Source organism: Sus scrofa, chromosome 4 (assembly GCF_054392235.1).
Source record: "Sus scrofa isolate SSC_HxYL_T2T_F1_AM1 chromosome 4, Sscrofa_HxYL_maternal_Yorkshire_Landrace_v2.0, whole genome shotgun sequence".
Classification (NCBI taxonomy): domain Eukaryota; kingdom Metazoa; phylum Chordata; class Mammalia; order Artiodactyla; family Suidae; genus Sus; species Sus scrofa.
In genome coordinates, this window is record NC_139386.1 from 100,753,279 (window position 1) to 100,823,339 (window position 70,061).

Below are 70,061 nucleotides of genomic sequence, written 5' to 3' on the forward strand. Positions count from 1 at the left end.
GAGGAGATTATTCTGGTTTATCTGGTGGGGCCAACATTAGTGCAAGCAGTGGGCCCATCATCCTTAGAAGGGTCCTTATCAGGGAAAGAGGGAGGCAGGAGAGTCAGAGTCAGAGAAGGGGAGATGTCACAATGGAGGGGGAGAGAGAGAGTGATTTGAAGACACTGCACTGCTCTGTCTTCAAAATAGAGGAAGAAGCCTTAGGTCAAGGAATGCAAATGGCTTCTAGAAGCTGTAAAAGGCAAGAAATGGATACACTTCTGGAACATCCAGAAGGAACACAGGTCTGCTGACACCTTGATTTTAGCGCATTGAGACATCTGACCTCCAGAGCTTTATCTATTTGTGTTGTTTCAAACCATGAAGTCTGTTGTAATTTGTTACAGCAGCAACCGGAAGCGAGTACGGGGCGTTCTGCTGTCTCTGGTCTTGAACGCTCATCCTCCATCTAGAGTTACACCCCTGCCCTCAGCCCAGCCTTCCCCGACTCCCTCCTGGCTCCTTCTTTCTGCCTCCTCAGCAGGAGCCCCATTTCTTGCTCTGAAAACAAGGGGCTTGGCGCTCTTTCCTGGTGATAGCCCATTCATTTCTTCTTCATAAGTCACAGGATAGCACTGTCTGCTCAAAATGTAATGTGAACCACAGATGTAATTTAAAATATTCTAGTAGCCACACTGAAAGAATAAAATGAAACATGAAATTAAGACCACAAACTTATACTATGATAAGTGTTATCACTTATAATCATTATCATTTCAATATTATCATTTTCAATATTATCTTTTCAATATCTGATCAATGTAACATTGTTAAATGAGATCTTTTACATCCTTTTATTCTTACCAGGTTTTTGGAATTCTCTATGCCCTTTACACATATAGCTCATCTGCATTTTGACACTAAATTTTCTTTCTCTGTTTTTTTTTTTTTTTTTTTGCTTTTTAGGGCCACACCCATGGCACATGGAGGTTCCCAGGCTAGAAGTCTAATCAGAGCTACAACTGCCGGCCTATGCCACAGCCGTGGCAATGCCAGATCCCAGCTGTGTCTGCGACCTACACCACAGCTCACAGCAACATTGGATCCTTAACCCACTGAGCAAGGTCAGGGATCGAACCTTCAACCTCATGGTTACTAGTCAAATGCATTTCCACTGTGCCATGATGGGAACTCCTGACACTAAATTTTCAAGAGTTAAAGTGAAATATGGTCCTTTCAAAACCGTAAAGTTTAATCGAAAAATATTTCACACTACTTCAATTTCCAAATTTAAATTTAAATTAATAAAAAATTTAGCTTCTCAGTTGTGCTCAACTCATGTCAATACTTGATAGCCACATGGTGCTAGTAGCTACTGTGTGGGACGGGGAAATCTTTGGAACATCAAGATTGAGGCTGGAGTTCCTCTTGTGGCTCAGTGGAAATGAATCTGACTAGTATCCATGAGGATGCAGGTTTGATCCCTGGGCTCGCTCAGTGGGTTAAGGATTGGGTGTTGCCATGAGCTGTGGTGTAGTTGCAGACGTGGCTTCAATCCTGCATTGCTGTGGCTGTGGGTAGACCAGCAGCTACAGCTCCGCGATTTGACCCCTAGCCTGGGAATCTCCATGTGACTCAGGTTTGGCCCTAAAAAAGACAAAATAAAGGGGGGGGGGGAGCTAATCAAAACATCACTGGATCAAGAGTTCATGGCTCAGAGGTAACAAACCCAATTTGTATCCATGAAGACTTGTGTTCGATCCCTGGGCCCCCCTCAGTGGGTTAAGGATCTGTGTTGCTGTGAGCTGTGGTGTCAGTTGTAGATGCGGCTCGGATCCTGAGTTGCTGTGGCTGTGGCTGGCAGCTACACCTCCGGTTTGACCCCTAGCCTGGGAACTCCTATATGCTGCAGGTGTGGCCCTAAAAAAAAAAAAAAAAATCACTAGATTCTTAGTTCATCACCAGGAAAATAACAGGACAAAAGCATCTTCTCCAAAAGAAGTAGGAGGTGGATTAGGAGGCAAATCTTACCTACAAAGCTGCAAGAAATAAATGTTTGTTGTTCAAGCCCTAGTCTATGGTATTTTTGTTATGGCAACCTGAACGGACTAAGACAGCAACTCCTCACAGGGTCCAAGTCAGCCTCGTGGCTTCCTTAGGTATAAATCATCAGGTGCAGCACCTGAAGAGCAGGAGGACTGCCTGTGGCTGGTTATCGGTCTGTGTCAGCTCGCCAACCTGCTCTGCTGCCAGCTGGATTACGTGACCGTGGAGCAGTCATACATTCCCTGTGCCTCAGCCTGCTTGTCTGTCAAATCAGGGTATTGTGCTACACCCGTCCCAGCTCAGAGGTCAATACCATGAGTCTCCAGTCATGAGGAACCACTGGGGAAATGCTTCCAATGGGCGCTGGAGACAAAGCCATACCCAGGATGACCAGAGTCCAGTTTATCCCACTAGCCTGCGGTTTTTTTTTTTTTTTTTGGTCTTTTTGCCATTTCTGGGGCCGCTCTCGCGGCATATGGAGGTTCCCAGGCTAGGGGTCGAATCGGAGCTGTAGCTGCCTGTCTTCGCCAGAGCCACAGCAATGCGGGATCTGAGCCGCGTCTGCAACCCACACCACAGCTCACGGCAACGCCGGATCCTTAACTCACTGAGCAAGCCCAGGGATGGAACCTGCAACCTCATGGTTCCTAGTCGGATTTGTTAACCACTGGGCCACGATGGGAACTCCCTCTCCTTGCGTTTTATTAGCAATCTGGACTGATGAATATTTCCAGAGATGTGCTTGGGGGCCAAATCGATCTTTCCCATGTTCCCACTTGTCCCCAGCTCTGAGGTCCCAGTGCTCCCTTGCCCTGGCCACCTGCTGCCTTGTTCTAAAAGAAGAAGTCAGCCCATAGGCCTGTGAGGACAAAGTCCCATTACTCTCCATGCACAGATCTTCACTCTCCTCAACTGATGGAAAAAACCCCTCATCCTCTGCCCTGTTCTGGATGCCTTCCCCGAATGGGTCGCCAACGTGTAGATTTCCTTCTCTTTGGGGAACATGTTTCAGTCTGCTATCAATGGCACACACCTAGGGCAGGGGAAGGGGGTGCTATTCAGTAGGGGGTTCTGGGTGATAAAGGTGCCATTTGTTCATTCCTTTGGACCTGGACCCAGTCCAGCCAAATACTTACCAGAACTACATGACACAATCCTGTGCATGCATCTCTGTCACCACTTGCTTTCCAGAGTCCAGATCAGGGTGATGCGCTCACTGGGGTTTGACCAGGACTCTACCACCAGCTTTAGCACTGAAAGTCCGGTGTCTAGGAAGCCCCTCAGACCCCGGCAAACAAGGGTAGTTTCTCCTCTTAGTCCAGACCTTTTCTTAAACAGCTTAGGTCTTGGAGTTCCGTCGTGGCTCAGTGGAAACAAATCTGACTAGTATCCATGAGGACACAGGTTCGATCCCGGGCCTCGCTCAGTGGGTTAAGGATCTGGTGTTGCCGTGAGCTGTGGTGTAGGTTGCAGACGCGGCTCCAATCCCGCGTTGCTGTGGCTGTGGTGTAGGCCGGCAGCTACAGCTCCGATTGGACCCCTGGCCTGGGAACCTCCGTATGCCGCACGTGTGGCCCTGAAAAAAAAAGAAAAGAAAAAATTTAGTTCAGCTCTGATTTAGCACCGTCCTCATACGTTTTAGACCCTCCCTCCCTTGGATCCTTTCCAACCCATCTTATCCTCCGTCAATGTTATTGTTTCTCCATAGAAACAATATTTTTTTCCAGGAGTCCTCTGAAAACGAAGATGAGTAAAGCTTAGGCTGAGGAGTCTTGAGGAGACGGCAGCTTGACTCCGATGTAATTTCACAGACGTTCACATTGGTGTCTTTGCCCTGTCCCTCTGGCGCATTTACAAAGATTTTTATTGCCACACGCAAAAAACCCCACCAAGAGTCCCAGTCAGCCACAGTTTCAGGGCAAATGCTTGAATTTTTTGCATGGATTAAAATGAAGATGTTAGCATGTCTAACAAACGTACAGACTTGTTGCAACTGTAGTACCAGGAATACAAAATAGCTGCTTTAAAAATTAAAACCCAGGCGGATGGGGAGCCCTGGCTAAGGCCGGGGCACCCACGAATTCGTGGGGTAGTGTGAGCCCAGGCTGGAGCGGTGGTGAGAGGGGCAGAGACTATTTCCTGGGAAGAAAAGACAGGAATCATAGGTGTGTGGGTGGTGGGGGCGGGGGGAGGGTTGTGGATGGAGGAGAAGAAGAGCCCGGGGTGTCACAGGGCAGAAAAGAAGGCATATGGGGTCAAATAGTTTATCTTCCAAATAGCTTTTTCCTGGAAGTTACTAGGGAATGTTTTCCTCTAAAATGAGGGAATAAACCAAGGAGGGTCGCAAGGGATCCAGAACACTGGAGAAGGGCCAGTGCAAGTCCTAGGATGCAGGGAAGGGAAGTCGCAGGTGAGCGGATTTGCCTCAAGCCTGGAGGGCAACCATCTGGTGGAGCAGCAGGATGGAGTGGGGACCTGGGCTGAGGCAGGGGCTCAGGGGTGGGGAGGAGGAGCCGGCACTGAAAGAGGCCTTGGCTGAGGGTGGTTCAGGAGGTTTTACCTGAGGTCTGTGTGGAGGGCCAGGCTCTGGGAGCAGCTCCATTGGGGTGGGTGAGGGAGTGGGTGTTATTTCCCTGAAAGAAGCTCTGCCCTCAGGAATCACTGCTCCTCCTTCTCCACCGTGTCTAGCTGATGTGTTTCAACCCCACCACTGTTCCACCCAGGGGAGCAATAACCACAGCAACACCCCTACTTCTATAAACTCTTGCACCCTGGAAAGGACAGTTTTCAAACTCTGAGTCATGGATGTCACTCAGCACATCAGAATCCCTGTCGGATGTAATGTCATCTCGTCCTATAGCCTCTGACTCTGCAGCTACAGCAGTCAACACAGCCTAACTCCTAGCCAGATAAATATAAAGCTCACACTTAAGGCCTATTTACTTTAGTTCCCTTGACCTGATATGTCACATCTAGCTTTCAAGAAAAAAGTATGAGGTATGCTTAACAGGCAAAAACATAATCTGAAATTACAAAACAAGCTTCAGAACCAAATTCAGGTATAGCAGAAATTTTGGAATGATCAAACGGGAATTTAAAATAACTATGGGATGGGTGCAGCCCTGAAAAGACAAAAAGACCAACAAATCAAATCAAATAAAATAACTATGGGAGTTCCATTGTGGTGCAGTGGAAATGAAATTGACTAGCATCCATGAGGACGCAGATTCGATCCCTGGCCTTGCTCAGGGGGTTAAGGATCTGGCGTTGCTGTGAGCTGTGGTGGAGGACTCAGACTCGGCTCCGATCCTGTGTGGCTGTGCCTGTGGTGTAGGCTTGTGGCTACAGCTCTGATTCGACCCCTAGCCTGGGAACCTCTGTATGCCTCGGGTGCAGCCCTACAAAAGTAAATAAAATAAAATAAAATTAAAAAAATTAAAAATAACTATGATTAACATGCTAAAGGCTATAATGGAAAAAGTGGATAACATATAAAATTAAATAGGTAATGTAACTAGAGAGATGGAAACTCTAAGAAAGAATCAAAGGGAAATTGTAGAGCTGAAAACCATTTTAATAGAAGTGAATGTCTCATTCATTCATGTCTAATGGTGGGGTCATTAGTAAATTGAATGCAATTGAGGAAAAAGAATCAGTGAGCTTAAAGATGTGTCAATAGAAATTTTTAAAAAGAAAAACAACGGAGAAAAAGGACAATATTCAAGAACTGTGGGACAATTACAAAAGGTGTAACATGACATATAATGGGAATATCAGAGGGAGAAGAAAGAAAGGGAGAGAAGAAATACATGAATAACTGAGAATTTTCCTAAAAATTTTTAAATATTTTATTTCATTTTTAATGAATTTTATCCCATTTTATCACAATGATCATCACAACCCAATTTTATAGCATTTCCATCCCAACCCCCAGCCCATTCCCTCACCCCCCAATCTGTTAGAAAATCCACAAGTTTTTCAAAATCTGCGAGTCAGTATCTGTTAAGCAAAGAAGTTCATTGTGTCCTTTGTTTGTTTTGTTTTTTGTGTTTTTAGGACCGTACCCATGGTATAGGGAGGTTCCCAGGCTAGGGGTCAAATCGGAGTTACCGCTGCTGGCCTATGCCACAGCCACAGCAACGCCAGATCCGAGCCTTGTCTGTGACCTACACCACAGCTCATGGCAATGCCAGATCCTTAACCCACTGAGCAAGGCCAGGGATTGAACCTGCATCCTCATGGTTACTAGTCAGATTTGTTTCCCCTGAACCACAGTGGGAACTCCCTGTGTCCTTTTTTTAGATTCCACGTATAGATGATAGCATATGATGCTGGTGTCTCACTGTTTGACTAACTTCACTTAGCATGATAATTTCTTTTTTTCTTTTTTTCTTTTTTTTTTGTCTTTTGGGGGTTTCACCCAAGGCATGTGGAGGTTCCCAGGCAAGGGGTCTTATCGGAGCTGTAGCCACTGGCCTATGCCACAGCCACAGCAACACCAGGTCCAAGCTGCATCTTCGACCTACACCACACGGTAACGCCAGATCCTTAACCCACTGAGTGAGGCCAGGGATGGAACCCGAAACCTCATGGTTCCTAAGTCGGATTTGTTTCCACTGTGCCACAACGGGAATTACAAGCATGATAATTTCTAGGTCCACCCATGTTGCTGCAAATGCCATTATTTCTTTCCTTTTAATGGCTGAGTAATATTCCATTGCGTATACATACCACATCTTCTTTATCCCCTCCTCTGTTGATGGGTATTTAGGTTGTTTCCATTTCTTGGCTATTGAATATAGTGCTGCAATAAACACTGAATACATATATCTTTTTGAGTCATGTTTTTTTCTGGATAGATGCCCAGGAGTGGCATTGCTGGGTCAAACAGTAGTTCTATTTTTAGTTTTCTGAGGAATCTCCATAATGTTTTCCACAGCGGTTGCACCAATTTACATTCCCACCAACAGTGTAACAGGGTTCCATTTTCTCCACACCCTCTCCAGCATTTATTGTTTGTAGACTTTTTGATTATGGCCATTCTGGCTGATATAAGGTTGCACCTTATAGTAGTTTTGTTTTGCATTTCTCTAATAATTAGTGATGTTGAACATCTTTTCATGTGCTTTTTGGTCTTCTGTATGTCTTCTTTGGAGAAATGTCTGTTTAGATCTTCTGCCTATTTTTTCATGGGGTTGTTTGCTTTTCGGTATTGAGCTGCAGGAGATGTTTATAAATTTTGGAGATTCATCCCTGTCAGTCACTTCATTTGCAAGTATTTTCTCCCATTCTGTGGGCTGTGAGAACTTTCCAAAATTAATGATAGATAGACACCAAACCACAGATCCAGAAATCTCAGAGGACGCCAAGCAGCATAAATGCAAACCAAACCAAACCAAACCAAAAACCCACAACTAGGCATATCATACTCAAATTTCAGAAATTTAAATACAAATAGAAAATCGTGAAAGAAGCCAGAGAGGGACAAACTTCCTCACTTTATCTATAGAGGAACAAGGATTAATGGTTATATTAGATTTCTCTTCAGAGACCATGCAAGAAAGAAGAGAATGGAGTGCTGAAAGTGTTTAAAGAAAAATCCTGCCGACCTGGAATTCTCTATTTAACGAAATTATCCTGCAAATGTGAAGGAGAAATACTTTCTCAGAAAAAACCAAAAAACCAAAAAACCTCCACAAACAAAAAACTGAGAGAATTTGCTGCCAGTAAACCTCTCTTGGAAAAAATGTCATCAGAAGTTCTTCAGAGAGAAGGAAAATTATATAGGTCAGAAACTCAGGGAGTTCCCGTCGTGGCGCAGTGGTTAACGAATCCGACTAGGAACCATGAGGTTGCGGGTTCGGTCCCTGCCCTTGCTCAGTGGGTTAACGATCCGGCGTTGCCGTGAGCTGTGGTGTAGGTTGCAGACGCGGCTCGGATCCTGCGTTGCTGTGGCTCTGGTGTAGGCCGGTGGCTACAGCTCCAATTCGACCCCTAGCCTGGGAACCTCCATATGCCGCGGGGAGCGGCCCAAGAAATAGCAAAAAAAAAAAAAAAAAGCAAAAAAAAAAAAAAAAAAAAAAAAGAAACTCAGGCTTACAAAAAAGAAAAAAAGAGTGATAGAGAAGGAATAAATGAAGATAACTACATTTTTTATTTTTCTTATTCTCTTTTCATTTCTTACTTTTTTGTTTTTTTGTCTTTTTGTCTTTTTTAGGGCCGCACCTGCGGCACATGGAGGTTCCCAGGCTTGGGGTCTAATAGGAGCTGTAGCTGCCGGGCTACGCCATAGCTCACAGCAACGCCGGATCCTTAATCCACTGAGCAAGGCCAGGGATCGAACCCACAACCTCATGGCTCCTAGTTGGATCCATTTCTGCTGCGCCACGACAGGAAATCCATCTTTTTTCATGTCTTAGAAATTTATTTTTTGACTGAAGTGTAATTGACATACAACATATTTTTCCTATTCTTAATTGATCTAACAGATTATGATCTCTTTCAAATAATTATTGTTATAGTGTATTAAGTGATTATGAATAAGAGAAATAAATAAAAATGTCGTAAGAGAGAAGAGGGAATTGGGGGGAGTACTTTGTTATAAGGTAACTGCAAGAACTGCGAAGTAGTACAGTACTATCTGAAAGTGGATTTAGATTAGTTATAAATCTCTATTACAAACTCTAGGGCAACCATTAAAGACATTTAACAAAATAAGTATAATTGATATATTAAGAGGAGAGAGAAAATGGAACCGTATAAAATGTTCAGCTAAAACCAGAGAAGGCAGAAAAAAAATGAAAGAGGAAAAAACCCACGAAAAGGACAATGACTAGAAAACAGCTACAAATATGGTTGATATTAACCCAACTATATTAATAATCACATTTAATGTGAATGGTCTAAATATACCCATTAAAAGACAGAGGTTGTCAGAGTGAGTTAAAAAACAAGACATCTATAGGATCTCTACAAATGCTGGCTTTTATTTTATTTTTAGTCTTAAAGATCTTTTTTTCAGGTTTGTTAGGGTTCAATGGATAAAAATTGTGTATATTTAAGATATAAAATGAGATGGTTTCATATATATACACACTGTGAGACAATCACCTCAGTCAAGCTAATTAGCACTCATTACTTCAACTAGTTACCATTTTTCCCTTTTCATCCCCCACCTTCCAATCCTGCAACCACCTGTATGAAGAAACCGGCTTTTAGATACAAGGACACAGGTAAATTAACAGTGAAAAGATGGGAGGTCCCATTGTGGCTCATTGGCAATGAACCAGACTAGTATCCATGAGGATGTGGGTTCAATCCTGGCCTTGCTCATTGGGTTAAGGATCTGGCATTGCTGTGAGCTGTGGTGTAGGTTGCAAACAAGGCTTAGAGCTGGCGTTGCTGTGGCTGTGGTGTAAGCCAGCAGCTGCAGCTCTGACTCAACCCCTAGCCTGGGAACTTCCATATGCCGTGGGTGCAGCCCTAAAAAGAAAGAAAAAAAAAAAAAAGAAAGAAAAGATGGAGAAAAATATACCATGCTAATACAAATCTAGAAAAAGCAGGAGGTTTTAATGAACAAATTAATTTCAGATTAAACAGACTCTGGAGCAAGAAAAATGATCAGAGACAAAAGAGGCATTATGTATGTAATGGAAAGCCATCAATTCTTCAAGAAGACACAAACCCCCTTAATGTGTATGCACCTAACAATAGAGCATCAAAATAGATAAGACAAAAACTGATAACTGATAGAACTGCAAGGAGAAATAGACGGATCCACTATTACTGTTGGAGACATAGACACTTTCCTCTCAGAAATGGACTTATCCAGCAGGCAGAAATTCAACGAGGACATAGTTGAATTGAACAGCCTCACCAATCAATTGGACTAATTGACTTTTATGGACCACTTTATCCAACCACAAAAGAAAATACATTCTTCTCAAGCTTATATGGTACATTCTTCAAGATAGACTATAATCTGGGTCGTCCAACACACCTTAACAAATTTAAAAGAAGGTAAGTCCTACCATGTAGGCTCTCAGACCACAGGGGAAATAAAATAAAAATCAATAATAGAAAGATACCTGGAAAATGCCAACATTTTTACAGATCAAATAACACATTTCTAAGTTATATGTGGGTCAAAGAAGATATATCAAGAGAAAATAAAAAATATTTTGAACTAGAAGAAAAGGAAAATACAACTTATCAAAACATCATTTTGGGATACCGCAAAAACAGTGCTAAGAGGGTAATTTTTAGCATCGAATACATATATTAGAAAAGAAGAAAGGTCACAATAATACGTTTCCATTTTAGGAAATTTAATCACTAGTGCAATGCTTGGTGCAGATTGTTCAAAAATGGAAGGGTTTTTGGTTTTTTCTTTTAAATTATTTGCTATTATTTCTTTTCTTTCTTTCCTTCTTTCCTCCCTCCCTCCTTCCTTCCTTCCTCTCTCTCTCTCTCTCCTTTCCTTCCTTCCTCCCTCCCTCTTTCTTTCTCTCTTTCTCTCTTTCTTTCTTTCGTCTTTTTAGGGCCATGCTTGTGGCATATGGAAGTTCCCAGGCTAGGAGAGGAATCAGGTAGCAGCTGCTGGCCTACACCACAGCCACAGCAATGCGGAATCTGAGCCTCATCTGTGACTTACACCATAGCTCATGGCAATGCCCAATCCTTAACTCACTGAGTGGGGCTAGGGATGGAACTCTCGTTGTGTTTGGTTCTGCTGAGCCATAACGGGAACTCAAACTATTAGCTATTACTTCAAAATGCCCAGATGCGTGCACAAAACCAATCATCCTTTCCAGACACCCACAGCCACCGTTCCCGGAGTGCAGCAAGCCCTTCATCTCTGTTCTAACCCAGAGTCTCCCATCCCTTTTACCCTGGCCCCTTGGGGCTTGTGATGGGGCAAAGGTTCAGGGTGAGGTGGCCTGGGTGGAGTGCCCACTGGGAGGCCCCAGGGTTCTGATGGGAAATCTGGGCAGGGCCGCCATGCTCTGGGAAGTTGGTAGAACACAGCCAGTTTTCCTGGAGGCAACAGGCCAGCTCTGATCCTCACAGAAGAGCCTGGGTTTTTGCCCAGATCCGTATTTTTCTTGGGTCTTCTCCTCTGTGGCTGGTGATTTGGGTCTGCCCCTTGCCCTCCAAGGCTCAGTGCCTGGGTCCGCTCTGTTGTCCACTCACACAGGGGACCAATCATCTCTGCTTCCACCTCAGGGAAGCACAGAGCTTGTTCACAGATAGTGGATCTTTTTCTGTTACTTTATTTTTATTTTATTTTTTTATTTTATTTTTGTCCTATTGGGACCACAACTATGGCACAGGGAGGCTCCCAGGCTAAGGGTCCAATCGGACCCGTAGCCAGCAGCCTACACCACAGCCACAGCAACACGGGATGCAAGACACATCTGTGACCCACCCCACAGCTCACGACAACGCCAGATCCTTAACCCACTGCCCAAGGCCAGGGTTCAAACCCGCATCCTCATGGATGCTACTTGGGTTCGTTAACCACTGAGCCACGACGGGAACTCCAGATAGTGGTTCTTGATGGCTATTTTCCTCATTGCCTGGATGGGTGAACAGAACAATCTTCCTTTCCAGACACCCAAAGCCTCACAGAGGTTCAAGCTGCGTTTGACCTGGATGGGCAGCCCTTGGGTTCCAAAGGCTTTTTGGCTGAGGCACTGGAAGCTTCTCTGTAGTCCTCTGGATGGAAGTCAATGCTAAGGGCGATGCTGGGCTGCGATGGGCTGCCGAGAATGGTTGCAAACCCTGATCTCTTTCACAGCAAACAGTTTTGATCCAAAGACGGTCCCTGGGACCCCGGCTCTGTGTCCTGAGGCTCATCCTCTCCTCGTTCCCCAAACACCCAGCACAGGCACAACCAGGGCTGCCCTGGGCCCCTTCCACACACATTCACCAGACAAGGGGGCTGATACCCTGGGATAAGATGAGGCCACAGGTCAAAGTCCCTGGCCATCTGAGCGGGAAACCACTCAAGAAGGAAGACAAGAAAATGAACAACATGTGGGCTTTGAAGCAGAAATATTAGAAATCACGGGCACATTCACACGAAGGAATATTTTACAGCAATGAAAAAACACAGGACACGCTCTAACAAACATGGATAAGGCTCACAACGTTCCTCTTGAGCTAAAGAATGTAGCTACAGAAGACTCTTTCCACTCGTGCAAATTCAGAAAGAAATGAGGCAAAACTACAGTGTCTACAGACATATGCTTAAGTGGGAAAATACAAAGCAAACAAAAGGGAGCCTTATTGTGAAAGTCCAAGTGGTGGTTTTCTTGGGAGGACAGAGAAGGGCAGTGGGTGAGGGAGTGTCGCCACTGGTCCCTTTCGACCTGGGTGATGGGTAGAGGTGGTAGAGAGCATTTATTGGGCTGCGTGTCCATTATGTTTTCCCTCTTGGCTGCCCCAGGGCACATGGAGTTCCTGGGCCAGGGGTCAGATCGGAGCTGCGGCTGCACCTACACTGAAGCCACAGCAACACGGGATCCTTACCCCACTGTGCAGGGCCTGGGTCCCAGCACTCCAGACAGGCCCCCAATCCCGTTGTGCCATAGGGGGAACTCCTGTACATACATTTTCGTTTGCCATGCATTTCTGTAAGCTTGGCCTATGTAAAAATAAAACCTGTCACAGTCCATGGACCAAAATAACTAGTCATGTTGGCAACAATGCTTACCTATACACAGAACAACTCGAGGCTTCTGGGGGGAGAGGACGGGGAATGCGGATTAGAGGAAAAGAAACAGATAAATGAAAGAAGACAGGGAACCTGCCAGAGATCAGGACCTGAAGCTTATGAAGCGCTCAGCTCCTGAAACGGAGGCCAAGGATCGGACAAAAGGAAAATTTATTGTAAAAATTACCAATGAATTTGAAGTACTTTGGCAGGGTTCAAACTTCCCAAGCTATGACTGGGCTTAACTGGGAACTCAGTCCCACTTCTCCCGCCCGAAGAGTCAGTTGCATCCTTCCAGGGAGGGTTTCAGCAGGGCTGAGAAGAGATTAAATCAGTGAATCAGGGGGTGTGTGCTGGAAATGCGGACAGGATGGGGACGGGGAGGCTGGGTGGGTGGGAGGGAGGGGCCGGGCCCAGGGCCACCAAAGCCGGAACCCGACCCCTCACTCCATGGGAGGACAGTCTAAGGGGAACAGAGAGTCAGCAGGGTGGCTCCCCGGAGGCCCCCAGGCCTCAGCCTGCCTCCAGGCTCCTGGTTCCCGCTCCTGGACCAGCCTCTCCGCGGCAGGGTGGGGCACAGGAGAGGCCAGAGCAGGGCCTCCGACTCCTGAGCACGCTGTTTTGCATGGAGGAAGGAGGAAGGCCCTTGAAGACCTGGGGGAAGTCAGAGTCAAGGGGCCGGGAGGCAACGTGGCCCAACCCCTTTCTGCGGGCTCCTTCCATGGCCATCCGCACCTCTGGACCCGGCCTGGAGGGCCCAGCACCCGGGGCTGCAGAGTGAACTCCAGAGGGGAGAGGTGACGTCCCCACTCAGGGCTCTGAGCCCCACTGTCCCTTCGGCTGCAGGTGACAGGGCTGAGCCCACCCCCCTCTGTGTGTTCCCTCCTCTGTCACTGTGGGTCCTGACACCTGTCTCCCTCCCAGGACCCCCCACCCCCTCCAGGATGTGAAGGTGGCAGTGACCCTGCTTCCTGGCCCCGGACCGTGAGTTCCCAGGGCACAGGCCTGAGGTTTCGCTGAAGGACTGAGGCTCAGGCTTTTCTGGGCTCACATCCTGACTGCGGTCCCCCCGCTGTAGGCGCTCACTTTACCTACATCCCGACGCGCCTATTTGCCACTCCTAACCCGTGGAGACAGTGGATCTTGGTCAGAGGCGGTGAGGATCACGCAGGCAGAGGCCACAGCGGGGCCCGTGGGGCCGGACACGTTGGCAGCTCTCAGCACGGGGCGGGGGTCGGGGCACTTTCAGCTCTCAGACCAAGTGTGTAGAGGCTCCGAGGGAACGGAAGTGGCCAGGCTGCCCTCACCCTCTTTAGGTCCAGAAACCCAGTTTCCGCTACCCCATCCCCTGAGCTGGGGTGACACCTGCCACGGGCCGCCCAGCCCCACATCAAGCTGGGCTCAGGAGAAGCTCTGCGGGAGGCTCCCTGGGAGGTGCAGGACCCAGTGACCTGGGATTGTGCCTGGAAATGCTGAGCACGCCCTCGAGGGTGCGGCCACCCACCTGAGCGGGGGCAGAGCTCCCGGGAGCAGGCGGCACCCACAGCCCCAGGGCTCCCAGCTGAGCCTTATAAAGGGACCGCTCTGGGCCCCAGAGCACAGCTCGCTCAGCCTCCTCCTCAGGGACGTCCCCTCAGCTCAGGTGAGTCTCACCTGCCTCTGTGCCTTTTGCAGGAGGAGCGCACAGCCCAGTGAGGAGCAGCAGGGTGGCAGCTCTGGGAGGGGATTCAGGAGCCTGGGGGACCGTCGCAGCTCTGCCAGCTGCAGGGCCCCATCCGTCCAGCAAGCGGGCTGACCCGATGCCCCCCATTCCTCCCTGGGCTCCTCGGTGACGCCTCTGGTAGAAAGGCTCCCAGGGGGCGCCGAGGGCACCCCCTCCTCCTCTTCTTCTTTCTTCTCTGGATTCACCTGCCTGTCAGACCCTGGGCTGCTGAGGACCCCACCCCCTCAGCCTTGGGGAGAGTGGGGGCCCCTGCCCAAGCCTGGAAGGCTCCCTAACCCCAGGCCTGGGACCCCCACTCACCATTGCTCTGGATCAACCCCCCACCCCCCCACAGGGACATGCTCGGTGACCCTCTGGACACATGGCTCAGCTCTGGTCTTGGCCAAGGGGACAGAAGGCCTTAGGTGGCTCCTCTTAGGGACAAAAGAACAGGACTCTTTCTCCCTCCCGTGTCACCAGGAGGGGTTGGGGGTTGTCTTAGATGCCCAGGCCTGAAAACAAAGCCATTTCCCTTTCCTGGAAGTTCTGGAAAGCCTGGGATGTGAGGGCTGCACTGTCTGGCTCCTCCGGCTGGGGTCCAGGGCAGCCCAGACCTCTGACTGCTGCTGGGGAACCTGCTCTGGGAAGTCAGACCTTCCCTTTGCTTCACTGAGATCAAGCCTTGGAGAGAATGTCAGAGAGCAGAGAGGCAGGCAGGGCGGATCAGCCCCAAGAACATGCACTTCTCACCCCTCCATCCCCGCATCCCCCCAACAGCCTAGGGGTTTCTGTCCATTTCAAACCCCAGGCTGACTCTGGTGCCCTGTCCCTCTTTCTGGTTCTCGGGGAGGGTCCAGCAAGACCTCCTCAGGGATCAGGGCGGGGCTGTGTGTCTACACGCATGCTGGGCAGCTCCCCCAGCCCATTTCCCCAGGAGCTTGCTTTGGGTCACTGCGGGCTCCGGGGCGCCTTCCCACAGCAGCCCAGGAGGGTCAGGCCAGAGCCGTGAGGCCCCTGCTGTGCCTCCGGGACCCTTACCCTGATGTCGAAGCTGGAGGGGACGGCTTTGCTGCGGTCTGAAGTGTGGGGCCATCAAATGCTGTGTATCTGGGTCCCAGCTCAGGCTTCAGCGCTTCTCGGGGCGGCTGAGCCCCCGCATCGCTGCTTCCTTGGCCCGCGCTCCTCCGCGGGTGGACTCCCGCTGATCTCCTTCCTCCTCTTAGGGCCTCACCTGCGGGGGCCCAGGTCCCACCCGTGGCCCCGCCTCCCCCTCCTGAGCAACCCCTCCCACCGCTGAGGGGACCGCACTCCCCCCCTCCCTCCCTCCCAGCCTCCCTTTCCTGCTGTCCGCCCACCCACCCACCCCCCGGGCGGGGGTGGGGGGGAGCCCCTCCCCTCGGGGAAGGACACCACCTGGCACTGTCTCTCTTTCTGGCAGCTGTTTCGAAAGCCAAGATGAGCACCACTCCGGCCGAGAAGTCCATGATGGACACGATCGACCTGTTCCACAAATTCACAGACGACAGTGACACCATCGACAAGGAGGGCCTGCTGAAGCTGCTGCAGGAGAATTTCCCCAACTTCCTCAGTGCCTGTGTGAGTTGGGATCCGCTTCCCCACGTTGCTTGAGCCCTGGCGTGGCTGAGGACCCTGTGCCCTGTGACCTGGGACAGGTCACTCTTATTCGCTGATCCTCCACGTTCTCGTCTGGGAAAGGGGCGGTGGGACTTCCTAGCCTGCCTTCTTACCGGGGTGCACAGATCGGGTACCTGTAGCCAAGTAGGAACATGTCTGGTAGACACGGTTGTTCGTAGGTGGTCAGAAAGGGCTCCGACTGGGGGGCAGGGAAGGGTCCCCTCTCACCTGTCACACCCCCTGCGTGAGCCTCAAGCCCATGTGCTCTCCCATCAGGGTCCTTGAGATTCGAGGGAAGGTGATAGAAGTTCCATCGCTGACGGACAGAAGTGTTTTTTTGTTTTTTTGTTTTTTAAGAGGAGGGACCACAATTGTCTTCATGGATTTGTTTGGAAGTATAGTTGGTTCCCAATGTTCTAGTAGTTTCAAGGGTACGACATCGTGATTGGATGTGTTTACAGATCCCCCCCCCCCCCATCGAGGAAATTATCAACTGTCGGCCATGGTTCCTGAGCTGTCCTTTCCCGGCTTGTGCCCTATTCGTTTTATACCTGGTCGTTGGTGCCTCTGAATCCCCATCCCTCTCCCTGCTGGTGACCACCAGGCTGTTCCCTGGCTATATGCAGAATTTTTAAAAATCGCTTAATGAATTTTATTACATTTATGGGTGTACAACAACCATCACAACCAAATTTTACAGCATTTCCATGCCAAACCCCCAGCCCACCCCCCCACCCCCAACCTGTCTCCTTTGGAAACCATAAGTTTTTCAAAGTCCGTGAGTCAGTATCTGTTCTGCAAAGAAGTTCATTGTGTCCTTTTTTTTAGATGCCACATGTCAGTGGTAGGTAGCATCGGATGGTGGTGTCTCATTGTCTGACTGACTTCACTTCGCTGTACATATGCAGGATGTCACTTCCTTCTTTACCAGGAAGCCCTCATTTGCAGACCTGGTTAAATCTGATCATTAGAATGTACTGAACTGATCACCAGCAGAAGGGGTTCCTAGGTGATGGAGAGACCAGGCCAGAGAGAAGAGGGAACTCAGAGTGCGTCAGCTTCTGCGGGTCACGAAGAAGACAGGAGAGGAGGGTTAGGCTGAAGAGGGCCAGGATGGGGCTTCTTTCATTCACATATTTACACGGTTGATGTAGCGTGGCTTTCCCCTGTTGTGTCCGTGTCAGGTGCACAGCGAGGTGATTCCCTTATGTGTCTGGGTCGGGCTTATTTTGAGTCCCAGGGTCGACCTCAGGAAGGTGGTGCCTTGGAGGGGGCTGGGGCCCTTGGAGGGGCCTGGGGAGTGGGGCTGGGGCTGGAGACCACCCCGGCAGCTCTCTGATCAAGGCAGCCCTGGACAGAGCCCGCTCCCCATGGGACGTCTCGGGCCAGGGCCTGTCCCTGACCTGCAGGCTGATGTTCCTGTCCCCACGCCCACTTCCCCTCCTCTCACGGTCCCACCAGCCACATCCGTGCTGCCTCCAGGGCTCGCCTCCCTGTCTCTGCCTCCTCCTCTTCTGCCAGCCCGCAACCCTCTGGGGACTGAATTGGCTTTGTTTTTGTGTCTTTTCCCACAGGACAAAAATGGTGTCGATTACCTGGCTAATATCTTTGAGCAAAAGGACAAGAATAAGGACCAGAGGATTGAGTTTTCTGAGTTTCTGTCCTTGCTGGGGGACATAGCCACGGGCTACCACAAACACAGCCATCAAGAAGAACTCTGTCCTTCGGAACATCAGTGAGCCCAGAGCCCTTCAGAGAACCTAGGATACAATAAAATGTGCAAGATACAATAAAATGTCGTGTCCTCCCCGATGCTGGCCAATTTTCTTTACTTTTTGGCTGTGTCTGCTGGGGGGAGATGGGTTCTTCAGATTGTCTCCTCTCAGGCCTTAACTGCCCTCCCTAACTGGTTGTTCTCTGGATCTCTAAGAGTTGACCTTTAAATAAAGAGAAGGACTGACTTCCTTATGTTTTCCCACCAAGAGCCAGAGGACTGGTGTAGACTTGACCCCAACTAGATAAATTGAACAGAGCAGCCCTCACATCCCAGACTTTCCAAGCACCCGGCAACAATTCTGTTTCACAGACATTGTCACCTAAGACAAAACCTATCACTTTCCGATGCAGGAGAAAGATCCCCGCTATTTTGTCACGAAGGGGAGCCACCCAAGACCTTCTGTCAACATGACCAAGGCCAAGATCTGTGCAGATGAACGCTGAGCTATTTCCCCACTGAAGAGGGGCGGGGAGGGGGCGTCTTTGGTGGATCTGTCTCTTCCCCACGTGGGTGAGGAGACCTCACCAGACAAACAGTGAATGGGGGTCCCAGGCCTGGAGTTAGGGAGCCTTGAAGGCTTTGGCAGGGGTACCCACTCTTCCCCAAGGGTAGGGGCTGGAATAGTTACTGACGAGATTATATGATGTCTGGCATTTTCTTCAAAATAATTAGGAGTGGGATTGGTGGGGGGATATCACGACACAAGATGAGCCACATACTGACCATCATGGAAGCAGGCAGTGGTACACAGGTATCTGTCCTACTGTTTTCTCTATTTCTTTCTTTTTGGCCACACCCTCAGCATGTGCAAGTTCCTGGGCCAGGGATCGAACCCACAGTAACCAGAGCCATGGCCATGACAATGCCGAGTTGTTAACTGCTAGGCCACCAAAGAACTGTTTTCCTTCATTTTTAATGTGTTTGAAAAATTCTGTAATAGAAGAATGAAGATGAGATGGAGTTCCCATCGTGGCTCAGCAGTTAACAAACCCGGCTAGCATCCATGAGGATGCAGATTCGATCCCTGGCCTCGCTCAGTGGGTTAAGGATGCAGCATTGCCGTAAGCGATGGTGTAGTTTGAAGATGCAGCTGAGATCCTGCGTTGCTGTGGCTGTGGTTAGGCCAGCAGCTACAGCTCCGATTGGACACCTAGCCTGGGAACCTCCATATGCCACAGATGCGGCCCTAAAAAGACAAAAAAAAAAAAAAAAATGAAGAGAGTGAAATAAAGACATGTTCAGATATATAAAAACTGAAGGGGCTTGTCCCCACCAAACCCTCAAGAAACTTCAAAAGCAAATACTGAAGGAGAAAAATTACTGTAAAAGGAAGATCTGAAACACAAAAAGTGAATGAAGAATAATGAAAACAGCCAATAAGTGCCTAATCCTAGCTGAATATTTGCGAAAGTCAAAAATAATTTCTGAACTTCCCCATGTCATGTCTGGAGCACTGGGACGGACGTAAGTTCAACCCCCTGCCTCACACAGTGGCTGCTCAGATCTGCCCCCTGGCCCAGGAACTCCACATGCCATGGGGTGGCCAAAAAAGAAAGAAAGAAAAGAAAAGAAATTACATAAAAATTAACATAAAAATTCTAAAATAATAATAATAACTTCTAAATAGGGGAGCTAATAAAAAGAGTTAAAATGTTGGAAAAATAATAGCATACAAACCAGAAGGGACATCTCTGAATTTCAAGCAATTCTTCACATTGTTCAGGAGGAGAGTAGAGATGTTGATTAGATCTAGTTCAGCTCATAGTCTATGCAAGTTAAAACTTTAAAGATAAGCACTAAAATTGTGTTTTCAAACCTATGAAAGAAAGGGATAAGAAATGGAAAAGCAACAAAGAAGCTAATCAAGAATTGACTATTTGTTGGAATTCCCACTGGGGCACAATCGATTCAGCAGTCTCTGAAGCACTGGAACATAGGTTTGATTCCCTGGCCAGGCACAGTGGGTTAAGGATCTGGCATGGCCCCACAGCTGCTTGGATCTCATCCTTGGCCAGGGAACTCCATGTGCCCCATGCCAGCTAAAAAAGAGAGAAGAAAATCTACATTCACAACCAGTGAGAAAGAAGAAAAATAACATGAATAACCAAAACAGTGGGGATAACAGTTTATTGGCCCCCAGAGGTCAGCTAAGCTCAGGCTTCCGTGGAGACCTCTGGGCTGGGCTGGGTCAGAACTGGGCTTCTGACTCAGAACTAATTGTGTAAATCTATAGAAACCGTAGCAACACTGGAGAGAAACTCAGGAAAACTGATCTTCTCATCCTGGTTATTGTCTTCCTTTTTAAAGAATTCTTCTGGAGCTCCCTGGTGACTCAGTGGTAATGAACCCTACTAGTATCCAAAAGGATATGGGTTCGATCCCCGGCCTTGCTCAGTGGGTTAAGGATCTGGCGTTGCCATGAGCTGTGGTATAGGTCTCAGATGTGGCTCGGATCCAGCGTTGATGTGGCTGTGGCGTAGGCGGGCAGCAGCAGCTCCAGTTCAACCCCTAGCCTGGGAACCTCCATATGCCATGGGTGTAGCCCTAAAAAGAAAAAAAAGATTCACCAAAATCCCCAGCTCTTTGGATTCCACTCTCAGTGACTTAATTTATTGAATTTATTGTGTTAAAAAGTTCAGCGTGCAACAGTGGTTTGATGAAGTGAGATTAATTAAGTGAGAAAAACTACTAGAATTTTAGGGCCACAATGCTTCACTTAACACTGATTTCTATTGTATGACTTCTACTCCTAGGGGTATATAAAGGGAAGCTACCAGAAGCAGCAGCGGACCCTCTAGAGGCCAGTCTAAAAGGGAAAATATTTGTTGCAGACAGAAGACACTTCAGGCCAAAAGACCATCCCCTGAGGCACTAGTCTGCACAGTGTGCTGATTATCTAAGAACAATTTTTTGTTTTGTTTTGTTTGTCTTTTATCTTTCTAGGGCTGCACCCATGGCATATGGAGGTTCCCAGGCTAGAGGTTGAATCAGAGCTGTAGCTGCTGGCCTACACCACAACCACAACAACGCTGGATCCGAGCTGTGTCTGCAACCTACACCACAGCTCATGGCAACGCCGGATCGTTAACCCACTGAGCAAGGCCAGGGATCGAATCCACAACCTTATGGTTCCTAGTCAGATTCGTTAACCACTGAGCCATGACGGGAACTCCCCTATTATGCTTTGTTGTTGTTGTTGTTGTTGTCATCGTCTTTTTTTTTTTTAAGGGCCAAAGGTCAAATCGGAGCTATAGCTGCAGTCCCACGCCACAGCCATAGCAACTCAGGATCCAAGCTGTATCTTCGAGCTACACCTCAGCTCAAGGCAATGCCAGATCATTAACCCACTGAGCAGGGCCAGGGATAGAACCCACATCCTCATGGATGCTAGTCAGGCTTGTTACCTCTGAGCCAAGATGGGAACACCCTCTGTGCTTATTATATCCCCTTGCTCCCAGCCCTAGAACCCCCATTATTCTGGATGCATGCTGTGGCCCAACCAGAGCCCCGCTGGAGTCCAGGCTGGTTATCTTCAAGGTCATGGGATGCAAGTGGAGCCCAGAGGCTAATGAGGCATTTACTCATGGGACTGGTGGCCTGGACCGCTCTTTTCCCAGATCTAGCCAAGCTGAGGCCAGAATGCAGTGAATAAAGGTGCTGGAACAGGGGGATATTGCAAATGTGCAGGGATGGGCTGTGAGCCCCCTGGTGGCTCTCTTGCATCTTAAAGACACCTGATCCTCAAAAGCCAGGGGACACCACAAACCACAGAGTAGGGGTGGCTGAGGACAGAGACGGCTCTGGAAATCCTCGATTTGGATCTGTCCTCAGTTGCCTGTAAAGACATTCTCCCCAGGAATTCTGTGAATCTCTCCAGATATCACAGTGCCACCAAAAATCAGGGCAAAAAGGAAATGAGAGAAGTTCCCTTGTTGTGGCACAGCAAGTTAAGGATCTGGCATTGTCACTGAAGTGGCTTGGGTCACAGCTGTGGCGCTGGTTCAGTCCCTGGCCTGGGAGCTTCCACATGCCATGGGTACAGCCAAAAATGAAACAAGGAAAAGAGAGATTATCTAGTCCAGCTCCTCAGTGCCCAAAAGAGAATGCCAAGGCCCAGAGGGAAAAGAGGAATAACTTTTCCTGCCTCGCCCATAACGCCTGGACCAGGGGCGCAAAGCTGGGGCATCGTGCCTTAACCCTGGAAGAAGCTAAGAGGCAGCCACGAACTCCCCAGACCCTCAGGAAAGGCCCAGAGGAGGGGACAAGTGAGAGTTTTGCTCCTTTTTTACGCTCCTCGGATCTGGACTTGTTCCATCCGCTGCCCACGTGGCACAGCTGTGGGTGGGGACTCACACCCAGGACCCTGCCCAATCCCTGCCAAGCTGGCCTGCCAGGTGGTGACAGAGGTAAGGTGAGAGGGCTGCTGTGCCTCGGGAAAGAGAGCATTTAGGGATTTGCGGGTGGAACTAGAGTCTCCCATTACATATCCAGTGAGTCACTGGACTAACTTTCACTTACTGTCAATCAGGTAAGAGCTGCTGCCTTCAGTGACAGGTTGCTATTCTCCAGGTGGCCTGCTAAGTGCTTTGAATGCATCGTCTCATTTAATCATCAAACAACCCAGTGCTGTGGCTATCGTTATCCCAGTTAACTATGTTATCCCATGTCAAACTAAAGGTTTGTTTGTTTGTTTTTTAAACTTTTTTTTTTTTTTTTTTTTTTTTTTGTCTTTTTGCCATTTCTTGGGCCGCTCTCTTGGCATATGGAGGTTCCCAGGCTAGGGGTCGAATCAGAGCTGTAGCTGCCAGCCTACACCACAGCCACAGCAACGTGAGATCCGAGGCATGTCTGCAAACTACACCACAGCTCACGGCAACGCCAGATCCTTAACCCACTGAGCAAGGGCAGGGACCGAACCTGAAACCTCATGGTTCCTAGTCGGATTCGTTAAACACTGCGCCACGACAGGAACTCCTGTTTTGTTTTGTTTTTTTAATTTTGCTTTTTAGGGCCCCACCCAAGGCATATGGAGGGTCCCAGGCTAGGGGTTGAATTGGAGCTGTAGCCGCTGGCCTACGCCACAGCCACAGCAACTTGGGATCTGAGCCGCATCTGTGACCGACACCACAGCTCACTGCAATGCTGGATCCTTAATCCACTGAGCAAGGCTAGGGATTGAACCTGCAACCTCATGGTTCCTAGTCTGATTCATTTTCACTGCACCATGATAAGAACTCTTTTTTTTTTTTTTAACTAAAGATTTAAATGAATCTCTCAAGAGTACCTCCTAGTAAATGGCAAAGCCAGGATTCAAACCCAAGACTGAAGGCTGTCTTCTAGGGCTGCAGACATCCTGAGTCTCCCTTCATCTCTGTGCTCAGCAAGTGTCTCTGCCCTGGGTCTGCCCCTCCTGAGCCCACCATCCAGGGCAAGTCCTGTGCACACAGACAGGTGATGGTGAGAATGACAGCAAAACAGCCAGGGCTCTGACACAGACAAAACCCGAGGACCTCTGTCCTGGCTGCTCTGCAGACCCCAAAGCCCGGACAGTGGGGAGGGTGCCTCTGTGGTCTCCTGGGCCCTGGTTCTCCTACACAGGCCACTCCAAAATGTCTCCTATGAAGAAAGCTCTTGTGTTACCTGGGGAAAACTGCTTTTACTGGAAATGTCTTGGAGAAGAAAGAGCCTGAGGGCCACCCTTCCCTCAGCCTCTGTGAAACATCTATCACAATGCTGAGAACAAACAACAGTGCTGAGGTTTTCACAGAGCAATACAAAGCTCAGGTGTAAATACACATGCTAGTACTTAGAAACAGATACCTCTCTTAATAAAGGAAGATGTATTAGCAAAAAAAAGAAAAAGTGCAATGCTGAATGAGAGGATAAACCAAAAAAAAAAAAAAAAAAAAAAAAAAGGAGTTCCCTTAGTGGCTCAGCAGTAATGGATAGTATCCATGAGGACGAAGGTTCAATCCCTGGCCTCGCTCAGTGGGTTGAGGATCCGGCATTGTTGTGAGCTGTGATGTAGGTCACAGACTCGGCTTGGATCCCACATTGCTGTGGCTGTGGCATAGGCTGGCAGGTACAGCTCCAATTCAACCCCTAACGTAGGAACTTTCATATGCCACGAGAATGACCCAAAAAAGAAAAAAAAAAAAGTATAAAATATGAAAGACTTGGAAGACAAGTGATTAGGTGCAACCAAAAAAATAAAATCAGTTCTTTCAGTAATACTGCCATGGATCTACACACATTTTAAATGTATTCAAATATTCTGTATTTTGCAACAGTTCTTTCCTTACTCATTATTCATGTTTCAACATGTCTCTTTTTTTGGCAGAGCCCACAGCACGTGGAAGTTCCCAGATCAGGGATCGAACCTGCACCACAGCAGTGACCTGAGCCACTGCAGTGACAACATCAGAGCCTCAATTGCTAGACCACCAGGGAACCCCTCATTATGTCCATTTTAATGTTTTTCTTTCATTTTTATAGCCTATCTTTTAAGCAAAATTGCTTTACCGCCAATTAGTTATGCAATGAAATATTGCAGCAAAGATGCTTACAACAAAAGTACCTAGAACCAGCCTCTCTATTGAGCTACCCAAGTTGCTGCTCCCTTCAGTTTGTCGGAAGAGCTGAAGCCATTTGGGAAAGAATCAGCTGACCCCACCTAAGATCTAATCATTGAAAATCTTGAAAGTTGTGGCTCAGCAATAACAAACCCGACTAATATCCATGAAGACATGGGTTCAGTCCCTCCCCTCGCTTAGTGGGTTAAGGATCCAGCATTGCCATGAGCTGTAGGGTGTAGAGCTGCAGATGCAGCCTGGATCTGGCATTGCTGTGGTGTAAGTGTAGGCAGGCAGCTAAAGCTCTGATTTGACCCCTAGCCTGGGACATCCATATGCCACATGTATGGGCCTACAAAGCAAAAAAAAAAAAAAAAAAAAAAAGGAAAGAAAGTAAATCTTTCAGGGTGAGGCCCAGAAACCTACACTTTAACAACATCCATAGGTGAATGCATGCAGGGAAGGAAAAAACAGTCTGAGAACCGGTGGCTGAGGTGATCCGCTCCATGAAGGAGGGACCAGTCTCATTAGGGCACAACGCTAAATGCTGTAGAGACTGCAAGCTGATCCAGTTCTCAGTCCCACAAGCCATCAATTGAAAGAGAGACTTGGTCCCATAAAGAAAGACCCTGCAACAGCACAGCAAGTATATATAGTAGTGACTCCCTCAGGTTTTGCCCAAAGGAGCCTGTGACCATTTGCTTCTGCCTGGCTGCTTAGGACTCCCTGGGTCTGTTCTCCAGGAGGCAAAAAAAGAATCACTTTCCTGGAAGGATAATGGATCCTGATCACCATGTAGGACTCTCACGACATAACAGGGGCAGGAAGGAATATTTCTGGCACTCAGGTGATCCACTGGGCTATTCCTCTGTCCAGTTTTAACTGTGAATGGGTAATAAAACCACCAAAGCTTGATAAGGGCATGGGAACCAGGAGCCCACATCCTTCAAGAATGATGGTCTGGGTCACCCTGCCTGGCAAGCCACCTCGACAGGCACAAGCACTGGCCCCTGGGAGAAAAATCTAGAAAGGGAGGTAGAGAAGGAAGAGAATGAATACACGTTGTGGCTTTACTATCAGCTGCGGCTGTGAGGGATTTAGGTAGGCCACTCCTCTGAAAATTGCCCCCAGAAATCATAGCTGTCTGGAAGTCGAGACGCTCTTCCTGGAAGGAATGAACTTGACCTAAGAAACAAGCAGATCTGAGTGGGTCCAAGGGGTGGACTGCCATAGATGTGGTGGTGCCCCATCCGAATCTCTGTTGCCTGGAAAGTGCGCCCATCACCCAGCTCCCATCAGTGTTGGCTGCGAATAGGTCACAACGACATCATTCTCCAAGACCTGCTTTGGCTCCAAAGGATCCTCCAGGCCCAGGAATGCCTAGAATCCTATGCCTCCCCCCTGGGGATGGCCTGCAGTCAATGACTACCTGAGAAAGGGGAACAAAAGCTGGGCCTCTTTGCTTTAAGGTGGGACAGCGCTCATTTCATTCCTGCTCCAGAGCTCCCCATGGAATCAGACTGAAGCTAAGGGAAGCGGAGCGCACGTCTTTGTCCAGTTTCTCCCCCTGTCCTATGCTGTTCCCCTCACTCCCTGTCAAGGTTCACCTGACAGCACTCCCTCAATAAACACACAAGAAGCCCCATCTTAGTTTCTACTTCGAGGAAATCTGGCCTCAGATGGCTCACTTACTTCACCTATGTTTTCCCGGTGAGATAGAAAAGGTGACTAGAACCCAATGCCTAAGCCCTCTATGCATCAGAAGTGTGTGCACATCTGGAGTTCTCTTGTGGTGCAGCCAGTTAAGGATCTGGCATTGTCGCTGCAGGACCTCAGGTCACTGCTGTGGCTTGGGTTTGAACCCTTGCCCGGGAATCTCCACATGCCATGGGTATGGCCAAATGGAAGAAAAGTGTGCAAATCTGGCAAGAAAAGAAAATAAATCTTATGGCAGCACGGCATGAGCCTCAAGGTGGGGGCAGGTTGTAGGCGTATGGGGGATAGTAAAGAAAAGGTCAGAAAATGGCACTGGGAATGCAGACACATGCTGACTCTGTCCTTTGGTCTGAAGGGTTTGAAGGGCTTAAAACTGGAGAGAATTTGCAACCCAAAGTGGAGAGGATACAGAAAATGGGCATTGGGCAGTGTTGGGGGCGGGGGGCAGCCATTGCATCACTTTTATTCCTGCATCTTCATTTCCCAGCATGGCACCTGGCTCACGAACCATGTGCTCCCAGCCAGCCCCTTCGTCTGGTGCAGGGATGTTAGCATCTACCCCAAATGCCCACCCCCTAAGCATTGACCAGAACCATCTGGGCCCTAGATGGCATTTAGAAACCATATTTGAAAGGAAGATGACAAAGTCTGTCACTCTCATGAAAGTCGTCTAGCACCAAGGGCCCACCTGGGCCCGCAAGACCCCAGATGAGAGGTCTAGCTTGTAACCTGAACAAAACCTCAACTAGCTGCTTACAACACTCAATCCCAGGTACAAGGCACACAGGTGAATCCCAAGGTCCAACAGAAAAGAGTGACCGAGTCAGGTCTCAGGGCACCGTAAGGAACTCTCTGGGAAGGTTTTTGCATCTAGTGGAGAATCTACAAGCGGGTAACTGGCAGCTGTACATTTTGTCTGAGATGCACACATCAAAGAAAAGGAAGCACTAACACAAATGTCTAACCAGAAAAGACACTTTATTGTATCTTGAGTTCTCTGGAGGGCTCTGGGCTCACTGATGTCCCGGAGGACAGAGTTCTTGTTGATGGCTGTGTTTGTGGTAGCCCGTGGCTATGTCCCCCAGCAAGGACAGAAACTCAGAAAACTCAATCCTCTGGTCCTTATTCTTGTCCTTTTGCTCAAAGATATTAGCCAGGTAATCGACACCATTTTTGTCCTGTGGGAAAAGACACAAAAACAAAGCCAATTCAGTCCCCAGAGGGTTGCGGGCTGGCAGAAGAGGAGGAGGCAGAGACAGGGAGGCGAGCCCTGGAGGCAGCACGGATGCGGCTGGTGGGACCGTGAGAGGAGGGGAAGTGGGCGTGGGGACAGGAACATCAGCCTGCAGGTCAGGGACAGGCCCTGGCCCGAGACTTCCCATGGGGAGCGGGCTCTGCCCAGGGCTGCCTTGATCAGAGAGCTGCCGGGGTGGTCTCCAGCCCCAGCCCCACTCCCCAAGCCCCTCCAAGGGCCCCAGCCCCCTCCAAGGCACCACCTTCCTGAGGTCGACCCTGGGACTCAAAATAAGCCCGACCCAGACACATGAGGGAATCACCTCGCTGTGCACCTGACACGGACACACAGGGGAAAGCCACGCTACATCAACCGTGTAAATATGTGAATGAAAGAAGCCCCACCCTGGCCCTCTTCAGCCTAACCCTCCTCTCCTGTCTTCTTCGTGACCTGCAGAGCCTGACACACTCTGAGTTCCCACTTCTTGCTGGCCTGGTCTCTCCATCACCTAGGAACCCCTTCTGCTGGTGATCAGTTCAGTACATTCTAATGATCAGATTTAACCAGGTCTGCAAATGAGGGCTTCCTGGTAAAGAAGGAAGTGACATCCTGCATATGTACAGCGAAGTGAAGTCAGTCAGACAATGAGACACCACCATCCGATGCTACCTACCACTGACATGTGGCACCTAAAAAAAAGGACACAATGAACTTCTTTGCAGAACAGATACTGACTCACGGACTTTGAAAAACTTATGGTTTCCAAAGGAGACAGGTTGGGGGTGGGGGGGTGGGCTGGGGGTTTGGCATGGAAATGCTGTAAAATTTGGTTGTGATGGTTGTTGTACACCCATAAATGTAATAAAATTCATTAAGCTATTTTTAAAAATTCTGCATATAGCCAGGGAACAGCCTGGTGGTCACCAGCAGGGAGAGGGATGGGGATTCAGAGGCACCAACGACCAGGTATAAAACGAATAGGGCACAAGCCGGGAAAGGACAGCTCAGGAACTGTGGCCGACAGTTGATAATTCCCTCGATTGGGGGGGGGTCTGTAAACACATCCAATCACGATGTCGTACCCTTGAAACTACTAGAACATTGGGAACCAACTATACTTCCAAACAAATCCATGAAGACAATTGTGGTCCCTCCTCTTAAAAAACAAAAACAAAAAAACACTTCTGTCCGTCAGCGATGGAACTTCTATCACCTTCCCTCGAATCTCAAGGACCCTGATGGGAGAGCACATGGGCTTGAGGCTCACGCAGGGGGTGTGACAGGTGAGAGGGGACCCTTCCCTGCCCCCCAGTCGGAGCCCTTTCTGACCACCTACGAACAACCGTGTCTACCAGACATGTTCCTACTTGGCTACAGGTACCCGATCTGTGCACCCCGGTAAGAAGGCAGGCTAGGAAGTCCCACCGCCCCTTTCCCAGACGAGAACGTGGAGGATCAGCGAATAAGAGTGACCTGTCCCAGGTCACAGGGCACAGGGTCCTCAGCCACGCCAGGGCTCAAGCGATGTGGGGAAGCGGATCCCAACTCACACAGGCACTGAGGAAGTTGGGGAAATTCTCCTGCAGCAGCTTCAGCAGGCCCTCCTTGTCCATGGTGTCACTGTCGTCTGTGAATTTGTGGAACAGGTCGATCGTGTCCATCATGGACTTCTCGGCCGGAGTGGTGCTCATCTTGGCTTTCGAAACAGCTGCCAGAAAGAGAGACAGTGCCAGGTGGTGTCCTTCCCCCAGGGGAGGGGCTCCCCCCCACCCCCGCCCGGGGAGGGGGTGGGTGGGTGGGCGGACAGCAGGAAAGGGAGGCTGGGAGCAGGGGCCTCACGGCTCTGGCCTGACCCTCCTGGGCTGCAGTGGGAAGGCGCCCCGGAGCCCGCAGTGACCCAAAGCAAGCTCCTGGGGAAATGGGCTGGGGGAGCTGCCCAGCATGCGTGTAGGCACACAGCCCCGTCCTGAGCCCTGGGGAGGTCTTGCTGGACCCTCCCCGAGAGCCAGAAAGAGGGACAGGGCACCAGAGTCAGCCTGGGGTTTGAAATGGACAGAAAGCCCTAGGCTGTTGGGGGGATGCGGGGATGGAGGGGTGAGAAGTGCATGTTCTTGGGGCTGATCCGCCCTGCCTGCCTCTCTGCTCTCTGACGTCTCCAAGGCTTGATCTCAGTGAAGCAAAGGGAAGGTCTGACTTCCCGGAGCAGGTTCCCCACCAGCAGTCAGAGGTCTGGGCTGCCCTGGACCCCAGCCGGAGGAGCCGGACAGCGCAGCCCTCACATCCCAGGCTTTCCAGAACTTCCAGGAAATGGAAATGGCTTTGTTTTCAGGCCTGGGCATCTAGGACAACCCCCAACCCCTCCTGGTGACATGGGAGGGAGAAAGAGTCCTGTTCTTTTGTCCCTAAGAGGAGCCACCTAAGGCCTTCTGTCCCCTTGGCCAAGACCAGAGCTGAGCCATGTGTCCAGAGGGTCACTGAGCATGTCCCTGTGGGGGGGTGGGGGGTTGATCCAGAGCAATGGTGAGTGGGGGTCCCAGGCCTGGGGTTAGGGAGCCTTCCAGGCTTGGGCAGGGGCCCCCACTCTCCCCAAGGCTGAGGGGGTGGGGTCCTCAGCAGCCCAGGGCCTGACAGGCAGGTGAATCCAGAGAAGAAAGAAGAAGAGGAGGAGGGGGTGCCCTCGGTGCCCCCTGGGAGCCTTTCTACCAGAGGCGTCACCGAGGAGCCCAGGGAGGAACGGGGGGCATCGGGTCAGCCCGCTTGCTGGACGGATGGGGCCCTGCAGCTGGCAGAGCTGCGACGGTCCCCCAGGCTCCTGAATCCCCTCCCAGAGCTGCCACCCTGCTGCTCCTCACTGGGCTGTGCGCTCCTCCTGGAAAAGGCACAGAGGCAGGTGAGACTCACCTGAGCTGAGGGGACGTCCCTGAAGAGGAGGCTGAGTGAGCTGTGCTCTGGGGCCCAGAGCGGTCCCTTTATAAGGCTCAGCTGGGAGCCCTGGGGCTGTGGGTGCCGCCTGCTCCCGGGAGCTCTGCCCCCGCTCAGGTGGGTGGCCACACCCTTGAGGGCATGCTCAGCATTTCCAGGCACAATCCCAGGTCACTGGGTCCTGCACCTCCCAGGGAGCCTCCCGCAGAGCTTCTCCTGAGCCCAGCTTGATGTGGGGCTGGGCGGCCCGTGGCAGGTGTCACCCCAGCTCAGGGGATGGGGTAGCGGAAACTGGGTTTCTGGACCTAAAGAGGGTGAGGGCAGCCTGGCCACTTCCGTTCCCTCGGAGCCTCTACACACTTGGTCTGAGAGCTGAAAGTGCCCCGACCCCCGCCCCGTGCTGAGAGCTGCCAACGTGTCCGGCCCCACGGGCCCCGCTGTGGCCTCTGCCTGCGTGATCCTCACCGCCTCTGACCAAGATCCACTGTCTCCACGGGTTAGGAGTGGCAAATAGGCGCGTCAGGATGTAGGTAAAGTGAGCGCCTACAGCGGGGGGACCGCAGTCAGGATGTGAGCCCAGAAAAGCCTGAGCCTCAGTCCTTCAGCGAAACCTCAGGCCTGTGCCCTGGGAACTCACGGTCCGGGGCCAGGAAGCAGGGTCACTGCCACCTTCACATCCTGGAGGGGGTGGGGGGTCCTGGGAGGGAGACAGGTGTCAGGACCCACAGTGACAGAGGAGGGAACACACAGAGGGGGGTGGGCTCAGCCCTGTCACCTGCAGCCGAAGGGACAGTGGGGCTCAGAGCCCCGAGTGGGGACGTCACCTCTCCCCTCTGGAGTTCACTCTGCAGCCCCGGGTGCTGGGCCCTCCAGGCGGGGTCCAGAGGTGCGGATGGCCATGGAAGGAGCCCGCAGAAAGGGGTTGGGCCACGTTGCCTCCCGGCCCCTTGACTCTGACTTCCCCCAGGTCTTCAAGGGCCTTCCTCCTTCCTCCATGCAAAACAGCGTGCTCAGGAGTCAGAGGCCCTGCTCTGGCCTCTCCTGTGCCCCACCCTGCCGCGGAGAGGCTGGTCCAGGAGCGGGAACCAGGAGCCTGGAGGCAGGCTGAGGCCTGGGGGCCTCCGGGGAGCCACCCTGCTGACTCTCTGTTCCCCTTAGACTGTCCTCCCATGGAGTGAGGGGTCGGGTTCCGGCTTTGGTGGCCCTGGGCCCAGCCGCTCCCTCCCACCCACCCAGCCTCCCCGTCCCCATCCTGTCCGCATTTCCAGCACACACCCCCTGATTCACTGATTTAATCTCTTCTCAGCCCTGCTGAAACCCTCCCTGGAAGGATGCAACTGACTCTTCGGGCGGGAGAAGTGGGACTGAGTTCCCAGTTAAGCCCAGTCATAGCTTGGGAAGTTTGAACCCTGCCAAAGTACTTCAAATTCATTGGTAATTTTTACAATAAATTTTCCTTTTGTCCGATCCTTGGCCTCCGTTTCAGGAGCTGAGCGCTTCATAAGCTTCAGGTCCTGATCTCTGGCAGGTTCCCTGTCTTCTTTCATTTATCTGTTTCTTTTCCTCTAATCCGCATTCCCCGTCCTCTCCCCCCAGAAGCCTCGAGTTGTTCTGTGTATAGGTAAGCATTGTTGCCAACATGACTAGTTATTTTGGTCCATGGACTGTGACAGGTTTTATTTTTACATAGGCCAAGCTTACAGAAATGCATGGCAAACGAAAATGTATGTACAGGAGTTCCCCCTATGGCACAACGGGATTGGGGGCCTGTCTGGAGTGCTGGGACCCAGGCCCTGCACAGTGGGTTAAGGATCCCGTGTTGCTGCGGCTTCAGTGTAGGTGCAGCCGCAGCTCCGATCTGACCCCTGGCCCAGGAACTCCATGTGCCCTGGGGCAGCCAAGAGGGAAAACATAATGGACACGCAGCCCAATAAATGCTCTCTACCACCTCTGCCCATCACCCAGGTCGAAAGGGACCAGTGGCGACACCCCCTCACCCACTGCCCTTCTCTGTCCTCCCAAGAAAACCACCACTTGGACTCTCACGATAAGGCTCCCTTTTGTTTGCTTTGTATTTTCCCACTTAAGCATATGTCTGTAGACACTGTAGTTTTGCCTCATTTCTTTCTGAATTTGCACGAGTGGAAAGAGTCTTCTGTAGCTACATTCTTTAGCTCAAGAGGAACGTTGTAAGCCTTATCCATGTTTGTTAGAGAGTGTCCTGTGTTTTTTCATTGCTGTAAAATATTCCTTCGTGTGAATGTGCCCGTGATTTCTAATATTTCTGCTTCAAAGCCCACATGTTGTTCATTTTCTTGTCTTCCTTCTTGAGTGGTTTCCCGCTCAGATGGCCAGGGACTTTGACCTGTGGCCTCATCTTGTCCCAGGGTATCAGCCCCCTTGTCTGGTGAATGTGTGTGGAAGGGGCCCAGGGCAGCCCTGGTTGTGCCTGTGCTGGGTGTTTGGGGAACGAGGAGAGGATGAGCCTCAGGACGCAGAGCTTGGGTCCCAGGGACCGTCTTTGGATCAAAACTGTTTGCTGTGAAAGAGATCAGGGTTTGCAACCATTCTCGGCAGCCCATCGCAGCCCAGCATCGCCCTTAGCATTCCCTTCCATCCAGAGGACTACAGAGAAGCTTCCAGTGCCTCAGCCAAAAAGCCTTTGGAACCCAAGGGCTGCCCATCCAGGTCAAACGCAGCTTGAACCTCTGTGAGGCTTTGGGTGTCTGGAAAGGAAGATTGTTCTGTTCACCCATCCAGGCAATGAGGAAAATAGCCATCAAGAACCACTATCTGGAGTTCCCGTCGTGGCTCAGTGGTTAACGAACCCAACTAGCATCCATGAGGATGCGGGTTTGAACCCTGGCCTTGGGCAGTGGGTTAAGGATCTGGCGTTGTCGTGAGCTGTCGGGTGGGTCACAGATGTGTCTTGCATCCCGTGTTGCTGTGGCTGTGGTGTAGGCTGCTGGCTACGGGTCCGATTGGACCCTTAGCCTGGGAACCTCCCTGTGCCATAGTTGTGGCCCCAATAGGACAAAAATAAAATAAAAAAATAAAATAAAAATAAAGTAACAGAAAAAGATCCACTATCTGTGAACAAGCTCTGTGCTTCCCTGAGGTGGAAGCAGAGATGATTGGTCCCCTGTGTGAGTGGACAACAGGGCAGACCCAGGCACTGAGCCTTGGAGGGCAAGGGGCAGACCCAAATCACCAGCCTGACACGGAGCCACAGAGGAGAAGACCCAAGAAAAATACGGATCTGGGCAAAAACCCAGGCTCTTCTGTGAGGATCAGAGCTGGCCTGTTGCCTCCAGGAAAACTGGCCGTGTTCTACCAACTTCCCAGAGCATGGCGGCCCTGCCCAGATTTCCCATCAGAACCCTGGGGCCTCCCAGTGCGCTCTCCACCCAGGCCACCTCACCCTGAACCTTTGCCCCATCACAAGCCCCAAGGGGCCAGGGTGAAAGGGATGGGAGACTCTGGGTTAGAACAGAGATGAAGGGCTTGCTGCACTCCGGGAACGGTGGCTATGGGTGTCTGGAAAGGATGATTGGATTTGTGCACGCATCTGGGCATTATGACATAATTTCTAGTAATTGGAGTTCTTGTTGTGGCTCCGTGGAAACAAAGCCAGCTAGTATCTGTGAGGACTCGGGTTTGATCCTTGGCCCTGCTCAGTAGGTTTTGTATCCACCAGTGCTGTGAGCTGTGGTGTAGGTTGCAGACATGGCATGGATCTGGCATTGCTGTAGCTGTGGCATAGGCTGGCAGCTGCAGCTCCAATTTGACTCCAGCCTGAGAATTTCCCTACGCCATGGATAGGGCCATAAAAAGAACAAAAAAGGAAGGAAGAGAAAAACAGTTAATAATAAAAACAAAAAACAAACAAAAAGCCCTTTCCATTTATGAACAATCTGCACCAAGCATTGTGCTAGCCTTAAATTTCCTAAAATGGAAACTTAGGTTATTGAGAGTTTCCAGTGTTAAAAATTACCCTCTGAGCCTTGCTTTTGCTGCATCCCAAAATGATATTTTGATAAGTTGTATTTTCCTTTTCCTTCAGTTCAAAATATTTTTTATTTTCTCTTGATGTATCTTCTTTGACCCACATATTACTTAGAAATGTGTTATTTGATCTGTAAAAATGTTGACGTTTTCCACCTATCTTTTTATTATTGATTTTTATTTTATTTCCCCTGTGGTCTGAAAGCCTATATTGCAGGGTTTATCTTCTTTTAAATTGGCCAAGATATTCTTTTGGTCTCTTTGACAGTGCCTTGGTTATGGCAGCTATGACAATAAAGCTTAATTAACATCTAGTACTGTAAATTCTCCAACTCTTTCCTTCTCTGTAATTGTTTTGGCTTTTCTTAGGTTTTTTGCCATGTATTTTTTAAAATTAGCTTGTCAATTTCTGCAAAAATCCTGGCTAGAATTTTGATGGAGAAGGCTCTGAATCTATAGATCGCTTTGGGAAGAGCTGAGAACTCTACAATAGCAGGCTTCTAATCCATGAATATGACATCTCTTTTGTGGTGTCCCATCCCATTTCGTGCAAAACCCCAGTTTGCAAAGTCCTCCTTGCCCTGGCTCTGCTCGCCTCTCAGACCTTACCTCCTCTCTCTCTCTGCTCTTCATGTACATTGTTCCATCTCCTCTCTCTGTCCCTTGAACGCATCAAGCTGGCTCCCACCTGAGTGTGCCTTTGTATCGGTCCTCTTCTGTCACTGCAGGGCACCTCCCCTGGTGATAATACCTCTTATTCAGAAGTAAGGGAATGGGATGGTTCATGTACAGCATGGAGATGATAATTAACAATACCATACTCTATACTTGTAGTCTAAGAGGACAGATCTTGGAATTCCTTTGTGGCGCAGCAAGTAAAATATCCCGCATTATCACTGCAGCAGCCCAGATTGCTGCTCTGGCGCTGGTTCAGTCCTTGGCCTGGGAACTTCCACATGCCACAGGTGTAGCCAAAACAAACAAACAAAAAAACCGCTGCAAAAAAAGGGGATAGATTTTAAGTCTTTTCAAAACACACATACACATAAAATGGTAACTGTGTGAGTGATGCATGTGTTAATTTCCTTACGGCGATCATTTCACAAAGTATATGGATATTAAAACATCAAGTTGAATACCTTAAATGTATACAATTTTAATATGTCAATGATATCTCATCTCAATAAAGCTTTTTTTTTTCTTTTTTCTTTTTAGGGCTACATCCATGGCATATGGAGGTTCCCAGGCTAAGGGGCAAATTGGATCTGTAGCCGTCAGCCTATGCCACAGCCACAGCAATGCAGGATTCAAGCTGCATCTGTGACCTACACCACAACTCACAGCAACGCTGGATCCTTAACCCACTGAATGAGGCCAGGGATGGAAACTTCGTCCTTGTGGATGCTAGTCAGATTCGTTAACCACTGAGCTACTATGGGAACTCCTTTTTTTTTTTTTTTTTTTTTTCTTTTTCTTTTTCTTTTTTTTAAAACAGGCTCGATAGAGCTAGACAGCTGGGTTTGAGTTACGTCTCTGCATTTCCTAGCTAAGCCACTTTGAGCACATTCCTTACCTTGTTGTTCTTTGGGTTCCTGATCAGCAACTGTTCTAAAGATGAATGGATGTATGCAAAGTCCATGGGGCAGTATTTGGCACAGAGGAAGCACCTTTTAAGTTATTTTTATACTTTTAGTTATTTTCTCAGTCTCGGGAAACCTCTCAAGCTTACAGAAGGCATTCCCTGTACTCTGATACTATTCTAATTTTCTACATGGTAGAGAAATTAAGTTACCAAGAAAATACAATTATATCACACTTCTGTTCTCTTTCATCCTAAATATTCCCCTTAAGGATTCTTTTTTTTTTTTTTTGTCTTTTTGTCTTTGTTGTTGTTGTTGCTATTTCTTGGGCCGCTCCCACGGCATATGGAGGTTCCCAGGCCAGGGGTTGAATCGGAGCTGTAGCCACCGGCCTACGCCAGAGCCACAGCAACGCGGGATCCGAGCCGCGTCTGCAACCTACACCACAGCTCATGGCAACGCCGGATCTTTAACCCACTGAGCAAGGCCAGGGACCGAACCCGCAACCTCATGGTTCCTAGTCGGATTCGTTAACCACTGCGCCACGACGGGAACTCCCCCTTAAGGATTCTTTAGCCCATCCCATGTTTCAGATACCAGTTGCTGATATCACTGACTATGATATCAGTTTGCTCTAATTATAAAGATAAAATAGCCCTATAAAATATAGAGGAAATAGAATGAGAACTGGCAAAAATCCCAAATGGAGCCTCAATATTTAACCTGTATAACCTGATTCATCATGTTGGGTATTAAAGTAGCCATATTTCTTTACTTTTTAAAGGAGCTTTTTTTTCAAGTTCTCTCACATCCCTGACCTGCACAACCCAGCAAGAAATCTAAAACACTTCTCTTGAGGTCTTCACCGATCCTTGAACTGTCTAAACCCCTGGAGGCTTCAAGGCCTCTAAGGGTGAGTTCTTTCTCAAGTTAATGGAGTCCTCTGCTGCAGTGACCACTGGTTGCCACAAGGTGTCGTTTTCAAAGACTAGTCTTCACAACTAGAAAGACCTTGAAGGCTGGGATATCTGCAAATGTTGGGGCTGTGTCCTGGTGGGGATGCCTGACTGTCACCAAACTTGTTTTTTTCTAAGTGCCCTACCTTGAAGTTCTGTCTAGGTGTCTGTACCTCCAGACTATGAACTTCTAGAAGGCAGAATGTTATCTTATTCATTCATTCATTCTTTTTGGCCATTCCTTTGGCATGTGGAAGTTCCTGGGCCAGGAATCGAACTCCTGCTACAGTAACAACCCAAGCCACTGCAATGACATGCTGGATCCTTAACTTACTGTGCTGCAAGAGAACTCTAATTTATTTATTTATTTATTTACCTACTTTAGGACTACACCCATGGCATATGGAAGTTCCCAGGCTAGGGGTTGAATTGGAGCTTCAGCTGCCAGACTGCGCCACAGCCACAGCAACACTGGATCCCAGCCATATCCGCAGCCTATGCCGCAACTCCTGGCAACGCTGGATCCTTACCCCACTGAGCAGGGCCAGGAATCAAGCCTGCTTCCTCACGGATACTAGTCCGGTTCGTTACCACTGAGCCACAGTGGGAACTCCCAGTTTATTTTTTATTGAGGAATATTTGACAAAAATTATATCTATTTAAGGTGGACAATTTATTTTTTATTTTATTTTATTTTATTAATTATTATTATTATTATTTTTAGTAGTTATTTCCCCAATACAATTTTTTTTCCTACTGTACAGCATACAGTTACACATACATGTACACATTCTATTTTCACACATTATCATGCTCCATCATAAGTGACTAGACATAGTTCCCAGTGCTACACAGCAGGATCTCATTGCTAATCCCTTCCAAAGGCAATTGTTTGTATCTATTAGCCCCAAGCTCCCCAAACCACCCCACTCAAGGTGGACAATTTGATGATTTGATATACAGAATACATTGTGAAACAGTCATCACAATCAAGCACATTAATACTTAATAACACATTAATAACTTCAGATAGTTATATAAATGTATTTCTCTTTGGAGAAATATCTATTCAGATTCTTTTTATTTATTTATTTATTTTATTTTTTATTTTAAATTTTTTTACAGAATAAAATACATACATTTACACACAATTACATTCACACAGATTATTATAACATGGATCTTAAGAAACAGATTAAGTGACTCCCACTGGAGAAGTGGAATGGAAAATATGCTGAGACAAATAGGAAATTTAAAAGAATAACTTAACTGGTAAGCATAACAAAAATAATACACCCTCTGAAAATAAGTAAAATATAAAATGCATCTATTCAGATTCTTTTGTGTAGGTTTTTTTTTTTTTTTTTTTTTGCTATTGTGTTGTATGAGTTCTTTATCTATTTTGGATATTAACCCCTTATCAAATATATGGTTTGCAAATATTTCCTCCTATTCTGTTGGTTGCCTTTTCACTCTGTTGATTGTTTCCTTTGCTGTGCAGAACCTTTTAATTTAATGCAATCCCATTTGTCTATTTTTGCTTGTGTTGCCTGTGATTTTGAGGTTCACTTTCAAAAAATTATTGCCCAGCTCAGCGTCAAGAAACTTTTCCCTTATGTTTTCTTCTAGTAGTTTTACAGTTTCAGGACTTATGTTTAAGTCTTTAATCCTTTTTTTAGTTGATTTTTGTATATATGGTGAGATTAGGGTTCCATTTCGTTTTTCTGCATATGGATATTCAGTTTTCCCAACACTATTTATTGAAGAGACTGTCTTTCCCTCATTTTGTGTTCTTGGCATGCATGTGGAAGATCAGTTGACCTTGTGTGTGTGGATTTATTTGTGGGCTTCCCATTCTGTTCCCTTGATCTCTATGTCTATTCTTATGTCAGTACCATACTGCTTTGATTACTACAGTTTTGTAATGAATTTTGAAATCAGCAAATGTGATGTTTTTAGCTTTATTCTTCTTGCCCAAGATTGCTTTAGCTATTAAGGGTCTTTTGAAGTTCCATACGAATTTTAGAGCTGTTTTTATATTTCTGTAAACAATGCCACTGGGGGAGTTCCCATCATGGCTCAGTGGTTAATGAATCCGACTAGGAACCATGAGGTTGCAGGTTCAATCCCTGGCCTTGTTCAGTGGGTTAAGGATCCAGCATTGCTGTGAGCTGTGGTGTAGGCTGCAGATGCAGCCCAGATTCTGTGTTGCTGTGGCTTTGGTGTAGGCTTGCAGCTCTGGCTCTGATTAGACCCCTAGCCTGGGAACCTCCATATGCTGTGAGTGTGGCCCTAGAAAAGACAACAACAACAACAACAAACAAACAAACAAAAAACAATGCCACTGGGATTTTGATAGGGATTGCATTGGATCTGTAGATCACTTTGGGTAGTGTGGACATTTTACCAATATTAATGCTTCCAATCCATGAACATAGGATGTCTTTCCCTTTGTGCCTTTTTAATTTTCCTTCCTAAATCTTTTATAATTTTTCTGAGTACAATTCTTTTGTTTTTTTATTTCATAAGTATTTCTTTTTGCTGCTATTGTGAATGAGATTTTTTCCTTAATTTCTCTTTGGATAGCTTGTTGTTTGTGTATAGAAACACAATTGAGGGAGTTCCCATTGTGGCTCAGTAGTAATGAACTTGACTAGTATCCATGAAGAAACAGGTTTGATTCCTGGCCTTGCTCAGTGGGTTAATGATCTGGTATTGCTGTGAGCTGTGTTGTAGGTCATGGAGAGGCTTGGATCTGGCATTGCTGTGGCTGTGGTGTAGGCTGGCAGCTACAGCTCTGATTTGACCCCTAGCCTGGGAACTTCCATATATCATGGGTATGGCCCTAAAAAGAGGAAAAAAAAGAAAAGAAAAAAAAAGAGATTGATTTTGTGCCTTAAAACTTTACTGAATTTATAATTTATAACATATTTTTTTTTTGGTTTAATCTTTAGGGTTTTCTATGAATATAATCATGTCATATGCAAAAAGATGTTTTTATTTCATTTCTTCTTTTACTATTGGATGCCTTTTATTTATTTATTTTTCTTGCCTAATTTCTCTAGTTAGATCTTCCATTATTATGTTGATAAGAAGTGGCAAGAGTAGGCATCCTGGCTTTATGCCAGATCTTAGAGGGGAAATTTTGTTTTTTTTCCCATTAACTATGAGGGTACCCATGGGCTTCTCATATATGGTCTTTATTGTGTTGAGATAAGATGCTTCTGTAGCTATTTTGTTGAGAGTTTTAATCATGAATGATTGTCGAACTTTGTCAAATGTCTTTTATTCATTTATCGAGATAATCATGTGTTTTTTCCCATTCATTTTGTTAATATGTTATATCACCTTGATTGATTTACACATATTGAACCATCCTTGCATCCATGAGATAAACCCCACTTAGTCATGGTACTGTTGAATTCAGTTTGCTATGATTTCATTAAGGATTTTTGCATCTATGTTCATCAGGTATATCACTTGTAGTTTTATTTTCTTATAGACTCTTTGCCTTAAAGAACTGTGATATCAGGGTGAGACTGGCCTTAAGAACTATGTTTGGAAGTGTTCCTCCTTCTTCAGTTTTTTTGAAAGAGTTTAAGAAGCATTGGTATTCTTCTTTGAATGCTTAGGAGAATTCACCCATGAAACTGTGAGATCATAGGCTTTTCTTTTCCCAGACAGACAAATTTGAGGGAGGGTGTTTTTTTTTTTGTTTTGTTTTTTTTTTTTTTTTTTGCCACTAGGCATTCCTCACAGAAATGCTTAAAAGGATTCTTCAAGCTGAAATGAAAACTCCCTAAACAGCTGTGTGAAAGCATAGGAAAGCATAAGTCTCATGGATAATAGTAAGTATCTGGACACATACAGATTGATGTAGTACTCTAAAGGTATCTACTGTTTTTATACTGGGGTGAGGAAGGCTGCTGGGGCTCTCCTGTTCTCCTTTTCTCCTACAGAAGCAAGTCCTGGCAATGGGGATTCCTCTTGGATCTAGTATATGGGTGCTTTCCCTGCAGTGGTGATGCCTGTGTCCAGGTGTGAATGTGTGCAGGTTGGCTGTGAAACTGGTGTTTCAGGGACTTGAATGTGATAATGAGAAGTGGGTGGCAGCTCTGGTGTGGGGCTTCGGAGGCGATGCACAATGGAGGGTCTGGTGGGGGAAAGGGGTATGAATTCATTTCTGTTCCCCTTCTCCCCAGCACCTAGCACACATGCTAAAATCCCAAAGAAATATCAATATTAAGGAAGAATGATTGAAATGTATACACTGAACGTAATTTAAATGTCTGCCAATATTGGATTAATAAAGCATATTTTGATACATGCAAACAAAGGATCACTATGCTGTTATTAAAAATCAGGCTAGCATTGGTTAACAGTGTGAGAAGAGGTCCACAGCATAGCAATACATGCAAAGAGCAGGTACATCACGGCTGTGGACGGAGGTCATCACTGTGTCCTGGGACCATGTGGAGAGTCATTTTTGTCCCAGGTTGAACAAGGGCAGGGTGAAGAGGGGTGCAATATGACCTCCTACCCTCCTTTAAGTTATTTTTTAGGGTCAAAAAATAGAGTTCCTTTTGAGTGACAAATTATTATACAGCATTTGTCCAAGGATGTATCGCCATTCAAAATTTGTCAATTAATTGGTTTCGAGGTTTTTATTTTTATCTTATTTCTTGGCTATAGATATTGTAGTTGTGAACATTTTCCTATTTATTGCTTTTAAATATCTCTGTAATTACTTTCCTGGGGTAAAGTCTCAGGAAAATGATGGCTGAATCAAAAGTATTCTATAACGTCTCTGACTCTAGCTTGGCGTTGCCAAATCGTTTTACTGTGTAGAAATTTGAACCCTGTTTTTGTTTTTAAAATATAAAAGTCTATCAGAGTTCTCATTGTGGCTCAGCGGTTAATGAACCTGATTAGCATCCATAAGGACTCGGGTTTGATCCCTGGCCTCACTCAGTGGGTTAAAGATCCGGCGTTGCGGTGAGCTGTGGTGTAGGTCGAAGACGCGGCTTGGACCCCGCGTTGCTGTGGCTGTGGCTGTGGCTGTGGCTGTGGCTGTGGCTGTGGCTGGCAGCTGTAGCTCCAATTGGACCCCTAGCCTAGGAACCTCCATTTGCCATGGCTGTGGCCCTAAAAAGACAAACAACAATAACAACCACCACCACCACCACCACCAAACATACAAGTCTATCCACGAACCATTTGTTTGCTGAGGGTTGGGTAGATGAAGGCTCACCCTGCAAACTGAAAATTTTCTGCGTTAGGTATTTACCTTCTTGCTCTCAAACCTTCAGGGATGCTTAGACGTAATCGCTGGGTCAGTTACCTGTTCTTTGGCGCCCCCTTATGGGGAATTTGCTCATCAGCCTTGCGGCTCCTCAGGAGGTACAACCGCGAGATGGGCAGGGCAGGAAGTAGAAGGGGACTGCTAAGAGAAGGCTTGGGATGGCGGAAGGCGTTCACCTATCACTAAGGACCTGTCACCCAGACGGCACCTTATGGAGGCTAAGCCTGCACATTTGGGGCCCCTTAGGGTAGATCACTTCCACTTTGCCGTCAATTATTTCCTTATAGCAAAAGTTCCTACCACTTCTCTCAAACCATTGAAAACAAAACAAAACAACAAAAACTTTATTAGCTAATTTCTTTGCACAGGATAAACTTGCAGCTCTAGCTTGGTCCTTCACATTTTGTCCTCATCCTGCCTCTCCAGCCTGGTTTCCTCTAACTGCCCACCGTACACCCTGTGGACTTGACAAGCCACTCTCTTTCATGCCCCTGAGTCTTTGCCCACCCTGTTTCCTCTGTCTGGAGCGCCTGGTCCTCCATGTGTTTCCTGGAAACCAAATATATATACATATTTTAATTATAGTTTATTTACAATGTTTCTTCAAGTTCTGTTGTACGACAAAGTGACCCAATCACACCCATTTCCCTGTGCTGTACAGTGGGATACCATTGCCCATCCATTCCAGATATAACAATTTGCATCCCCCAAACCCCCAAAATGCCCACGCCCCCCCCCCCCCGCTCCCTCCCCTCCCCCGGAACCCCAAGTTTGCTCTTCTTGGCCATGCTCAGTTTCTGGTTTTTTTTGTTTGTTATTTTTATTTTTATTTTTGTCTTTTGTCTTTTTAGGGCCACACCCACGGCATATGGAGGTTCCCAGGCTAGGGGTCCAATCAGAACTGTAGCTGCTGGCCTACACCAGAGCCACAGCAATGCCAGATCCGAGCCGCGTCTGTGACCTACACCACAGCTTGTGGCAACGCCAGATCCTTAAGCCACTGAGCGAGGCCAGGGATCAAACCTGCAACCGCATGGTTCCTAGTTGGATTTGTTTCCACTTCGCCAAGACAGGAACTCCTGTTTGTTATTTTTAGCTAGAATAATCTGTTCCATATTTTAGAGTCCACAAATACGTACTATCATATGGTATTTGTCTTTTCCTTTCTGGCTTATTCACTTAGTATGAGAGTCTCTAGCTCCATCCATGCTGCTGCAAATGGCCTTAGTTTGTCTTTTTTATGGCTGAGTAATATTCCATTATATATATATGAACCACATCTTCCTTTTATTTTTTGCTTTTAGGGCTGCACCCATGGCATATGGAAGTTCCCAGGCTAGGGGTCAAATCAGAGCTACAGCTGCCAGCCTACACCACAAGCCATGGCCACGCCAGATTCAAGCCGCATCTGTGACCTACACCACAGCTCACAGCAATGCCGAATCAGCAAACCACTGATCAAGGCCCGAGCAAACCCACATCCTCATGAATACTGGTCAGATTTGTTTCTGTTGCACTACAATAGGAACTCCCTGTACCACATCTTAATCCATTCATCTGTTGATGGACATTTAGGTTGTTTCCATGTCTTGGCTATTGTGAATAGTGCTGCTATGAACATAGGAGTGCATGTATCTTTTTCAATGAAAGTTTTGTCTGGGTATATGCTCAGCGGTAGAATTGATGGATCATATGGGGTAGCTCTATATTTAGTTCCCTGAGGTACCTCTATACTGTTTTCCATAGTAGTTTTACGAGTTTATATCCCCACCAAAAGTGGACAGTACCTTTTTCTCCACGTCCTCTCCAGCATTTATTATTTGTTGTCTTGTTAATGATGGCCATTCTGACTGGTGTGAGGTGGTATCTCATTGTAGTTTTGATTTTTATTTCTCTAATAATTAGTGATATTGAGCATTTTTTTCATTGCCTGTTGGCCATCCGTATGTCTTCTTTGGAGAAATGTCTACTTAGGTCTTCTGCCTATTTTTCAATTGGGTTATTTGTTTTTTTTGTTGTTGGGTTGCATGAGTTGTTTGTAGGCCCTTGTCTGTTGCATCTGTGGCAAAGATTTCCTCCCCACATGTTTCTATGCTGTGCAAAAACTTTTGAGTTTGATTAGGTCCTATTGGTTTATTTGTGTCTTTATTGTCATTATTTTAGGAGGTGGAGCAAATAAGATGTTGCTGTGATTTATGTCAAAGAGCATTCTGCCTATGTTTTCCTCTAGGAGTTTTTTTTTGTTTTTGTTTTTCGGTGGGGTGGGGGTTGCACTCAGGGCATATGGAGGTTCCCAGGCTAGGAGTCCAGTCAGAGTTGTAGCCACTGGCGTATGCCACAGCTCACAACACCACCAGAGGCTTAACCCACTGAGTGAGGCCAGGGATCAAACCTGCGTCCTCCTGGATACTTGTCAGATTTGTTAATTGCTGAGCCATGACTAGAACTCCTTCTCTGGGAGTTTTATAGTGTCTGGACTTTATTTAGTCCTTTAATCCATTTTGAGTTTATTTTTATATATGGTGTTAGATAGTGTTCTACTTTCATTCTTTTACTTATTCTTTTATATGTAGCTTTCCAGCTTTCCCAGCACCATTTATTGAAGAGGCTATCTTTCTTCTACTGTATATTCTGTCCTTCTTTGTCATATATTAGTTGCCCATAGGTACTTGGGTTTATATCTGGGCTTTCTATCCTGTTCCATTGGTCTGTATTTCTGTTTTTGTGCCAGTACCATATTGTTTTGATGACTGTAGCTTTGTAGTATGGTCTAAAGACAGGACTCTTGATTCCTCCACTTTTGTTTTTCTTTTTCAGTATTGCGTGGCTATTCAGGGTCTCTTATGTTTCCATACAAATGTTTAAATATTCTTTTCTAGTTCTGCGAAGAATGTCTTTGGAAATTTGATACAGATTGCATTGAATCTGTAGATTGCCTTGGGTAGTGTAGTCATTTTAACAATATTGATTCTTCTAATCCAAGAGCATGGTATATCTTTCCATCTGTTTGTGTAGTCTTTGATTTATTTCATCAACACTTTATAGTTTTCAGAGCATAGGTTTTTTGTCTCTTTAGGTAGGTTCATTCCTAGGTATTTTATTCATTTTGATCCAATTGTAAACGGGAAGGTTTCTCTGACTTCTCTTTCTAATCTTTCATTGTTAGTATATAGAAATGCAATTGATTTCTGTGTATTAATTTTGTAGCCTGCAACTTTGCCAAAGTCATTGATGAGTTCTACCAGTTTTCTGACGCTGCCTTTAGGGTTTTCTAAGTATAGTATTATATCTGCAAACAGTGATTGTTTTACTTCTTCTTTTCCAATTTGGATTCCTTTTATTTCTTTTTCTTCTCTAATTGCTGTGGCTAGAACTTCTAAAACTATGTTGAATAATAGTGGTGAAAGTGGACATCCTTGTCTTTTTCCTGATCTTAGTGGGAATATGTTCAATTTTTCACCATTGAGAAGGATGTTAGCTGTGGGTTTTTCATATATGTTTTTTAGTATTTTGAGGTAGGTTCCCTCTATCCCCACTCTCTGGAGAGTTTTTATCTGAAATGGTGTTGAATATTGTCAAAAGCCTTTTCTGCATCTATTGAGATGATGATATGGTTTTTGTTCTTCAGTTTGTTGATGTGGTGTATCACGTTGATAGATTTGCAGGTATTGAAGAATTCCCTGCATTCTTGGGATAAGTCCTACTTGATCATGGTGTATGATCCTTTAAATATATACTTGGATTTGGTTTGCTAGCATTTCATTGAGGATTTTTGCATCTATGTTCATCAGTGATATTTCTGTACTTTTCTTTTTTTGTGGTATCTTTGGTTTTGGTATCAGGGTGATGGTGGCCTCATAGAATGAGCTTGGGAGTATTGCTTCTTCCCCTAACTTTTGAAAGAGTTTCAGAAGAATAGGTGTTAACTCTTCTCTGAATGTTTGATAGAATTCACCTGTGTAGCCATCTGGTCCTAGACTTTTGTTCTTTGGAAGGTCTTTAATCATATATTCAATTTCAGTACTTGTGTTTGGGCTGTTCATATTTTCACTTTCTTCCTGGTTCAGTCCTGGTAGGTTGTACCTTTGTAAGAATCTGTCCATTTCTTTTAGATTATCCATTTTATTGGTATATAATTGCTTATAGTAATCTCTTATGATCCTCTGTATTTCTGTGGAGTTAGCTGTAATTTCTCCTTTTTCATTTCTAATTTTATTGATTTGAGCCATCTCCCTTTTTTTCTTGATGAGTCTGGCTAGAGGTTTATCAACTTTGTTGATATTTTCAAAGAACCAACTTTTGGTTTCATTGATCTTCTCTATTGTGTTTTCTTTCTCTCTATTTCATTCATTTCTTCTCTGATTTTAATGATTTCTTTCCTCTGCTAATTTTGGGCTTTGTCTGTTCTCTCTTCTCTAATTGTTTTAGGTACAAGGTTAGGTTGTTTAACCAAATCTTGAATATCACCTCAAATAGCATCTCTCTAAGGAAATCTTCCTCAACTTTCCAAGCAGGAGGTGTTCCTTTGGAGTTCCCAGGGTACCCTGTTCATGCCACTGAGTTTGTAGTGTTCACAGTGCTTCCTGCCAGTGTGTAACTCTGTCTCCTCCACAAGTCCCCGCCCTGTGAGCTGACCCTGTATCTCTCTCACATTGCCTAGAGATGGCCTGGTGCTTGAGAAATATTTGTTGGGTGAATGAATGTGCTTCATGACTGTGGAGTTTGGGGGCTCACTAATAGCAGGGGGACGTCCCAAGAAGATGTATTTAAGTTGTGTGTCTGATGAGCAGGGAGATGGATAACGTGATCTTCCATGGCTCTGAGATGCTTCAGACTGGGCTCTGAGGGCAGGTGGGGTCCCTGAAACTGGCTGAGTTAATGATGGGAAGCAAATGTCATGTGATGTCATTCCAGGAATACAGTTAGGAACCCATGAAGAATCATAGCACTGGCTGCCATAACTAGAGGCACTGAGGATGCGCAGGATGTGGGTGGGACTTGGCGGTGGGGCCCTGGCTCCCGCCACTGCCTCTTGCCTGAGCACCAGAGAATCTTTAGGATAGAACACGGGCTGGGACTGCAGATTTGCAGCAGCCTCACCCCAGCAGCGACAGGTCAGCACCCCATCCACTGTGGGGTGGGGTGGGCTGTATTGGGTCTGCATAGGTCCAGGAAGGCAGAGAGGCACTGCTTACCTGTTTGGAGGATGTGCACCGATGAGCTGGAAGTCCCAACAGCTTCCAGAGGGATTAAGGGATCCCAATTTTAAAATCAGGTCTTTGGGGGTTGTTCCTTAAGGCATTGGTTGAATCCAGCTCCAGGTGGTCAGTTGTGTGATTTTGGGAAATGTTCTTAACCTCTCTGGGTTTCATTTCCTCATCTGGAAAAGGGGGTGGGGGATAATGCCTACCTTATAAGGTCAGTGCGAGGATCCCATGGGATTCTGTGTATAAAGGGCTGTGCCCAGTGCCTGGCTGGCTCCATAAGAGTTTGAACCAGTGGTTGTCATGATTCTTTTTTTTTTTTTCCCCAGTTTTTTTAGTTTGTTCAGGGCTTCACTCATGGCATATGGAAGTTCCCAGGCTAGGGCTGAATTGGAGCTACAGCTGCTGGTCTACACCACAGCAAAGTGGGATCCCAGGTGCATCTGAGAACCATGCTGCAGCTTGTGGCAACGCTGGATCCTTCATCCACTGAGCGAGGCCAGGGATTGAACCTGCATCCTCATGGATACTAGTCTGTTGAGCCACAATGGGAACTCCTGTCGTGATTCTTACCTGCACAGAATCCAGGGAGGACAGCTGACCTGGCAGGACAGTCCTGCCTCCTGAAAACAGGGATGTCATCTTTGTGGGAAGTGGGGAGGGGGCAGTCAGGGGTATCTGTCCTTCACCTGTGTGCAGGTGTCTCTGCCCCGACATTGGACAGAGGCTTGGAGGCGGGGTGCCGTGGGATGACAGGGCTGAAGGGGCTGAGCACTTGGCCTTCAGAGAGAGTCAGGCCTGGGTAGGAGCAAGAAGGGGATCCCTATGTGGTCTGTATTCAACTGAGGCCTGGGGTCTGAGTGGTGTAGTTATTTTAATATTCCATTTGTGGTATAGTCTATGGTAGTGGGGATCTAGCCTTCTCAAGGGGTTTAAAAATATCTCCACTGGGAGTTCCCTTGTGGTGCAGTGGGTTAAGGATCTGGTGTCACTGCAGTGGCCTGGGTTGGGTTGAATCCCTGGCCCAGGAATGTCCACATTCCGCCAATGTGGCCCCGCATTTTTTTTTTTTTCCATTGGAAAAATGCCAGAGTCCAGCTCCAGCAGCCAGGGTACCCCTCCGGGGATGGACAGTGTCGACGAAGCACACGGAGACAGCCTCTTTGTCCCTTCTTTCAGGGTGCTGGACTGCTCAAATTTTATTAGCATAAGTAGCAGTTTATATAGACAGCTTAATTGTAACTTACATCACAGTGCTTAGATCATATTCTCAAAGGTTAAATTTTAGACTACATGGTATAGTAGATATACATTGTGTTCTAAGAATTTTAATCAAAACTAACGGATACAATGCATCATGTAAAATTCTAATGGGTACAAAACATTATGTGGAAAAAACATTATATGAAAATAAAGCAATTTGGTATAAAATGTCTTGTGGTTACTCTTAGCAAGCGCCACCCGTTATTGTTTCAAGCTAATCTTTAACAACTAGAAAGGTCACAAGCACAAGAATTTAACATTTATAAAACTCATTTTTTAGATTAAAGATTGGGGTACTAACTTCAAAGCGTTATGGTCAGGGGATAGTATGAGAAAATATTTTCTACATCAAAGCAACTTAATTTCATAAACCTTAAAAGCTTATGATAAAACTTATTAAAAGCAAGATTATTATTTTTTCCATCAAGAATAATGTATGTCTAACCTATTCTAACCTATTGCACACTCCACAATGACCTAACTCTAAAACCTATTCTTACTTGTAACAAACCAATGAACACTTTGTTTTTGCCTGCATTAGATCTGAATAGGGGGAATTTCACCAAGGTGAAACTCTTATTATTTTATTACTGTTCCAATTTTGGTTGTTCCAATTTTATTGAATCACAAACAATATAGAAAAATAACAAAGAATAGCAAACAAATAACAGAAAAGGCCGAATAATAAGTAAATAACAGGAAAGACTGAATTTTCCAAGAAGCAATTTTTATTCTTGCACTATTGTGCAAAGCCTTCATTTTGTTATTGTTGCCATTGTTGTCGGCTTAGCAGGTGAGCCTCATTATTTTTGGAACTTGCCCTTGGAACTGTGCCACCGGGTAAGTCCTTTTCCCTATTTCTAAACCTGCCCTCGGAACTGTGCCTGCGGGTAGGCTTTTTTCCCTCAGTTAGGAACCCTGCCTTTGCAACTGTGCCATCAGGCTAGTTCCCTTCCTTGGCTCCTCCTGTATCTCCTCGGCTCCCCGCAGAAAAAGCTATCTTGCCTTGAAGAGTCTAGTTTTCTTCTTGTTCTTGACTTTGGGGACTCTGAAGCTGAGGGCAGCGTCAGGGGCAGGGAACACAGGGGAGGGACAGAGTCCTGTCCTGAGGGTTCGTGGGGAAGCTTTCGGCAGGGCAGGGACACTGAGCCACGTTTGCAAGGGGTCAGACGAAGGGCAGGGAGGGGGCCTGAGATGGGTTGGGCACAAGATTCTTGGAGGATGTGCCCACTTGCTGTGGTCTGGTCTCAGCATGACCTCCTGTGCTGCTTGGTCCTTGCCGAGTCTCCATAGTCCCCACTGCTCCCCCTGCAGCATTGTCCCTGTCCTGGGCCCAGGCCCAGCCACCCCGATGGACACGCCAGTGGAGGAATCCCTCTTCCAAATCATCCACTGCTACCACCAGTACGCGGCCCGGGAGGGGGACGTGGAGACCCTGTGCCCGGAGGAGTTGACGGCCTTTCTTGTGGACAACATGCCTCGCTTCATGGAGAGCTTGGTGCGTGGGGTCTGGGGTGGGGTGGGCACGAATAGGGGGTGTTGCTCCAGGGAGCCGTCTGCCAGAATTTCTGCTCAGGGAGGGAGGGTGGAGGGAGGGATCTGGGGCCAGAGGGGCGCCGGCCCAGCTTTCACGTCTGTCCTTCCCTCTTCGTGACCCTCCCTGCTTGGCCCCGCTCCAGCCAAACCCAGCTAATCCCTGAAACACCATCCTGGCCCCAAACCAGTCTCTTCCTCTGCCTGCCCCACTACGGCAGAGAACAGGTCCTAAGTGTTCCCTCTGCCCCCAGGCCAGGTCAGCCAGTGACCTTGAATCCCAGTACCTTCTCCTGGAGTCTATGAGCTCCCCCAGACCTGACCTCCATGCCCTGGGTTTGGGCCATGGTGGCTGCCCAAAGCCCGGGGGGTTGGGGTGGGGTGGGGTGGGGTGGTCGACTCCCCCTCCCACCTCCTGTCTGTGGGGCTAACAGAGTCCCTCAGAGCAGCCTGGGGCTCAGCCCTGGAAGCCTGGCCGGGCTCAGTCACCTCCTCAGACCTGTCCTCAGGTTCAGCCCCATGATTACCTCGGGGACTGCAAGGCCCTCTGGAGTGCCTGTGGGGCGCTGCCCTCGGCCCCTGGTGCTGAGCCCGGGGGCCTCTGGACCGTGGTGTGCAGAGGACTTGAGGTTGTGCCCATCAGGGCCCTGAACTCCAGGAGAGGCCCCTCCTCTGCTCCCTTCCCATGTCCCCTGCCTGCCTTTGGGACATGTCAGAGGAGACAGCCTTGCCTTCAGTTTATTGCAGTGTAGCCATGAGGGTCACTGAGGGGGGACAAGGGTGACTGGTTAGCCCCTGTTTCGAAGGAAACCTTTTCTTTCCAGACCATTGTCTATGCTGCGGGCTATGTAAGGTCTGCCAGGCCCTATGCTTGGGGACTCACAGGGCAGACAGAGCAGCCTGGCCGGGGGCTGAGGGGCGGGGGAGCTGGGGTGAGTCTGCGCGAGGCTGGGGCCTCCAGTTTTCCCGGGTCAACCAGCTCTGCGTAGGACATACGATTAGAAGAAGTAGACAGCGGGAGTTCCCGTCATGGCGTAGCAGAAACAAATCTGACTAGGAACCATGAGGTTGTGGGTTCGATCCCTGGCCTTGCTCAGTGGGTTAGGGATCCAGCGTTGCTGTGGCTAGGGTGTGGGCAGCAGCTGTAACTCCCATTGGACCCCTAGCCTCGGAACCTCCAGATGCAGTGGGTGCAGCCCTAAAAAGCAAAAAAAAAAAAAAGAAGTAGACAGAGGTGGGTTGGAGGTGTGGGGGGGAGGGGGAGAGGGGGGAGGGAGGAAGAGAAGGGTGTAGACCTGCTTCAGGGATGAGGGCCGCTCCAGCCCAGGCTGTTTACTGATGCAGTGACTTCTTTCCTGGAAGCTTTCTGAGAACTTTGCACTGGCTTCCCCACAGCCACTGGCCAGATCCTGCTGAAACCCAGCGCTCCAGCTCGCCTTCGCCTGCCCTCTGACCCCTGGCTTCCTCCCTGCTGTCCCTTCCCCCTCAAATGCTCCTTTCCTCCCCCCCGCTGGCCCCCCAATTTTCAGCCCTGAAGGCTGCCTGCTTGGGGACAGCCTGGCCAGCTCCAGGACCCCTGGCTCTATCCTTTTCCTCATTCCGTACTTCCCTTAGGCGACAGAAGCACAGTGTCATAAGGCGATCCTGGACCCCACCTGGAACTGGCCCTCGATAGTGCTAGAGATGCAGACCCGGGGGAGGCACAGTGGGCTCTGCCCTGGGGAGCTCCCAGTGTGGGGGAGGGAGGCATAGCCTTCTATCCCCAAGCCCCCCAGGCTGGGCTGTCCCTCCAAAGGGGGCTGGCACTTCAGCTGGGGAGACAGGCTTAAACAGCCATTGGTGGTGGACAGACCTGACTTGTGTCGGGAGGCGCCCATTCAGCCAGCAAATCAAGCCCCATCTGCAGCCTGTCTGCCCCACAGCCGAGGTCCAGTTAGCTGAACTGCCAATTCTGCCGCATATAGGGTGTCCTGGCCACTGACTGATTGAGGACTTGTTTCCTGCAAGCCCCTTGCAGGTGGGGCCAGACTGCAGTTTCCCACCCCGTCCTCCCACCAGCCTGGCCATCCCCGCTGGGCCCTGCCTTGTGCTTAACTGACCCTCTGCCTGCTCCTCAGGGCCGGAAGGAGCCGTACTATGTCATAGAGTTGTTCCGGGCAGCAGACAAGGACAAGGACAACCAGATCTGCTTTGAGGAGTTCCTCTACATCCTGGGCAAGCTGGTGAAGGACTACCACCTGCAGTGCCACTGGCAGGTGTGTGCCCACTACTGCGCCTGGCACAGTCTTTATTAGAGGGAGCACGGGCAGCCTCCACACAGGGCTGCCCCGGGAGCAGGTGTGACCGGGCTGTGAGCCCTGCCTTGTGTGTCTGTGGCAAGGACAGCTGTGAGGGAAGAGAATAAAACAGCTTTGTAAAGATGTCTGGGTGTCATTCCGTTCATGGCCCTGGGCATCTGCTCTGGGTGAAGAAAGAGGAGGTTTGAGGATCACCAATTTTCTTTTTTTTTCTTTTTTTGTCCTTTTTGCCATTTCTTGGGCCACTCCCACGGGATATGGAGGTTCCCAGGCTAGGGGTCGAATAAGAGCTGTAATCGCTGGCCTACACCAGGGCCACAGCAATGTGGGATCTTATCCGAGTTTGCAACCTACACCACAGCTCATGGCAACGCCAGATCCTTAACCCACTGAGCGAGGCCGGGGATTGAACCTGCAACCTCATGGTTCCCAGTCGGATTCCTTAACCACTGAGCCATGACGGGAACTCCGAGGATCATGCATTTTTGAGGAGAGACACAGCCCCTGCCCCCAAGATCTCCTGTCTGAGGGAGGAGACAGCCCCTCTCTTCAACTCTCAGAGAGAGGGGTCTCTTCCCTTGGGGAGCTGGCTCTCTGATAGGAAAGCCAGGCCTAACCGTGATTTTTTTTTTTTTTTTTGGCTTTTTATGGTTAGAGCCCAGGCATATGGAGGTTCCCAGGCTAGAGGTCGAATCAGAGCTGTAGCTGCCAGCCTACACCACAGCCAGAGAAATGCAGGATCTGAGACAACGTCTACTGCTTATACCGCAGCTGTGGTAATGCCGGATCCTTAACCCACTGAGCAGGACCAGGAATCGAACCTGCATCCTCATGGATGCTAGATGGCTTCTTAACCTAATGAGCCGTGACGGAAACTCCCCACCATGATGGTCTTTTTTGCTTTTTTTTTTTTTTTTTTTTGCTTTCTAGGGCCACACTGGTGGCATATGGAGGTTCCTAGGCTAGGGGTTGAATTGGAGCTACAGCTTCTGGCCTACACCACAGCCACACCAGATCTGAGCCACATCTGAGACCTGCACAGCCACACAAGATCCGAGCCACACCTGCGGCCTGCATTGCAGCTCACGGCAACAATAGATCCTTAACCCACTGAGGGAGGCCAGGGATCAAACCTGCATCCTCATGGATGCTAGTCAGATTCGTTAACCTCTGAGCCATGGAGGGAACTCCATTGTCCTGACGGCTCATTCACTACATATACTTGCTGGGACAGGAGCCAGGAAGGCAGAGGCATCCTGGATGTGGACCCACATTTTGAAGTTCTCCCAACTTCAAAACGAGTCCCCAAAAGGCGGAGCAGCCTGGGCCTGGTAAGGGGCCAGGACAGGGTGGGGATAATGGGGCAGGTAATTGACATTGGGTGACAAGCCTGGGGCTGGTTTGCGAGGGACAATTGTGAGGTGGGTTTTGCATATGCTGAGTCAGAGATGGAGTCAAGGGCAAAGCTGGCCAAGCAGCCTGTCAAAGGGGAAGAGTGGTGAGAGGAACTTGGGTAACTGTCAATCAGGGAAGGCTTCCTGGAGGAGAAAAGGGTTGGGTCTGGTTTTTACGAATAAAAAGTATGTTGGATGTGGGGCTGTTCTGACTCAGGGCTATTTGTGACTCCCTGATGCCTCCCTACTGTGACATGTCCTGGCTTTGTCTCCATGTTGTTTGTTTTTGTTTCTCCCTGGTAGCCCAGGAATCTGATGCAGAATCTCTCCAAGAGGGCCTCCTCTGCCTTTAGGCCCTGCGGGGCCCATCTTGGTGGGTTCTTCTTTGAGGATGTTCAGGGAACCTGTGTCCTGAGCTCCTGGTGATGGAAACAATGAGTTTTAAAAGAAGAAGGGGGGAGTTTCCACTGTGGCTCAGTGGTTCCTGAACCTGACTAGTATCCTTGAGGATGTGGGTTCAATCCCTGGCCCTGCTCAGTGGGTTCAGAATCTGGCATTACCATGAGCTGTGGTGTAGGTCGCAGATGTGGCTCGGATCCGACGTTGCTGTGACTGTGGTGTAGGCTGGCAGCTGTAGCTCTGTTCAAACCTCTACCCTGGGAACTTCCACATGCCGCAGGTGCGGCCCTAAAAAGCAAAAAAAAAAAAAAAAAAAAGAAAGAAAGAAAGAAAAAATGATAATAGACAATCCTTTGCGTGGCTCCTCTGTGCAGATGCCTGGGGGTGTCATTTAAGGGACTTGGTTTGGTTTCCTCCCCCAACTTGGCTATGAGCCAAACAGGGGGAGCCGGGACCTCCGTTCCAGCTCTGTGGAGCTCAGAGGCAGGCCCGCTGTGGCAGCCACGTCCACACTTGCTGGTCCCCAGTGCTTGTCTCTTAGGAGTCCATGTGTCCACCCATTTCCGTGTGGACCTCCTGGGTGCTCTGCAGGTCTGAACCTCCCCTGTGGAGGTGTCCTGCAGCACGGCAGTTGTGTGGTTCTGTCCGAGTCCTCCACCAAGCCGGGGACCGTGTCCTGTCATCCCCATGTCTGGGCCAGGGCCCCAGGTTGGCACAGGGGGTGTAGGAGGGAGGGGGGCATGCACAGGGCCTGTGGGTTGAAATCCCGTGACCCAGGTCAGTCCTGCCTCCTTCAGGCCACTTAGTCACATGCAGAGACTTGCAGGCCTTGGCCAGGTGACACAGGCCACCCTTGCCCCAGGCCCAGGTGGATTCTCCCTGCCTGTCTCACCTGAAAACTGCTGGCTTCCGAGGGCCTTTGATTCAGAAGGGGCGGCTCAGGCCAGTCCTCTGGCTGCTTCCTGGGGGGTTTCTGCACCCCCCACCAGCCGCCCCACCTGCTCTGTCCTCATTTCCTCAGCCTTGGGCACGGCTCAGCCTGTCTATTGGGACACACAGCTGGGACTGAGCTCCTTCCTGTAAACAGGGCCAGGTTCCGTTCCCCCTGGGTTGCCCCACGTCCGTCCATCCATCTGGGTCTAATGACAGGTGCTGCCTTTTCCCCCGCTGCACTTACCCAATTCCTGACACCTCCTCCTTCCAGGCCAGCCCAGGCTGGCTCCTGCTTTCCCAGGAGCCCCCAGGCAGTGTGTGTGTGTGTGTGTGCGTGCGCGTGCGCACGTGCACATGTGCACGTGTGTGTGTCTAGGGGCAGCGTTTCATGGCCTCGCTGGTCAGCAGGCTCCGCTGACGAGCACACGATGCCAGAGGGGGTCACGGCTCACGTCTCCCTTGCTGGACGTGGGGCCCGTTTTCCTTCCTTGCTGGATGGAGAAAGATGTCTCCACCAGGAGGTTCTCAGGTGAGTGGCTCTAAGGCAGGCATCTCCCGAGGGGGTCAGCGGTCTGGGAAGATTTCATTTGCATCAACATCATCATCACCCCCCATTGAGAGAGGTCAGGGTGAGCTCTGTCCTGGGGCTGGTGAATAAACCCCAAGGGAAAGCTCAGAAAAGCCACCCGGCTTATTCTCATGTGTGCCTTCGGGCACTTAAGTACCAAGACAAAGCAGAAACACATGCCCAAAGGACCTAGAATAACTCCCTGTGCCTCAGTTTCCTCATCCGTCACACGGGGATAATTGCACTTACGCTGCCACTTCACAGGGTTATCAAATGGCTTAGCAGATGTAAAAACACTTTGAAAATATGATGTGCTGTTTGGGGTAAGGGGCTAAGATGCCAGGTCATAGAGAAGAGGGTCTGGCGAATAACAGGGGTACCAAGTGCTTGGTCATGGGTTGAACACTTGTCATAGCCGATGTCAGAAATAGCCCTATTTTCCTGTCGAAAGGTCAACTAGCCAAGAAGGCTAGACTGCATTTGGTAGATGGATCTGTATCCTGTCGTGTTCTAAAAATGACTAAAAGTGGCTGCATGTGGGAATTTCTGTACTGGATGAAGGCTTAGACCAAGCATTCACTTTTGCACTCATTTATCCCCTTGGAAAGTATTAATTGAGCACCTAATATGGACCAGGCCCTGGGATGTGATGTAGTTTCTGCTCTAAAGGGGCTCTTAGGAGTTCCCATTGTGGCACAGCAAAAATGAGTCTGACTAGGAACCATGAGGTTGTGGGTTCAATCCCCAGCCTCACTCAGTGGGTTAAGGATCTGGCGTTGCTGTGAGCTGTGGTGTGGGTTGCAGACATGGCTTGGATCCTGCATTTCTGTGGCTGTGGTGTAGGCTGGCAGCCGTGGCTCTGATTTGACCCCTAGCCTGGGAACCTCATATGCCATGGGCGAGGCCCTAAAAAGCAAATAATAATAATAATAATAATAAAATAAAGGGGATCTTAGTCCCAAAGCAAAGACAGGCAATAAACAGAGGAAGCATCATACGGCAGGGCACTGCTTTGAGACAGAAGGGTTTTGGTGGTGTGGAGGAGAGAAGGATTCGCTCAGTGTGGATGGGGTAGGGGGAGGGGAGTCAGGGATGGGTGAGGGGCAGATGGAGCCTGGGCTGGGCCAGGAAGGATGTGGAGGACTTGACTGGTAAAGAGGCATTCCAGGCAGGTGCAGGAAGTGGATGACGTCACCGCGGGTCATAAGTTACCCAAGTGGTTTGGTGCACCAAATGCTGTGTCTCTGTGGGCCTCAGCTTCCTCATCTGCAAAGTGGGAATTATGACAGTGCACGCCTCATAGGATTCTTGGGAGAATGAAATAGATCAATCTAAGTAAAGCCCTTACAGCCGTTCCTGGCACATGGTAAAATCCCAATAAATATTAGCTGGTATTTTGTCACTGTTCGTCCTTAGCGACTGGTGTTGCTGTTATCGTGTTTGCTGGGCCCTGTGCTGGGGCCCGGGGAGGCAGAGATGGATGACCTGGTCTGGGGCCTCTCGGGTTCACAGCCCAGCTGTGGAGTCAGACACGTTCATAGGGCAGCAATCACGGTATACACTCCCACAGTGGGGGCTCCCTATGTGCTGCCCTAAGCGCTTCACATATTTTTGTGTGTGTAAACTTTTACTTAAAATGTAATACATGTCAATAAAAGTCCACAAATTGTAAATATTTTGCATCTATTCTTATCATTATTTGTCATTTTAGGGTCACACTCATGGCATATGGATCTTCCCAGTCTAGGGTTCAAATCGGAGCTACAGCTGGAAGCCTACACCACAGCCACAGCAAAGCCAGATCCGAGCCTTGCTGTGACCTACGCCACAGGTCACACCACACCACAGCTGGATCCTTAACCCACTGAGTGAGGCAAAGGATCAAACCTGCCTCCTCATGGATACTAGTCAGATTCATTTCCACTGAGCCACAACGGGAACTCCTCATTGTGGTTTTGATTTGTATTCCCTAGGTGTGGAGCATTTTTTAATTTTTTCATTTTTTTAAATTTAAATTTTATTTTATTTTTTTGTCCTTTTAGGGCACCCACGACATATGGAGGTTCCCAGGCTAGGGGTCAAATCGGAGCTGTAGCCACTGGCCTACGCCAGAGCCACAGCAATGCAGGATCCGAGCTGAATCTGCGACCTACACCACAGCTCACGGCAACGCCAGATCATTAGCCCACTAAGCGAGGCCAGGGATCAAACCCGCAACCCCATGGTTCCTGGTTGGATTTGTTAGCCACTGAGCCATGACGGGAACTCCCTGGAGCATTTTTTAAAATGTACTTATGGGTCATTTACATGTTTACTTTGGAGAAATGTCTATTCAGGTCATTTACCCATTTTTCAGTTGGGTTTTTTTTTTTTTTTTCAAGTTGAGTTGTGGAAATTTTTTCTGGATATTAACCCCTTATTAAAGATATGGTTTGCAAATATTCTCTTCCTATTCTGTAGTTTCAAGATAGGTTCTCTCTCTCTCTCTCTTTTTTTTTTTTTTGGCCTCCCCCCATGGCATATGGAAGTTCCTGAGCCAGGGATTGAATCTGACCTAGAGCTGTGACCCAGACCACAGCTGTGACAACAGTAGATCCTTAACCCACTGTGCCGGGTTGGGGATCAAACCCGTACCACCAAAGACAGTGCTGAAGCCTTAACCTGCTGCAACACAGTGGTAACTGTGGGAGGCTCCATTTTAAATCTCTACTTAATAATTGATGTAACTAAAGCACAGAGAGGGTAAGTAATTGGCTCAAGGTCACACAGCTATAAAGTTAATGACATAATGAAGACCAAAGGGCTGTGAAAACATGAAGGAGAGAGAGGCTAATTCCATCTACTTCCCCCAGGTGGCGCTGATGACCTAGTTCTTGGAGAAGCACAGGGAAATGTTTGTTGAATGCGTGAAGGAAGGAGAGAGCAGCGTTTCCCAGCAGAGTCATCTTCTTGTCAGATCATGGGCTGGAGCCTGTTGCTCCGGGATCAGGTCTGGGCTCTGACACATCTGCACTGGGAAACTCTGGGTGAACCTCTTCAACTCTCTGGGCCTCGCTACTGTGAATGTAGACTGAGTGGGTTTAGGGCCCTGCCTTCTTGAGAGGCATGTTCTGGGAATCTTAATAGATTATGTGCGTGCCAAGAAAAGTGCGCCACAGAGACGCATCACAAATATTCAGTGTTGAAGCCAGTTCATCTGAGCAGCGTTTTTTTTTTTTTTTGTTTGTTTGTTTTTTTTTGCCTCGCTGGAGGCATGTGGAAATATCCAAACCTGAGCCACAGCAGCGACCCAAGCCACTGTAGTGATAACGCTGGATCCTTAACCCACTGTGCCACAGAGGAGCTCCCTGAATGGCGTTTTGTTGGGTTGCAGAGGCCTTGCTCCTCCTTAAATCTGGGGGAATTGGCCCCCTCCTCTCCTCCTTCTGCCTTCTCCAAAGATGCCCTCGTCCCCCCCTCACTCCCTCCACCTCCCAGAGTTGGGTTCCTCTCCAGCCTAGGCTCCTGGGGGCAGAGACACACAGTTATCCCAAAGAGGGTTGAAGGGTCCCTGCTGTGTTCATGCAGGGGCTCAGTGCCTCATGCACGCAGAGGGACCCCAAGCCAGCGTCCGTCTCCCCCAACATCACAGAACAGGAGCCTCGTAAAGGGGCGTGGGCAGCTGGAGAGAAACTGATCTAGCCCTTAGTGGCACGCACCCCCACTGAGTCCAACTATGGACAAAACCCTAAGTACTAAAATCCAGCAGCTCAGACAAGAGTTCTTAACCTTTCAGGGGTCTTGGGACACTTTTGAGACTCTGATGAGCTCTGGAGAGTAATGAGCTTCTACGCATGCACTCAAAATGATGCATTCAACTTCAATTCCATTTCAGAGCCGCACAGAGAGGCCACAATGCCTAGGTCTAGCCACAGCAACAGCAGGAAGGACTCAGGAGTGGGCATCCTGGTTGGCTGAGCAGGGGGAGGCTAGCAGCCCACAGAGAGCTCCTCCCCCTGCCCCCTTGCTGGTTGCTCTAGCTGGGCATCACCCCCTGGCAAATGCCTTCCTCCTCCCATCTTTCCTCCCTCAGCCCCCCATCAGAACTTTTTATCCTGCTCAGTGATTGCCCCACATTCATGTGGTTGGGAAACCAGAGGCTGTAGCAACCGTGGAAGGGAGCTGCTGCCTCTGAGTGGCCCGAGGCCCTGGGCAGCGGGCCAAGCCTTGCTGCTATAAAAGGGAGCGGATGCTCAGCCCTGCATGTGCTTTGTCAACTCTGTTTCGGGGAGACCTGGTAAGTGGACTGGCCCAGGTCTGCCCCACACTTTGGGCCTCCCCGGGGGTGGGCTGTGGAGCGCGGCAGCCTCTTCTGAGAGCCGGGAGTGGGAGGAGGAGCGTGAGCCAGTGCTCCAGCGCTTGCGGGCGACTGTCACATTCATTTCCCCACCTGGCCCCCGATCCTGGGCAGAGGCTGAGGGCCTGCGGAGAGCTGCCAGGCTCTGCGTGTGGACCCTGTTCCCTCCCACACCTTCATCCCACCCCTGCCCATCAGAGCCACAACCCTCTGCTGGGTGGAGTCCCTTGGATGGGGCAGTCCAGGACAAAGCTGCTCCCTGGGGTATGGACCTTCTGAGTGTCCCCAGGCACCCTGCCCACCCCGGGGCTCCCCGTGTGCTCCCTCTTCCAGCTGGGACAAATCCTTGGGCACCATGCTGACGGATCTGGAGAGTGCCATTAACTCCCTCATCGAAGTCTTCCACAAGTACTCCCTGGAGAAAGGGAATTACCACGCCATCTACGCGGATGACTTGAAGAGATTGTTAGAGACGGAGTGTCCTAAGTATATGAAGGTGAGGCGGGGCTGGGTGTGATGCTGAGGGGTTCCTCCGCCAGGCTCCGCTGACGCCCTGGGTCGCCGGGCTCCTTTGTGGCTGTGCGCAGACCGCCATGCCTCAGCCTCCCTGAGAGCGTCACACGTGGGCTTATTCCTCTCCAATTTTCCCAGAAAAAGGACGCAGAAACCTGGTTCAAAGAGCTGGACATCAACAAGGATGGTGCAGTTAACTTCGAGGAGTTCCTCATACTGGTGATCAAGGTGGGCGTGGAGGCCCATGAAGACATCCACAAAGAGTAGCAGAGCTTTGGGGCCCCGGGGCTGGGCCCCTGGACTTGTCCCCACAGAGTAATAAAGTAGTTGATACCTCAGGCCTTTCTCCGTCTCTTGCTTTTCTCTCGTGGAATGAGGTTCCTGGAGGGGTGGGGTGGGTGGAGGGAGGGTCGGAAAAGCCAAAGGAAGACGATCCAACCTCTGTTGCCCCCCACTCCCCACCTCTCGGGAGCCTTCTATGCCTACGGCTTGGCTGCTTTCAACTGCAGTCTCCTCCAGCCCCACGGTCCTGAGTCAATGGTTCTAGGATGCAAAGATCTAAAAAGTCCAAGAGGCTCTTGTTCCCAGTTGGGTGATATGAGAACAGGATGATGGAAGGAACGCTTCCACTGTTCTCCAAACTAAATTTTCATTTCCAGCTAAATGTCTTAGATGCAACTTTTGGGATTAGGGAGGTACCCATGTAGGCGGGGAGAGAGAGAGAGAGAGAGAGAGAGAGAGAGAGAGAGAGAGAGAGAGAGAGAGAGAGAGAGGTTCCGTGTGGAACCTTTAGGTGGATGATGAGAATCTACACTAAGCAACACTCATAAGCCCCCTGGCCCCAAACCTGTAATTTCTCTTTAAGAAGTTTGGAAAATTTTCCTTCTCCCTCCATCCTAATCTCCCAACCCAATTAAATAAAAAAGGAATGGGCAGATAGGCAGATATATTAATAAAGCTCAACTCAAAAGAACAGAGCCCTCAAATGCTGCCCTGCAGGGTAAATGCTCTCGTGGTCAGTGCATTATCTAAAATTGCCTCCCCACCAGTTCTCTGGATTTTCCAAGGGTCTGGTGAAATGGGAGGACCGGAAGATGAGTGGGCAGCTCTCAGACCCTAACTCCCAAGCTGAGTTTCTGTGCGGCACCTTGGGAAAATTTTCGTTGTCTCCATGTAGGTGATGGGGCAGGGGTGTTAGTAACGGAGAAGAGGGTAAGGAGCCATCACCAGGGTTTTTAAACGGGTCTACCACGTATGTCTGGAATGGAATAGAAGCTGAATGCATCATTTTGAGTGCATGTGTGAAAGCTCATTCCCCTGAGCCTTTTACCAGATTCTAAAAAAATGGTCCCAAGACCCCTGAAATGTTAAGAACTCTTGTCTGAGCTGCTGGATTTTTGTAGTGAAAGGTGGGGTATTTCTGTTGGGGTTTTGGGCATGGTTGGACTCGGTGGGGGTGCGTGCCACTAAGGGCTAGATCAGTTTCTTTCCTGCTGCCCACGCCCCTTCACGAGGCTCCTCTTCTGTGATGTTGGGGGAGACAGATGCTGGCTTGGGGTCCCTCTGTGTGCATGAGGCACTGAGCCCCTGCATGAACACAGCAGGGACCCTTCAACCCTCTTTGGGATGACTGTGTGTCTCTGCCCCAGGAGCCTGGGCTGGAGAGGAATCCAACTCTAGGGGTGGGGAGGGAGGGCATCTTTGGAGTAGAGGGAAGTGCTCCGTGTCTAGAAGAAGAGGAGGTGAACAATTCCCCCAGATTTCAGGAGGAGCAGGGCCTTCCCCACCCAGCAAAATGCCACTCCGATGAGCTGGATCCCCGTACTAAAGATTACTCATCCCAGATCACCGGGCTTTTTGTTTGTAGTAGACTTAACTTATGTAAAAATGAACAGGGATGGAGTTCCCGTCGTGGCGCAGTGATTAACGAATCTGACTAGGAACCATGAGGTTGCGGGTTCGATCCCTGGCCTCACTCAGTGGGTTAAGGATCTGGTGTTGCCATGAGCTGTGGTGTAGGTCGCAGATGTGGCTCAGATCCCAAGTTGCTGTGGCTCTGGCATAGGCTGGCAGCTGTAGCCCTGATTCGACCCCTAGCCTGGGAACCTCCACATGCTGTGGGAGCAGCCCAAGAAATGGCTAAAAGACAAAAAACAAGAAACAAAAGAAAACAAAAAAAAAAAACAAAAACAAAAACAGGGAAAGGGAACAGCTTAAACCCTTTTATTCACCAACAGAAGCTTTAATTATCAGCCAGTTTTATTATCAGTTAACCTGTTAGTGAAAATGGTTGGCAGCCAGCAGAGAATTAAGAATGGGACATGAAATGGGATAGGGGCGGGGTCTGGTCATCAAACCGGGGATGGGCTTCTGCTGGGCAAATGTGGATGGGGGCAAAAGATTCCTTCTCATCTACTTCCTTCCTTAATGGGCACTTGCTTCCACCTAATCCAAGGGAGTGAACACACTCCCTGCACAGAGGAGACAGAAATAAGCAATTCCGAGCCGCATTTTAAAGGTGAGCGCTGGCTCCATTGTCGCCCAGGCAAGAAAATATGCGAGGGATTGACAGGGCTCACCAAGATTTAGGGAATATAGTGAGTGAATATGCACAAAAGGAGAGAGCAGCCTGATTCCACCCTTCTGTTATCTACGTTGGTGGTGGTTGTGTGTGTGTGTGTGTGCGTGTGTGTGTGTCTGAGTAGGGGTGAAGGGCAACATATCCTACTGCCTTTGACTCAGCCTTGAAAGGTTGTTAGGAGTTCCTGTTGAGGCTCAGCAGGCTAAGAACCCAGCATAGTGTCCACAAGGATGCAGGTTTGATCCCTGGCTTTGCTCAGTGGGTTGAGGATCTGGCATTGCCACAAGCTGCGGCATAAGTAGGTTACAGATGCTGCGCAGATCCAGTGTGGCTGTGCCTGTGGCTTAGGCCTGCAGCTGCATATGTCATAGGTGTGGCCATTAAAAAAAAAAAAGGGAAAAGAAAATGGGCTTTTAGACAGGGATCCTTTGGGGAGAGTTCTCATGTTAATTGTTTGCCTTTAGTTGAAATGACAGTGAGTCTGTCTTCTCTGAGCTCACTCAGTGGACCAAGTAGATGGCGGCCCAGAGGGCCCTTTGAAGTTGCACCATAAGTGATGGGCCACTGGTTGCGAAGAATTGCATTGACCCCCAAGTTATCAATGGTTCATGTCAGAGCTCATGGTTGCATGGGCAGGTGGCCCAGCTGGCAGTGGCAGCCTGGAGAATGAGAAGTGAGGGAGGTGACTGAAAGTCCATGGAGGAGTCAGGCTTGCAGATAGCAATTTACAAGCAAGGCCGTGCCCATTAAAGGACCCGTTGGGCAGAGTCAGACAGGGCTTATAGTCCAGAGCAGGGTGATTTGGTTTCCTGTTGCCCCAGCTACAAAAGAAGAACAAGGCTGTGTGAGTTTGAGAAATAAGTCGTTTAGCAGGAAACCTCATGCAATATTTGAAACCACAAAAGAGATCTTGGCTCACCAATTGAGGCAGATCCGGCCACCAAGATTTCCAGAGCCTGTGAGGATGACCTGCCTGACATCCAGCTTCTCCACCCAGGTTCTCCACCCAAGACTCCTGACTTTGGCCAAGTTCCTCACAGTTATGACAAAAGTCTTAAAGAGCATGGAGAGTATCTGAAATTATGGTGTCTGGTAGCCGAACACAGAACTTATTCAAGCGGAAAAGATTTCCCTGTGCATCCCTCCTTGGGAGCCAGAATGATTCTGATTGGGTCCAGATACCTGCCTTATCTTCCAGCCTCCCGACCTAGGGAATTCAGCCTCAAGTCAAATGGACTGAGAAGGGGGAGAGAAAGCTCCTCACACTTACACGGATCCTGCTGGGCATCAGTGTGAAAGGAAGAAGTCATCTCAAACTTGGAGATTGCTTAAATGTTGGATCTCAAGCTAGACTCTGCCTGAAGAGAAGCGAGTCCTTGCAACTTGCTAATCTTCCATCATCTAACTCAAAATGGCTTAAAGACTTAAACCTGAGACATGACACCACAAAACTCCTAGAAGAGAACATAGGCAAAACGTCCTCTCATATAAAGCGTACCAATGTTTTCTTGGGGCAGTCTCCCAAATAGAAATAAAAGCCAAGATAAACAGATAGGACCTAATCAAACTTATAAGCTTTTGCACAGCAAAGGAAACCATAAACAAAATGAAAGGACAGCCTACACAGTGGGAGAAAATATTTGCAAAGGGTGTGACTGACAAAGGCTTACAAGGTATATAATAAATAGCTTATAAAACTTAATAGCAAAAAACCCAAACAATCCAACCAAAAAATGGGCAGAAGACTTGAATAGACTTTTCTCCAAAGAAGACATGTAGATGGCCCATGAGCACATGAAAAGATGCTTGGGTTGCTGCTGTGGTGAGGGTTCGATCCCTGGCCTGGGGAACTTTCACATGCTGTGTGTGCCCTCCCCCCAAAAGAAGGTATGGTATATGTACACACACACACACACACACACACACACACACACACACACACAGGAATACTACTCAGCCATAAAAAAGAATAAAATAATGCCAATTGCAGCAACATGGATGGACCTAGAGGTTATCATACTGTGAAGTTAGATACTAAAAGACAAACATCATATGATATCCCTTATATATGGAATCTAAAAAAGGGATACATATTAACTTATTTTCAGAACAACAGACTCACAGACTACAGCTATGGTTACCAAAGGGAACTACCATAGATTATGGCTACCAAAGGGGACAGGTGGTGAGGGGAGGGATGGACTGGGGGTTTGGGGTTGGCACATGCACCTTGTGGTATATGGAATGAATGGTCATTGGGGACCTGCTGTGATAAAACAGGGAACTCCACCCAATATTCTGTGATGGTCCACGTGGGAAAAGAATCTGAAAAAGAATGGATGTGTGCACGTGTGTAACTGAATCACCTTGTTGTACAGCAGAAATTATCACAGCATTTTAAGTCAACTATACTTCAATTAAACTTTTTTTTTTTTTGCTTTTTAGGGCCACACCTGAGGCATATGGAGATTCCCATGCTAGGAGTCGAATTGGAGCTACAGCTGCCAGCCACAGCCACGGTAACACAGGATCCGAGCCACATCTGCAACCTGCACTACAACTCACGGCAACGCTGGATCCTTAACCCACTGAGTGAGGCCAGGGATTGAACCCACAACCTCATAGTTCCTAGTTGGATTCGTTTCCTTTGCGCCACAGTAGGAAATCCCTACTTCGATAAAACTTTTTAAAAAATAATTAAAACAAGAATTTTGACATGGGCCCATTAGATTTGTTCATAATTTTGCTTTTAAGCACTAGACTTTGTGATAGTTTATCTCATTTATTCTCCTTTATGAGGTGCAACTCTGTAAGACAGGTAATCACTATTTCTAATCTTCCACATGAGAAGACCCAGAGAAGTTAAGAAACTTGATAAAGATCATTGGTCTGACAAGTGGCAGAACAAGGATTAGATTTGTGGTTTTCTCCAGGCAAGAAACCCTGGTTCAGACCTGAGAGCAATTTCTTCTAGCTGACTTCCCTCCAGTGTGTGCACAGGGCCCGCCCTTCCCCTTCAGGGTCTAGGGGTGAGGAGCAGTGCCAGCAGGATGCAGAATGAGCATTTCTCTTGGGCCTCTTTCCTCTGCCCATGACTTCACCCTGTCTTGGGCATGAATTACTGTGGGCTTCTTTCCTGGTATGAGCAATCCTCCAGACAATGACAATAGAACAGAGGATTGGCATTTTAAGTTCCCTAAACTCTTAGGGGTTGTCCCTTCTTCTGGGTTGTGGAGCATTCCTTCCAGTCTTAGTAGTGGTGTAAATTCCCATGTGAATAATACTCTGGTTTGCAAAATCATGGTCTGAACTGGTTGCTAAGATCAGGGCATAGACCTTTAGCAACTCTGTCAACTCTATACCCATCCCTCTTTTAGTGGTAGAAGCCTCTTCCTCTTCCTCCTGAATGGGCCTCATTAACAACAGAAAGCAGGAAACTATCCTGCGGCTAAAGTCAAAGGCTCTTCGTCAACCTAGCCCATTAAGGGCTACATCCAGTTCAGCTTGCTCAGCATCTTGTTTTGCACACTGTTCCCCTGTGTTTTCTAGGGCAGATTAGCTAACCCACATAGGATGCTCTGGACTTCTTTCCTGCTTTTGTCTTCAAGCCCTTCAAGATAATAGATATTTATTAAGACCCATCCTAGGAGTTCCTGTCATGGAGCAGCAGAAATGAATCCAACTAGGAACGATGAGGTTGCGGGTTTGATCCCTGGCCTTGCTCAATGGGTTAAGGATCTGGTGTTGCCATGAGCTGTGGTGTTGCTACAGCTCCAATTAGACCCCTAGCCTGGGAACCTCCATATGCTGCAGGTGTGGCCCTAAAAAAAAAGACAAAAGACAGAAAACAAACAAAACCCATCCCAAATATCATACTAATAGAGAAATATTAGACATTTATCTTTAATAATAGGAAGAAGACAAAGATGCCCCCCCACTTACCATTTCTATTTAAAATTTGTATTGGCGGCTATAGCCAGTGTTATAAGACAAGAAAAAATACGTGAGAAGTAATGGGAGATCTGGAGGCATTGACCATGTGAAGGAAACCAATTCCTTGCAGGACACTCCTGTTTCTACATTTTGTGGCCTCCCTTATTTCTCCTTCTGAATAGCTGCTACTTTTGTAGATTTTTCAGGAATATGTCCAGCCAAATTTGACTTAGTTCTTCTCCTGAGATTATTAATACCATTACTGGAAAACACACTGATATGTTGATGTCTCTTAGTTTTCTCTGCAGGATGAATAGCCCTTCCATCAGTCTGCATCTAGAATACCCAGGGTTGGGGCAGAATAGAGGGTGCCATACCCTAGAACTCTGGAGACCTCAGATACTAGGAGTTCCCTCCTCTAGGAAAAGAATCAGAAATTTAGAAATTCAGTCAGAAATAGGGACCTCAAAAAATCATTTCTGATGCATTCCCCTTTTCTGTTATCTATTCTGGGACTTATAGAGAATTACCTTTTCAATAAATTCAAAAAATGCTTTAATTTCTTTACTTTTTTTTACTCCAGAATATTCTGCCAACCACTCTTTGCTGTCTAAGGCATAGAGGTATCCTGCAGGAATCCTTCAAACTTAGGCCTTCCCAGCTCTGACATTTTATAGTCAACATCACATCCATCCCCATAAACCAAACTTTCAATAAGATCGCAGTTACTGCCTCAAAAAGCAGCAAAAGAAAAGATACATGCACTCCCGTGTTCATTGTAGCACTATTTACAATAGTCAAGACATGGAGCAACCTAAATGTCCATCAACAGATGAATGGATAAAGAAGATGTGGCACATATATACAATGGAATATTACTCAGCCACAAAAAAGAGTGATATAATGCCATTTGCAGCAACATAGTTGAACTTAGTGATTATCAGACTAGGTGAAATATGCCAGGCAAAGAAGGAAAATATGTGATATCCCTTATAGATGGAATCTAAAAAGAGAGAGAGATAGAGATACAAATGAACTTATTAAAATAGAAATAGATTTTCAGACATAGAAAACAAACTTATGATTACCAAAGTGGAAATGGAGGGGGAAGGGATAAATTAGGAGTTTGGAATTAACATGTAGGCACTACTACATATAAAATAGATAACCAACAAGGACCTACTGTATAGCACAGGGAACTCTACTAAATATTTTATAATCTGAAAAAAAAGTATGTATAACTGAATCACTTTGCTCTACACCTGAATTTAACACAACATTGTAAATGAACTATGTTTCAATAAAAAAATAAAATAAAAAAGGGGGAAGAGAGCCATTGGCTCCAATTCCAAGGGATTCAATTGATCCATGAGACAAATGGGAGTCTTCCAAGGAACTCCAAAGGCAATAGGTATGATCTGGTCAGTTACAGTCACATTTTAATTCCCCAGTTAGTTGCTCATGCTTCCACATTCCCTATCAGGGTGGTGCCTGGTATCTCCTTCTGGAGCCAAGGGCTCACTCAAGCCAGTAGGGGGCTGTGGATCAATTCTGTTCTGGGGCATATGGAAATTCCCAGGCTAGGGGCTGAATTGGAGCTGTAGCTGCCGGCCTACACCACAGAAGCAATGCATCTGTGACCTACACTGTAGCTCACATCAATGCAGCATCCTTCACCCACTGAATGAGGCCAGGGATCGAACCCATATCCTCATGGATGCTAGCCAGATTCTTAACCCACTGAGCCACAACAGGAACTCCCAAGTTATCACAGAATATTGACTAGAGTTCCCTGTGCATACAGCAGGTCCCAGTTGACCATCCATTCCATATAGCAGTGTACACACACCATCCCAAGCTCCCAGTCCTTCCCTCTCCCCACCCTTCCCCTTTGATAACCATCGGTTTGTTTTCTTTTTCTCTTTTCTTTCTTTTTTAGGGCTGCACCCGCGGCATATGGAGGTTCCCAGGTTAGGGGTCCAATTGGAGTTATAGCTGCTGCCCTATGCCACAGCCACAGCAACGTGGGATCTGAGCCACATCTGCGACCTACACCACAGCTCAGGGCAACGCCGGATCCTTAACCCACTGAACAAGGCCAGGGATCGAATACGAGTCCTCATGGATTCTAGTCGGGTTCGTTAACCACTGAGCCACTGTGGAAACTCTGGGTTTGTTTTCGAAGCCTCTAAATCTGTTTCTGTACAGATAACCTGAGTTTTAACGGCCTTCCCTCAGTGTTCCTGCAGTGGGGGCAGGAGGAGGCCCTCTTAGGAACTTAGCTGAAGCCTGTGCGGCAGGGAGCATCACAGGAATCCTCATGGTGTGTCAGTCTTAGTCTGTGGCATGCTCCAGACAGATTCACCACATGGGGTTAGGTCACCAGAAAATGGCCATCTTTCCCAGAGGTAAAGTGAGAGGATGGCCATTTTCATATTTCTAAAGGCCCTTAGAGGTTGTCTCAGACATATCCCCTTCCCAGACCATCAGGGCTTTAGAAGTTCCCACTGACTGATGCTCTGAGTGGAGCTCAAAGTCCCAGCCTGGTGCCTTGGCCCCCATGCGGCTCTTAGCCACTTTCTCAAATGAGGTGCACCAGTCTCTCTTTTCCCTCTTGCACTGGACCACGGGCTACTCCTCTCCTTCTGGAACTAGGCTCAGGGACGCCTGACAAGCTGGAAGCCCTCTGCACAGAGACTTTCGTGATGGGCGTCCTCTCCCCCCATTCCCCTTGACTCAGCCTTGTGGCGCCCGTCTGGGGCACCCTTGACCTCTGGCCCCTCCTCCAGCAGCTTCTGGAGCACAGGATCTAGCAACATAGTCACCTTTCCAGGTTTCTAGGAAATTCCACCCAGGCCACATAACCCTTCATAGCTGACGTGTGCCTTCATAGCTGCCCTCTGCTTCGCCGCTGCGGTGGCGGGGGCTTTCTCTGTGTAAAGCCCATGCAGATTCTGCAGGTTC

At 48.3% G+C, this 70,061-nt stretch overlaps 4 protein-coding genes across 4 annotated transcripts; 3 read left to right on the plus strand and 1 right to left on the minus strand.

Moving 5' to 3' along the window:
* Window positions 1-15,884: 15,884 nt before the first annotated feature.
* Window positions 15,885-17,891, plus strand: LOC110260465 (protein S100-A7-like). The gene is made up of 2 exons (XM_021090793.2): window positions 15,885-16,040; window positions 17,654-17,891. Exons 1-2 carry the CDS (start codon window positions 15,900-15,902, stop codon window positions 17,816-17,818), a joined length of 306 nt encoding a protein of 101 aa, XP_020946452.2. The 5' UTR covers window positions 15,885-15,899; the 3' UTR covers window positions 17,819-17,891.
* Window positions 17,892-27,105: 9,214 nt separating this feature from the next.
* On the minus strand, window positions 27,106-29,084 carry S100A7 (S100 calcium binding protein A7). The gene is made up of 2 exons (XM_021090794.2): window positions 28,929-29,084; window positions 27,106-27,322 (listed from the first exon to the last, which is right to left on the minus strand). Exons 1-2 carry the CDS (start codon window positions 29,067-29,069, stop codon window positions 27,158-27,160), a joined length of 306 nt encoding a protein of 101 aa, XP_020946453.1. The 5' UTR covers window positions 29,070-29,084; the 3' UTR covers window positions 27,106-27,157.
* Window positions 29,085-49,560: 20,476 nt separating this feature from the next.
* On the plus strand, window positions 49,561-52,563 carry LOC102161828 (protein S100-A15A-like). The gene is made up of 2 exons (XM_005663413.4): window positions 49,561-50,108; window positions 52,261-52,563. Exons 1-2 carry the CDS (start codon window positions 49,863-49,865, stop codon window positions 52,435-52,437), a joined length of 423 nt encoding a protein of 140 aa, XP_005663470.2. The 5' UTR covers window positions 49,561-49,862; the 3' UTR covers window positions 52,438-52,563.
* A 7,424-nt stretch (window positions 52,564-59,987) lies between these two features.
* Window positions 59,988-60,921, plus strand: S100A8 (S100 calcium binding protein A8). The gene is made up of 3 exons (NM_001160271.3): window positions 59,988-60,010; window positions 60,404-60,566; window positions 60,722-60,921. The coding sequence occupies exons 2-3, from the start codon at window positions 60,426-60,428 to the stop codon at window positions 60,848-60,850; spliced, it is 270 nt and encodes an 89-aa protein (NP_001153743.1). The 5' UTR covers window positions 59,988-60,010; window positions 60,404-60,425; the 3' UTR covers window positions 60,851-60,921.
* The last annotated feature ends 9,140 nt before the right edge of the window (window positions 60,922-70,061 follow it).

Excerpts from the sequence above, each read along its gene's own strand:
- LOC110260465 (XM_021090793.2), top strand. The coding sequence starts at position 15,900 with ATGAGCACCACTCCGGCCGAGAAGTCCATGATGGACACGATCGACCTG. Across the intron at positions 16,041-17,653 it reads CCAACTTCCTCAGTGCCTGT|GACAAAAATGGTGTCGATTA; the intron begins GTGAGTTGGGAT and ends CTTTTCCCACAG.
- S100A7 (XM_021090794.2), bottom strand. The coding sequence starts at position 29,069 with ATGAGCACCACTCCGGCCGAGAAGTCCATGATGGACACGATCGACCTG. Across the intron at positions 27,323-28,928 it reads CCAACTTCCTCAGTGCCTGT|GACAAAAATGGTGTCGATTA; the intron begins GTGAGTTGGGAT and ends CTTTTCCCACAG.
- LOC102161828 (XM_005663413.4), top strand. The coding sequence starts at position 49,863 with ATGACCTCCTGTGCTGCTTGGTCCTTGCCGAGTCTCCATAGTCCCCAC. Across the intron at positions 50,109-52,260 it reads CTCGCTTCATGGAGAGCTTG|GGCCGGAAGGAGCCGTACTA; the intron begins GTGCGTGGGGTC and ends CCTGCTCCTCAG.
- S100A8 (NM_001160271.3), top strand. The coding sequence starts at position 60,426 with ATGCTGACGGATCTGGAGAGTGCCATTAACTCCCTCATCGAAGTCTTC. Across the intron at positions 60,567-60,721 it reads AGTGTCCTAAGTATATGAAG|AAAAAGGACGCAGAAACCTG; the intron begins GTGAGGCGGGGC and ends CAATTTTCCCAG.